General features: G+C 42.9%; 2 protein-coding genes and 1 pseudogene across 4 annotated transcripts; 1 reads left to right on the top strand and 2 right to left on the bottom strand.

Annotated features, from left to right (window-relative positions):
• Window positions 1-20726: 20726 nt before the first annotated feature.
• On the bottom strand, window positions 20727-24975 carry LOC115132712 (sclerostin domain-containing protein 1-like). Its single transcript, XM_029665433.2, has 2 exons — window positions 24614-24975; window positions 20727-24014 (listed from the first exon to the last, which is right to left on the bottom strand). Exons 1-2 carry the CDS (start codon window positions 24807-24809, stop codon window positions 23530-23532), a joined length of 681 nt encoding a protein of 226 aa, XP_029521293.1. The 5' UTR covers window positions 24810-24975; the 3' UTR covers window positions 20727-23529.
• A 2716-nt stretch (window positions 24976-27691) lies between these two features.
• On the bottom strand, window positions 27692-35617 carry LOC115131843 (ankyrin repeat and MYND domain-containing protein 2-like; annotated as a pseudogene).
• A 285-nt stretch (window positions 35618-35902) lies between these two features.
• On the top strand, window positions 35903-61911 carry LOC115131411 (eIF5-mimic protein 1-like). Of its 3 annotated transcripts, XM_065020381.1 has the most exons (13): window positions 35903-36091; window positions 46518-46738; window positions 54272-54342; window positions 55617-55793; window positions 58342-58445; window positions 58963-59028; window positions 59202-59337; window positions 59436-59545; window positions 59761-59931; window positions 60120-60266; window positions 60430-60568; window positions 60774-60896; window positions 61113-61911. In XM_065020381.1, exons 1-13 carry the CDS (start codon window positions 35972-35974, stop codon window positions 61139-61141), a joined length of 1614 nt encoding a protein of 537 aa, XP_064876453.1. In that variant the 5' UTR covers window positions 35903-35971; the 3' UTR covers window positions 61142-61911. The 3 variants fall into 3 exon arrangements, with proteins under 3 accessions (XP_064876453.1, XP_029518981.1, XP_029518982.1); XM_029663121.2 differs by lacking the exon at window positions 46518-46738 and having other exon boundaries at window positions 36003-36091; XM_029663122.2 differs by lacking the exons at window positions 35903-36091; window positions 46518-46738 and adding an exon at window positions 53709-53874.
• Window positions 61912-72089: the final 10178 nt, after the last annotated feature.

Genomic DNA, 72089 nt, shown 5'->3' with positions numbered 1-72089 from the left:
AGGTCTGACTCTGAACCCCATCCATGGTCCTATAGGCTGATCCTTAAATCAGGGGTGACCAACCGGGTCAACCGTGTCATGCAGGCTTTTGCTCCAGCCCTGCTCTAACACACCGGATTCCCCTAACAAGGTCCTGAGGAGCAGCTGATTAGTACAAGAGGTCAAGAACAAAAGCATTGCTTGGTTCACCCTCAAACCATCACAGAGTTTTGGACACAAAACCTACTGTAGAATCACTTCAGTTTTCACATGAGGTGCTTCAATCAGCCTGTTTTAAACAACACACCAGTCGAGGCTAAGCGTTTAATTCTGCCTGTAAATCACAGACCCACATTCTGGAACACATGTTCACACACACGCACACACACATGCACATGTTCAGTCCTGGTTGTTCTCTAATCAGGGACACAGTTTCTGATTTTCTGATTTTCCCCCAGAACTCTGATCCTGTTGGAGGATTAACTGTAAACAGAGGGAGCGTGCACACATACAAACACACACAGAGCCCTGTCTGCCATGCTTGCATTGTGGTGTGGGTCGTAAATACAGCATGTACCGCTCCTTTAAAAAAGCCACAATCAAATGGGCCTGAATGCCGCATTTTCTTAGCTAATGGGCCATGACACAGCACTGAGCCATGTTTACATGGAGTCAGACAGGCCTCTTTACAGAGCTGATTAATCCCAAACACAGTAGGCCTAATTAAGGGAAAACCTTAAATGTTAGATAGCTACACTCTCTCTACTTCCCTGTTACAAGTGTATATGGGTAATACAGACATGGACACACACACGTATGCAAACATGCACACTCTCTTAAAACAGACACACTTTTTCTCTCTCTCTCTCTCACTCTCTCACTCTCTCTCTCTCTCTATCACACACACACACACACACACACACACACACACACACACACACACACACACCCCAGACCCTGTCAAGGGTGTTAATCTGACAGAATTACAGAATTACTGACAGAATTGTAGGAGATAATCCTATTTATTGTGATGATGATGGTGATGAAGGGTAAATAGTACCTCTGTTGTGTTTCTGTGATCACACTGCCTGTCATAAACACTGTGCTAAACAGACGTGTATAAACCATCAGGTGTGGTAGGCTGGCTCTGTTCTCTCAGTTCTGTCTGGAGGACAACACAATATGTGGATGTGTTCACTGTGTTCATGTCAATATCCTGGGAGTCCTATTTTCATTATGACTGTAATGATTGAGGTGGCAGAACCAGCACAGCCTGAGAGGGACTTGAACCAGTGACCCTTGTGCCATAAAGGTCAACACCTCTTCAACGACTATCTATCCTGCCCAGTCATACAGCAATGATAAAGAAGAGACAGGCAGCCCCGTCTGAGAAAGAGGAGAGAGAGAGAGACTGCATCGCTGGCCATTATAACATTATAACTCTCATGGTGAGAGTCTAAACAACAATCCGATTAAATCTGACTGAAGGAATGAGATGATTTGGCAGGCTGTGATAGGAGGAAAGACCACTTTCACTAGTCCCATAGTCTCTGGCCTTCATATGCTTGCCTCCATAGAAGACAGAATGGAAGAATATAAATCATGCTGTCACTCACAGTTCAAACCCTGAATCCAGCCGGTATAGTGCCAAACACTGCCTCTTTCTAAAGCCAGGATGCTGAGGCATATGGAACTAGAGGTTGACCACGGCTGAATCATCCACATGCAATCAGAGCTCTCTAATTGAAGACAAGACCAATGTGTCATGTAGGGCAGCCATGAAGCTGAAGGATGAAAGATACAGCTGCTCCCTCTCTCTGGGTGGAAAGTTCAGTAAGCAGGCAGTTCTCTTCCACCAAGAAAGCTGTTTTATTTATGGCCAGATGATGCCCTGTGGACGACCGGCCTAAGGATATCACACACACGCACGCACACACGCGGAAACACACACACACACAGTCACACGCAGAGATCACTGGTATTCCACAGGGCCTCAGACGAGTGACCAACATATCTATTATAGCCTGGCGCAGGCTCAGCACACCAATACAGCCAACGCTAACACAGGTTTGCAATTGGCTATGGTGGCTTATGTCTCCTACCTCATGATTGTCTGTTCAGAAACCCATCATCAACCCAGTCCTGATGGGTCCGGGATGGGCCCCAGAATGTCGGTACCACCGGGTCGACCGCAGACTTCTGGTCATGTGAGCCACACAGTAAATCCAGAGCCCCCACATTAGTTCATGTCTACGTTACACAAGTGATTTTGCCAGCATACTGTTTGGGTGAAGCTAGCTGCATGCCATCTAAACCACAAAGATGATTTCATTTCCTGCTTTTAGGAGGGCAAATATTGCTGTGCGATGCTGGAGAGGGGCTGAAGGGGGGCTGGTTCAGGGTGCAGGGTGAAGAGTGGTGGAGGGTAGAGAGAGGAGGGCTGAGGGTGGTGGAGTTGGCTCCGAAACATTCTATTTCAGATGTTAGGAAAGAATAGAGGCCCTGGAAGGGCATGGAGCCTCCATCTTCCATCTAGGGGGCTACCGGCACGTGACCAGAGCTTTTCCAACATGACTCACCACCACCACCTTACCACAAACTGAAAGGCAGCAACGTCTGAGCATGCTGAGGATAGGAGGAGGAAGAGGGAGAGAAGGAGGGACAGAGAGAAAGAGAGCGAGAGAGATAGAGAGATGATAAGAGATATGAGAGGTATGAGAGGATATGACAGAAGCATTTCGCTACACTCGCAATAACATCTGCTAACCATGTGTGTGTGACCAATAAAATTTGATCTGACTCACAGTTTAGCCTATAACCATGCAGAGAAAGCTGCTCTAAACCTTGCACTCTACTATTCTCTCTGTGTTGATCTGTTTATGGACCATTGGTTTGTGGTGGAAGTCATATAGGAGTATTTGGATTTAAGACATAGGCCTACAGATGTAGGATCTTAATTTGAGCCAGTTCGCTTCCGCAGGAAAGTAATCCTGCAGCAACAGGAAATGTGAATTATTATTTTGATTATAATGAACAGACATTTTTTTGTAGGGGATGATACATTTTTCATGAAAGAAAATCAGGTCTGAAATATCTACGTGGAAATAGCAAGCTTCAGAAGCCTTTGTAAAACCTCAAATACACTAGAAGGTTCTCCTGCAACAGTGTGATCAAATTAAGATCCTACATCTGTACAGTACATGGTATTTCAAACCCTGGGATATTCCATGTTTGATGACTAGAGAGTCATTCAGCACAATGCCATGCTATCAATCAAATGTATTTATATAGCCCTTCTTACATCAGCTGATGTCACAAGGTGCTGTACAGAAACCCAGCCTAAAACCCCAAACAGCAAGCAATACAGGTATAGAAGCACAGTGGCTAGGAAAAACTCCCCAGAAAGGCCAGAGCCTAGGAAGAAATATAGAGAGGAACTGGGCTATGAGGGGTGGCCAGTCCTCTTCTGGCTGTGCCGGGTGGAGATTATAACAGAACATGGCCACGATGTTCAAATGTTCATAGATGACCAGTAGGGTCAAATAATAATAATCACAGTGGTTGTCGAGGGTGCAACAGGTCAGCACCTCAGGAGTAAATGTCAGTTGGCTTTTCATAGCCGAGCATTCAGAGTATCTCTACCGCTCCTGCTGTCTCTAGAGAGTTGAAAACAGCAGGTCTGGGACAGGTAGCACGTCTGGTGAACAGGTCAGGGTTCCATAGCCACAGGCAGAACAGTTTAAACTGGAGCAGCAGCCCGGCCAGGTGGACTGGGGACAGAAAGGAGTCAGCAGGCAAGGTAGTCTTGAGGCATGGTCCTAGGGCTCAGCGCCTGAGAGAGACAAAGAGACAGAGAGAATTAGAAAAGTAGAGAGAGCATACTTATATTCACACAGGACACCAGATAAGACATTAGAAATACTCCAGATATAACAGACTGACCCTAGCCCCCGACACATAAACTACTGCAGCATAAAAACTGGAGGCTGAGACAAGGGAGACACTGTGGCCCCGTCCAACGATACCCCCGGACAAGGCCAAACAGGCAGGATATAACCCCACCCACTTTGCCAAAGCACGGCCCCCAAACCACTAGAGGGATATCTTCAACCACCAACTTACCACTTACCCTCCTAGGGACGGCATGAAAGAGCACCAGTAAGCCAGTGACTCAGCCCCTGTAATAGGGTTAGATGCAGAGAATCCCAATGGAGAGAGGGGAACCGGCCAGGCAGAGACAGCAAGGGCGGTTTGTTGCTCCAGAGCCTTTCTGTTCACCTACACACTCCTGGGCCAGACTACACTCAATCATAGGACCTACTGAAGAGATGAGTCTTCAATAAAGACTTAAAGGTTGAGACCAAGTCTGCGCCTCTCACATGGATAGGCAGACCATTCCAGAAAAATTGAGCTCTATAGGAGGAAGCCCTGCCTCCAGCTGTTTGCTTAAAAATTCTAGGGACAGTAAGGAGGCCTGCGTCTTGTGACCGTAGCGTACGTGTAGGTATGTGCGGCAGGACCAAATCGGAAAGATGGGTAGAAGCAAGCCCATGTAATGCTTTGTAGGTTAGCAGTAAAACCTTGAAATCAGCCCTTGGAAGCCAGTGTAGAGAGGCTTGCACTGGAGTAATATGATCCATTTTTTGGTTCTAGTCAAGATTCTAGAGGCCGTGTTTAGCACTAACTAAAGTTTATTTAGTGCTTTATCCGGGTAGCCGGAAAGTAGAGCACTGCAGTAGTCTAACCTAGAAGTAACAAAAGCATGGATACATTTTTCTGCATCATTTTTGGACAGAAAGTTTCAGATTTTTGCTATGTTACGTAGATGGAAAAAAAGCTGTCCTTGAAACAGTCTTGATATGTTCGTCAAAAGAGAGATCAGGGTCCAGAGTAATGCCGAGGTCCTTCACAGTTTTATTTGAGACGACTTTACAACCATTAAGATGAATTGTCAGATTCGACAGAAGATCTCTTTGTTTCTTGGGACATGGAACAAGCATACTACAGTATAGTTGAAGACCGATTTACACACTGCAGATCCATTTTTACAGATATGGTGCTGACAGGCTTTTGACGATGATGGAGTCTCTGGCACCATGTTTTCCATCTCAAAGAAAACTATTTTTGTCACCGACAGCAACGAAACGAGGAAACATTTGGTTTGAATTTTTTTACACTTAGAGTGGATGGATGTGTTTGTGTTGTCAAAGGCTGTAGCAGAATCACCACATGGATCATTCCGGGTCTATTCTGCTCTCTTGTGACCTGTCAGCTTATAAATATAATTAGAACACATTCTAGAGCTGTGTAGGTTTATAACATCAGCCACTCTAGTATAGTTTCTCTGGCCAGCCAAGGACCCATCTCACAGTGCAGTAAACTAAACTTGTCACCATGTTGGAGGTTTATATCCTGGGATGTCTCAATTACATAACTCAAACAACCTGTACCTGCCGGAAGTGGAAATGGCTGCAAATCTGATGTGTTTTTTTTTAGGCTCCCCCAAAAAGACACACAAATAAGTACAGTGAATTGCCATGGCTCTAGTTAGATTTATAAGGTGACAAGTGGTGTAAAGTACTGAAGTAAAAAGACTTTGAAGTACTACTTAAGTTGTTTTTGGGGGTATCTGTACTTTACTGTACTATTTATATTTTTGACAACTTTTACTTTTACTTCACTACATTCCTAAAGAAAATAATGTACTTTTTACTCCACACATTTTCCCTGACAACCAAAAGTACTTAGCAGGACAGGAAAATACTCACACACGTTTCAAGAGAACATCCCTGGTCTTCCTTATTCTGAACGAGGCCATCAATATTCTCCTGCAGAACATTTCACCCCTTCATGCCCACTCTAAATATCCGTTCACATCAATAATTTACAATACAGAGAGTAAACACGCTGTATTTTCATTGACTGAAAGGGGTGTGGTATAGAGGGGAAATTGCAGTGGTAATGAGTGATTTCTTGGCCCATTTCACTTCATTCATTTTGGGTTTGTATATTTTGAGAACGCAAAGGACAGAACTGGCATTGGCATTAAATGTCCTTCTCCCTTGTGGCTAAAGGTCTATTTGTGCTTCTTTTCTAAGCGGAAAGACCAAACCACCACAGTGTTGTGATGTGGAAGGGCAGGTTTGATGTTTATTCTGTCCTAGAGTATGTCTGTTCACAGCTCTGTGGTCTTACTGTAGACGCTAGCCCTGTGAGACCCTTCCCTGACCCTGACCTCTCATCCCTAACCACAATCTACGGTCTTGTTCAAACCAAAAACAAGCCTTTCTTCTTGGACAAGTTCAGGTAGTATAAACACCACACGTGACTCCACACTGCGAAAAGATTGCAGCTAAGTAAAAGACCTCTCTGTCCTCACCAAGCAGTTGACATATGGTTAGAATTACTGCCACACACCACCAGATGCCACTGTCCTCTCATAATTCAAATGTAATATTTTATTAGGATCACCATTAGCTGTTTCCAAGGTAGCCGCTACTCTTCCTGGGGTCCAAACTTAGATAAAACATTACATCAAACAAAATATTGTGCATTATACAAATGTGCATTGCTCCATTATTACATTACAATATTACAGTACTACATGACATTACTAAGAATAATGTATGGGTGTGTGTAGAGTGGGTGTTTTAGAGTGGGTATTATATGTGTGTGTGTGTGTCTCTTCACAGTCCGCATTGTGCCGCTAAATAGAGGTTTTCATGAATAACATGTAGGTTTTCATGAGCCTGACAGAAGCAGTTAAATATACAGTGGCTTGTGAATGTATTCACCCCCTTGGCATTTTTCCTATTTTGTTGCCTTACAACCTGGAATTTTTTTGGGGGGGTTGTATCATCTGATTTACACAACATGCCTACCACTTTGAAGATGCAAAATATTTTTTATTGTGAAACAAAAAAGAAATAATACAAAAGAACAGAAAACTTGAGCGTGCATTACTATTCACCCCCCTGAAAGTCAGTACTTTGTAGAGTCACCTTTTATAGCAATTAAAGTTGCAAGTCTCCTGTGCTATGTCTCTATAAGTTTGGCACATCTAGCCACTGGGATTTTTTCCCATTCTTCAAGGCAAAACTGCTCCAGCTCCTTCAAGTTGGATGGGTTCTGCTGGTGTACAACAATCTTTAAGTCATAACACAAATTCTCAATTGGATTGAGGTCTGGGCTTTGACTAGGACATTCCAAGACATTTAAATGTTTCCCCTTAAACCATTTGAGTGTTTCTTTAGCAGTATGCTTAGGGTCATTGTCCTGCTGGAAGGTGAACCTCCGTCCTAGTCTCAAATCTCTGGAAGACAAACAAGTTTCCCTCAAGAATTTCCCTGTGTTTAGCGCCAACCATCATTCCTTCAATTCTGACCAGTCCCTGCTGCTGAAAAACATCCCAACAGCATGATGCTGCCACCACCATGCTTCACTTTGGGGATGATGTTCTCGGGGTGATGAGATGTGTTGGTTTTGCGCCAGACATAAGCATTTTCCTTGATGGCCAAAAGCTCAATTTTATTCTCATCTGACCAGAGTACCTTCTTCCATATGTTTGGGGAGTCTCCCACGTGCCTTTTGGCAACACCAAATGTTTTTGCTTATTTTTTTCTTTAAGCAATGGCTTTTTTCTAGACACTCTTCTGTTAAGCCCATGGACAGATACTCCAATCTCCGCTGTGGAGCTTTGCAGCTCCTTCAGGGTTATCTTGGTCTCTTCGTTGCCTCTCTGATTAGTGCCCTCCTTGCCTGGTCCATGAGTTTTGGTGGGCGGCCCTCTCTTGGCAGGTTTGTTGTGGTGCCATATTCTTTCCATTTTTTAATAATGGATTTAACGGTGCTCTGTTGGATGTTCAAAGTTTCTGATATTTTTTTATAACCCAACCCTGATCTGTACTTCTCCACAACCTTGTCCCTATCCTGTTTGGAGAGCTCCGTGGTCTTCATGGTGCCGCTTGCTTGATGGTGCCGCTTGCTTGGTGGTGCCCCTTGCTTAGTGGCGTTGCAGACTCTGGGGCCTTTCAGAACAGGTGTATAGATACTGAGATCATGTTACAGATCAAGTGACACTTAAGTTAAGTCCACGTGTGTGCAATCTAACTAAATCATGGGTCTTCTGAAGGTAATTGGTTGCACCAGATCTTATTCAGGGGCTTCATAGCAAAGGGGGTGACAACATATGCACGCAGCACTTCCCCGTTTTTAATTCTTTAGATTTTTTTTAAACAAGTTATTTTTTTCATTTCACTTCACCAATTTGGACTATTTTGTGTATGTCCATTACATGAAATCCAACTAAAAATCTATTTAAATTACAGGTTGTAATGCAACAAAATAGGAAAAATGCCAAGGGGGATGAATACTTTTGCAAGGCAATGTAATGAGTAAGTTTCAAAAGTTTTCCAAAATAATAGTTTCCCCCCCAAAATTCCAAAAGCTGGGCAAACTATTTTTAATCAGTCTTAGTCTATTCATGATGCGTTGCATACCTCTCACAGTGAAACCCTTGGTGCTGCTTCACCAGGCCTACTACACAACAGCTTACCCTACAATAAGACAATGCAAACACTGGTGCATGGGTCTGGACTACCTGCTGTGGTAAGGCACCTCATGCAATGAAGCTTAAACAAATGTTTGGTTGCTAAGAGACACTCTCTGACAATTATATGAATTACATAGCAACCCACTGTATGTCAACAGCTCCCTGTGGTACTGTCTAATGTCGCTATGGCTGAATGAACTTGTGTCAGGTAAAATTATGATCATAGTCATTCTCTCTTATAGTTATCTAAGTAAATGTGTCCAACTAGTATCAGTACAAAGGGAAGTGATGGTCCTCTGCTAGAGGCGTTTCATATTTATGGAGCTATTGGCAACTTGACAAAGCACAGAGATATAGCTGAAATCACCAAGGGACAGAAACAGAGTCTGCAGCTCTAAGACAATCATAATCCTATCTCTTAATCCTGTACAGTATCTCAATAAGATAAAGTGCATTCGGAAAGTATTCACACCCTTTGACTTTTTCCACATTTTGTTACGTTACAGCCATATTCTAAAATTGTTTTTTTATTTTTATAATCCTCATAAATCTACACACAATGCCCAATAATGACACAGCAAAAACAGGTTCAGAAATGTTTGCACATTTGTTACAAATAAAAAACTGAAATCACATTTACATAAATATTCAGAACGTTTGCTCAGTACTTTGTTGAAGCACCTTTGGCAGCGATTACAACATCGAGTCTTCCTGGGTATGACACTACAAGCTTGCAACACTTGTATTTGGGGAGTTTCTCCCATTCTTCTCTGCAGATTCTCTCAAGCTCTGTCAGGATGGATGGGGAGTGAGGTTGCACAGAGTGACCTTCGGGTTCTTGGTCACCTCCCTGACCAAGGCCCTTCTCCCCCAATTGCTCAGTTTGGCCAGGCAGCCAGCTCTAGGAAGAGTCTTAGCGGTTACAAACATATTCCATTTAAGAATGATAGAAGCCACTGTTCTTGGGGACCTTCAATGCTGCAGAAATATTTTGCTACCCTTCCCCAGATCTGTGCCTCGACACAATCCTGTCTCGGACCTCTACGGATAATTCCTTTAACCTCATGGCTTGGTTTTTGCTCTGACATGCACTGTCAACTGTGGGACCTTATATAGACATGTGCGTGCCTTTCTAAATCATGTCCAATCAATTGAATTTAACACAGGTGGACTCCAATCAAGTTGTAGAAACATCTCAAGGATGCTCAATGGAAACAGGATGCACATGAGCTCAATGTCGAGTCTCATAGCAAAGAGTCTGAATAATTATGTAAATAAGGTATCTGTTTTTTTATTTGTAATACATTTTCAAAAATGTCTAAAAACCTGTTTTCGCTTTGTCATTATGGGGTATTGTGTGTAGATTGATGAGAGGGAAAAAATATGTAATCCCTTTGAGAATAAGGCTGTAACGTAACCAAATGTGGAATAAGCCAACGGGTCTGAATACTTTCCGAATGCACTGTATATTCCGCAGTTGCAGACAAAACTGGGAAATCCATGAGTTCAGTGGGTGTGCCAGCCAAACTGTTAGCACTGGTTTGGAGGCAGAATGGATACATGTGTGATCTGGAGTCTCAGACATATGTGAGGACATAATCATAATATGCCGATTTGCAACAACAATCTATTTGCATGTAATCCTTTGGAGTTTGGACTGGGAATGCATGTGGGGCAGAACTTCAGAAACATACATCGAGTCTATAAATGGAAAAATCCTTGACAAATAATCCAGAACATGTGCTATTTCACTGCTGTAGGTCCTCTCTAGTCTAGAAGGCCTCGTAGTGACGGTAACAAATCTCCACCCTCTCCAACAGACATCCTAATATCACATTGGTCGTTAGCAGAATCTTACATCCAATAGTTTGACAAATGACTCGACGTTGGAAGTCCATCCATTGTGTATGTATTTTACACAGACCTGGGATCACTTTTTGTTATCTTTCGAATACTTTGGCCGTGCTCAACTGAGCTTGCCTGGTACAATGGAATCAATGGAATAGCCCCAAAAGTGCAAAACCCTGCACATCTGGCACTCCAGGGCAGGCTCAATCAAACGCTCAAAGCATTTGAAAGAAAACAAATACTATTTGAACCCATGTCTGTGTTCTGCATGATCCTAATTGGGATCTGATGCTCACTACCATAAGAGGCCAACTCTGTCAGCGGGGCTCACAACACTATTTGGCAAAGCAGTAGCGCTTTCTCTGTAACTCGAAACAGATTTTTAGGATTTTAAAGCTGAAGTTATCATTTGTCATAGGAGAAGATATTCTATCCACAGCGATGTTCTTTTCCCATAATATTATTATTATTCACCATTCAACAGATGTATTTTTCCATTACCCTCCACTAAACCACTCACACTCCCCACTAAGCTCATTGATACACACTGCCTCGGTTTGTGGAGCTTTGTCAATCACCCACAGATATATTGGGTTGCCATTTGTATGTTCGGCAAACGTTTTACCTTCAAATTATGAGGGCTTTAGTGTCTGTTCACCTCAATGGCATTGGCCTAGATCCCAAAAAGCTAGCAGAAACACAGTGACAAGGAAGACACCTTGAGAGGAACCCATCTCTCAACAGGTGAGGCCCATTTTCCTTTGGCTATACTGGGTTAAGATCAGTGTACACCACAGTAGAGTGTACTTGAGTGCTACCAGTCCTTTACTCTGTCATTTCAGAGCATGGTGCAACCAGCAGCATGAAGTCATCCACAGAGGAGCAGGAGTATCAGGTGGATGTTGTATATCTCCAGTCACACAATACTCAACAAGAAACAAATAACATAGCTCTTTCTATTTCCTGTCTTTCAGGATCAGGTGTCTGTCACAATAGCACAGTCTTGTGTACGGGGATAGTTTAATCGTCAGTGATTATGGGGCCTGAGCTCATGCCTAAAGTGGTCCTGCACAGTGACATGGACAGGTTTCACAGTAAAGCTGTGAGCAACGCTTATTACACAGACAGAGAGAGGAGCACTTAACCTTTTAAAGCGGATGAATATAATGGCTTGTCACACTACTAGATGATTCAAATGTATTCTGATACAATCACCATTATGGGTAGCTATTACTCATCATCTCAGGCATTATTTCCTCCTACTTTATGCTAGCGACTGGGTTTGAACCTGCATTGGCTTCCAATAGACGTTGTTAGCCCGCTGAGCTAAAGTCTAGGAGTTAGCTTGGGGAGCTATTGCAAGTCTTCAGATCTCAGACAAGATTTCTCATCATGTGAGAGCAGCACACCGAACCACCTCTATAATAAGTGGCATAAGCCACTGTAGAAGTTCACTACCACTGCTTGGACAGGTAAGTGTCATTCTACACGTGATCTCGTTGCAAAATATTGAATAATAATAATTGAATAAAAAATGTTACATACTGTACTTTCAGGAATCATAGCTTATGTAAGGTAGGGATGTGGATATGATGCATGTATATACATTAGGTAAATTAATATCAAATGTATATTTTCCATGGGAGTACTAAAAGCCAATGTAACTCATCATGAATCATCAGGTTGCAGTTTTACAGTGCTACGTGAGCTAGTGAGTTTACCCTAAAGTTACGCCCTCTCTCTTTACCTGGGGCTATGAGCTGTCAATCTCCTGTATAACTCTTCGTGTTACAGCCCCTGTCCTGTTGACTATGAGCCATGCTATGCTAATCTGTCATATTTCATCCAAGCTTGACTCTTAACAAAATAACTTGTTTAATCAGATTATAGTATACAACTTTTCCAGTGATTAGGAATAGTTCTTAAGGAGCAGTGTTGACTAAGAGCCAGGAAGTTGTTTTCTCTCTCTAACGCTTTGTTGTTCTTCTAACCAAACTTTTCCAGAGGGTGAAAAAGTTACTTTCGCATGTAGAGATAACACGTTCTTTTATGTTCACTTCCTGTGTGTGTGTACAGTACTTTGGATCAATATGTATCATCATAAGGTTAATAGATTTTCCACAGATCTTATTCAGTACAGATCAAGATCAGGTCAAGAGTTTGATTCAGAGGGAGAAAGAGTTCATTGAGTGAGTGAGTGAGTGAGTGAGTGAGTGAGTGAGTGAGTGAGTGAGTGAGTGAGTGAGTGAGTGAGTGAGTGAGTGAGTGAGTGAGTGAGTGAGTGAGTGAGTGAGTGAGTAAATAAGAAAGAGAGAAGGAGTCCAGTGAGACTACCCCTCTTGGACTGGCTCAGTCTCAGTTATGTGACTCCCCAGCCGGCCCACCCAAGTAGAACCCAGTGATCTCTCCTGGCAATGACTGATGAGCAATCACCAGGAGGAAGAGAGGCTTATCATCGTCATCATCCCGGCAACAAAGCTTGGTGACACACACAACCTGACACACACACACTCTTTGCCTTCTGCAGCTGATGACCTGACAGGCTTGTTTTTCATGGCACACCTGGGACAACACAGACGAGCTCACCTGGGAAGACTCAGAGAGAGAGAGAGAGAAAAAAGAGAGAGAGAGAGAGAATGAGAACGAGAGAGAGGACCACAGGCTGAGAGTAAAATGTTGAATCACTCCTCCAAGTGGTATTTCAACAGCATAAATGTATACTACACAATACACAGCATAGCTACTCTAAACCATATTACAAGGTGACGATGTCTGCCATCAGCTCTAGCTGACAGTAGACTATTGACTCACATGAATCAAAGTAAACACCTACAATACAGCATGGCTGGAGAAACAACAGCACAGAACATATCTGCCTGCCTGTCTGTCTGATTGTCAAGATCTCTTAACAGCATTTTCACCACAATAATGATTATAAATATTTAGAGTGTTCAAGTATAGGAACATTATTTATTTGCCCATCTGGTTTCTGCTTTCTGAGTTGTAATCCAGGCTATATCACAACCGGCCCTGATTGGGAGTCCCATAGGGCAGCGCACAATTGGCCCGGCGTCTTTCGGGGTTGGCCGGTGTAGGCCGTCATTGTAAATAAGAATTTGTTCTTAACTGACTTGCCTAGTTAAATAAAGGTTAAATCAAATAAATAAATTGTATTTCTATGTCGTGGTGAGAGGCTGAACTATCACTAGAAATGTGACAATGTTGACCTGACTGGGAATGTCCATTCTATTGTGCTAGTCATCCTTGTAATGGTGTGTGTAACTGGCTATAGGGAAGTCAGGCGCAGAAGAGCAGAAATGGGTAGCAAACGGAGCCCTTTATTGAGGCGAACAAAACACGGCACTCAGAAAACTAAACACACACGGCTTACAATAACCTGGAGCAAACCAGCCTGGAGTACACAGACATTTACATATAACAATTCCACACACAGACATGGGGGGAAACAGATGCAAGACGAGTAATGAGGGAATGCAAACCAGGTGTGTGGGAAAACAAGACAAAACAAATGGAAAATGAAAGGTGGATCGGCGATGGCTAGAAGACCGGGGACGTCAACCGCCGAACGCCGCCCAAACAAGGAGAGGGACCGACCTCGGTGGAAGTCGTGACAATCCTATTTCTTTGGAAACCTACCAACCATCTGCTGGGATCAGGAGAATATTACTGTACTCTTTAGCCTTAAATCAGTCCGTCATGTGACCCGATCAGGTGTCTCTTTGTCGTCCTGTCAGCTCTGAGTTGAAAGGGTGTTAAGAGCATACTCAGTCTAGCACTCCCCAGACCACTCTCACTGTTGATATCTCTGTAGATGTCTGGAAGCACTCCCCAAACTCTCAAGGGCCAGATATCTTACGCTCTCTGTCAGGTAAGAGGAATGAACTGAAGATAAGGACATGAGTACCCATGAAGGGCCTCTGTGCAAAGTACCCTCTCACGCAGGCACACACGTGTGCCCACACACACACACACGTGTGCCCACACACACACACACACACACACACACACACACACACACACACACACACACAGACACAGACATGCATGCACGCACTCACACACACACTTTCAATTATCATTCATCAGTTACGCTGGGGCCAAAAGAACATAACTCTTCCTGCGTGTGACATTTATTTCTCTCAGTGTCGCTGCCAGTTACTGTGCCAGGTCATTACGGAACTAAAATGGCCGTTTCTTCAGATGAGGTGACAAAACCAACACTTCTCACTAATGAGGGAAAATCCTACAGGTGCCAATGAAGAGAAAAGGAAAAAGACTTGAAATAAAAGCATTTATAGATCTGTCAAGATCTAGACGTTTTGAAGTTGTGAGGATAATGATGAAAAAATGTCTTAGGAAAATATCCCAGTGTTGCATTTTATAGACTGGGTTGAGGCTTGAACATACTCTATGTAAGGGAGAGTACATTCAGCATCACTCCGTCAAGGGAAATGCATGTATAGTATTCTTTCTAACAATTATCTCTACATATATTTCAGGATGTTGTGTATCTCTGGAGTTAATCAGAATTAGAGGTCGACCGATTATGATTTTTCAACACCGATACCGGTAACGATTATTGGGGGACCAAAAAAAAACGATAGCGATTAATCTGCCGATTTTTACATATATATTTGTAATAATGACAATTACAACATTACTGAATGAACACTTTTATTTTAACTTAATATAATACATAAATAAAATCAATTTAGTCTCAAATAAATAATGAAACATATTCGATTTGGTTTAAATAATGCAAAAACAAAGTGTTGGAGAAGAAAGTAAAAGTGCAATATGTGCCATGTAAAAAAGCTAACGTTTAAGTTCCTTGCTCAGAACATGAGAACTTATGAAAGCTGGTGGTTCCTTTTAACATGAGTCTTCAATATTCCCAGTTAAGAAGTTTTAGGTTGTAGTTATTATAGGAATTATATGACTATTTCTCTCTATACCATTTGTATTTCATATACATTTGACTATTGGATGTTCTTATAGGCACTATAGTATTGCCAGCCTAATCTCAGGAGTTGATAGGCTTGAAGTCATAAACAGCGCAATGCTTGAAGCACAGCGAAGAGCTGCTGGCAAACGCAGGAAAGTGATGTTTGAATGAATGCTTACAAGCCTGCTGCTGCCTACCATCGCTTAGTCAGACTGCTTTATCAAATATCAAATCATAGACTTAATTATAATATAATAAACACACAGAAATACGAGCCTTTGGTCATTAATATGGTCAAATCCATAAACTATCATTTCGGAAACAAAACGTTTATTCTTTCAATGAAATACTGAACCGTTCCTTATTTTATTGAACGGGTGGCATCCATAAGTCTAAATATTCCTGTTACATTGCACAACCATCAATGTTATGTCATAATTATGTACAATTCTGGCAAATTAATTACGGTCTTTGTTAGTAAGAAATGGTCTTCACACAGTTCACAACGAGCCAGGCAGCCCAACTGCTGCATATACCCTGACTCTGCTTGCAATGAACACAAGAGAAGTGACACAATTTCCCTAGTTAAAATAAATTCATGTTAGCAGGCAATATTACCTAAATATTCAGGTTAAATAAAACATACTTGTGTATTGATTTTAAGAAAGGCATTGATGTTTATGGTTAGGTACACATTGGTGCAACGACAGTGCTTTTTTCGCGAATGCGCTTGTTAAATCATCACCCGTTTGGCGAAGTAGGCTGTGATTCGATGATAAATTAACATGCACTGCATTGATTATATGCAACGCAGGACAAGCTAGATAAACTAGTAATATCATCAATCATGTCACGTTCTGACCTTAGTTCCTTTGTTTTGTCTTTGTTTTAGTATGGTCAGGCCGTGAGTTGGGGTGGGCAGTCTATGTTCCTTTTTCTATCATTTGGGATTTCTGTGTTTGGCCTGGTCTGGTTCTCAGTCAGAGGCAGCTGTCAATCATTGTCCCTGATTGAGAACCATACTTAGGCAGCCTGGTTTCACTTTTGAGTTGTGGGTGATTATTTTCCGTGTCAGTGTTTGTTCCACACGGGACTGTTTCATTTGTTTTGTTTATTCACGTTGTTATTTTGTATTTTAGTGTTCAGGCAAATAAACAAGATGAACACTTACCACGCTGCGCATTGGTCCGACATCTCTTACTCCTCGTCAGAAGAAGAGGAGAGTCGTTACTAACCATGTGTAGTTAACTAGTGATTATGTTAAGATTGATTGTTTTTTATAAGATAAGTTTAATGCTAGCTAGCAACTTACCTTGGCTCCTTGCTGCACTCGCGTAACAAGTGGTCAGCCTGCCACGCAGTCTCCTCGTGGAGTGCAATGTAATCGGCCATAATCGGCATCTAATTAATCGGCCATTCAACACAATCACAATCGCTTTTTTGTCTTTTAATCATTTTAAGCATATGCTCTGCTTTTATGACACTGCACTCCAAAAAGTAAGTCCTGCAGGCTCTAGCTTTGACTTATCTTGATTATTGTCCAGTTGTGTGGTCGAGTGCTGCAAGGAAAGACCTAGTGACGCTGCAGCTGGACCAAAACAGAGCGGCACGTCTTGCTCTTCATTGTAATCAGACGACTGATATAAATACTATGCATGCCAGTCTCTCTTGGCTAAAAGTTGAGAAGAGACTGACTGCATCACTTCTTTTTATAAGAAACATTAATGTGTTGAAAATCCCAAATTGTTTGCATAGTCAACTTACACAACTCTGAGACACACGCTTACCCCACCAGACATGTCACCAGGATTATTTTCACAGTCCCCAAATGCAGAACAAATTCAAGAAAGCGTACAGTATTATATAGAGCTATATTGCATGGAATTATCTTCCATCTCATATTGCTCAAATAAACAGCAACCTGGTTTTAAAAAACAGATAAAGCAACACCTCATGGCACAACGCCTCTCCCCTATCTGACCTAGATAGTGTGTGTGTGTGTATGTATTGACATGTAGGCTACATGTGACATTTTTACATTCATGTAGTTCTGTCCTTGAGCTGTTCCTGTCTTTTAATGTTCTGTATTATGTCATGTTTCATGTTTTGTGTGGAGCCCAGGAAGAGTAGTTGCTGCTTTTGCAACAGGGGAGCCTAATAAAATACCAAAAATACCAAATCACAGGTTAAAACACTTTTAACATAGGCCAGGCCCTGTAGTTACCTCATATTTCAATGATAATGCCTTGCATTACAGTTGGGAAGAAAACACTTCAATTTGCTCAACTTGCATTGTCTCAACCATTGGCTCAACTAACTCCAAGGCAAACATTATGACAATATTAGCCCACACAGCTACAGGCATGTACTTTCATGCTAGGTTAAGGACCTCATATTGAAGATTATAGAGACCCCAATTGGCATATAGAACAATATTTAAAGTATCTAATTTGGTTTAAATACAAGCATCATGAAACCTGTAACACAATAAACTCATTTGACTTTGTGAAAATCTGTTTTTTAGACTTAATTTGCCACTTTTTCCATGTGGTTTCTTGCTTCACAGACTCCATGAAATTATGAAGCCTCACTAAATATTTGGTCAAATGATATATTTTGTGTATGGTTTCCTAGAAACAAAGGTGGCTCGACTCACCCCTTTTGGCTCAAGGGTAAACTTACCTCACTATCCACTTCATTCCCTGGCTGACACTAGCCTATATCAACTCTTGACGATGCTCACTGCCCATCACCTCCGACATTCGACTCCATTGCATTTTCCTCATATTTGGCATCATCCACAGTTTGCTAATGTTTAGCTATCATGCTAGCATTTTCAAGAGCGTTCCGACTGCTAGACATGTTCCACGCTTGTTATACAACATATCACAAGTGAGTAGAGATGATAACATTGACTGGTTATTATAAAGTTAGCCTACATTGTATCATCGACCTGTAGGCCTAATCACCACAGCCTATTGTCTGTGGACTGTTTGGGATGGTGCGTGCCGGTCACGTAGATATCCAGCCGATTCGCACGCTCTTTAACTCAAATGTTCTATCTGTTCATCTACGTTTTCCTATCTGTGTTGTGTATTGGCCATTGATATTTAAACTATTGAGAACTATTGACTACAGAGTGATATACTGTATGAATGTTAAAAACCTTTCCTGCAGTCAAATGACCAAATTACTCTCTAGTGGCGTCATGTGTGGAATGTTTTAAACATGTTTCATAATTTCATAATGAATCAACTTTTTTTTTAAATGTCAAAAATCCGGTGTTTCTATGTCAAACGGTTTTCTTATATTTCAGTCTTCTGTGACGTGTATAACATGTGATGGTCTGTATACAAACTCAAAATGTAATACATTTCAACTCTATATCTGACATGGTACAGATGTCTTCTTTTTAGTAAGCCCATAACCTTGTGTGTGAGGTGTAATACTTTTGTTTCCAAGTAGAAAGACTACCAAGAAACACTGTTTGACGCTGATTTAGCCCACTGCAGTAAAATGTTCATTAATAAAATACCTGTTTAGGTGCATTTTTTATTATCCCAGTGTTAGGTGTTGGGCTTCTAATAGACTCTCAAAAGGTTATATTGTAGTAGTTGTCCCAGTGAGGCAATGATGTCAGACTGAAGGGAGAAAATGTATATTTCATAATTGATATGAAACCTGAGAGACAAAGGGTGACGAGGGCATGGGATAGAGCCAGCTGTCACAGCATGGATAAACAGGTCATATAATGTAAAAAATTATTATTATAATAATAATTAAAACTGTCATTAGAACAGGGTGAAAACTAAATCCACACTGCACTTCTAAGCTCTGGCTTCAAGTCCATTTGGACACTGGATTTTCTCCTGAATTTACATATGAGGTCAACTGCCATTGCATTCCACCAATGTACTCTAAAACAGAAACAAACTGAAATTTCAGTTCTAAGATTTGATCTTTTAGAAACGGAAAACCAGGGGCCTCCACTGGGCTGTAGTCTACCAATCACAGGCTGTCTTTGTCTAGCAGGGCAGATTCTGTACGGTCTGGTTTAAGACATCCTTGTGTAACATCCTGCAGGAATTAGAATCAGGCGTGCATCCCAGAGATTAAACTCTCTCTCTCTCTCTGAGAATTAGGCAGCCATTCCCTGACACCCTGGCTATTGGTTTCAGAATCGCCCGACTCGCCGCCCATCTACAAGGCTCTGGCCAAATGTTGTGCACTAAATACTTTAAACAGGGGTGCCATTCTGGAAGTAGTCATTTTATTTTGACTAGGACCAATATGCTCTATGCTGTGCAAAAGGGATACGATGTTTGGTTACGAGGAGATGGATTGATGCAGTGTTGCTGCTTGCTGTGACTGATCATTTTTCCCATCAGTGTCAGATCAGTGTCAGATCATGGAAGCTGCTAGCCCATGTATCCTCATGTCTACTATTGGTGATAGGGAGTGGCATTGGCTCTAAATGACACTCTGGTTTGGCAGCCAGCCTGGTAATAGCAGATAATTATGTCATAATTAATTGGGCCTCATTATAATGATTCGTTTCCACATGGACACCGTTCAGTTCAGCTCCGACACCCACCTGCCCAGCACCCGGCTGGGGTGAGAAGGTCACCATCTACCCCCTGTCATCAGATCAACCACCTGGTTGAGTTCAGTTGGGCACACCATAGAAAAGGAAATAAAACATTTTTTTTATGGAAAATGAAAATGACTGTTTTTGATTGGAATAGTATGAAGTCCAAGTAGTCCCTCCCTGATTTAGTTCTTGTTTCTTCAGGCGCTAATGATCATGACCCTGGTTTCTCAGGTATAGGTTCTGGAGGTAGAAAGTAGAAAGGTGCCTCACACTTCCTGGGAAAGGATTTGATGCAGTTCTATCAGTGTGAGACATCAGACTACGACAGGATGTGGAGTTCTGTACAAGTCAAGTATTACAAGATTACAAGGCTGAGCCTCAGAAGTGCTTCCATAAGCATGTAATTATGGTTCACAGTCCTACACAGAGCCAGGGTTGAACAGCGAGAGAGAGAGAGGGAGAGAGAGAGAGAGAGGGGGGATGTGGTGGGGCCAGCAGTGTGGAGATTGAAACACTGGCAGGCTAGGATGTGATGAGAGGGTATAAGTTACAAATTGCATGCTTCAAGATTAAAGAGAGGTAGAGGGAGAGCGAGAGAAAGAGAGAGGGGGGAGAGAGCGAGAGGGAGAGAAAGAGAGGGGAGAGAGAGGGGGGGGAGCGAGAGGGAGAGAAAGAGAGGGGAGAGAGAGAGGAAAATAATGAGTAAGTAATATGATTGCAGAGTGTCGGACAATGTCTATAATTCTTTAACGGCATCCGATTGACTTTGCAAATATGAGTTTATTGTAAGAGCATTTTTCACAGCGTGTTTGTGGTAGTTACAATTCAAATTAAAGGTAGTAGTTACAAGTCCTATAGCATCACTGCTACTCAGGAGGAGAATATGTTGTCAGGGACAATTACAGAGAGGAAGTTTTACAAGCCTTGTATTATTGTGTCAATGACACAAGCTCTGCTCTGAGATTCACAGACATGATTTCCCTATGCTTCTTCCACCTTATGGTACGCACCACTCTGGTGCTGTCAGTTTTAGAACCACTCTGTCCTAATGCCAAAACTAGCTGCCATCCCCTAACTAGGAATATCAAGGGTTCCCAATGCTCTTTGAGGAAGACATAACTTCCCCGTAGTACTGCGAGTACTAAATATATAGCTTTCATGGTATTACACTGAAGGGGTATCTGACACAGTCATGTATGTTAACATGTAGCTCCTGACTGGAACATGCCCAGTAGCCTGAAGGAGAGAGGATTCCTGCACAGAGGACAGTTTCTATTACACTCAATAGAACATTACATCACTGGCTAATGCTTCTGTTGTTACTGACTTCCTGTTTGCTGTGAAGTTATAGCTCCTCCGCCTGTGGCCTCATGCTCAAGGCATTTAACTACTAATGATTAAAGCACAATTTATTGACAAGTAAATCAATTGTTATTATACAAATAATTAAAGAAAAGTCATTTTTTATATTAAATCAGTGATTTAATCATAGTAGACAATATTTATTTAATTATCCAAAGGCAAATTATTTGAGACACAACTTGTCCAGAAAGTGATTACATGGAATGTAGAAAATATATATATAAAAAAGATGAGCTTATTTCTATTAAGTTTAGCTATCTCCGTACAAAAATATATTACATTGTCATAGTAATCCGTTACATACTTTGAAAAGTAATTATAGACGTGGCTGATGTACCTAGTGTAACTTTATGAACAAATGCACAATGTTCAATCACCCTATTGCAGGCAAGGTCATTAGGATTAAAGGCATCATTACGTGTTCCACAAAAAAAAATTGATATACCTGATCAAGTGTATTTGTGGCCTATGCTGTGTAGGAAAAACTAACTCTGAAAACAAGGACATCAGAACACAGGAGTAATACCGGGATACTTGTACAGAGAAACCCTGTGGCTGCGTATTTCATGGAGGCTCGTCACGACATCAGCTCTCTGAGATACATTGGTATTGATCAGCGAAACCCTGTGGCTGTGCATTTCATGGAGCCTCTGTCACGACATCAGCTCTCTGAGATACATTGGTATTGATCAGAGAAACCCTGTGGCTGCGTATTTCATGGAGCCTCGTCACGACATCAGCTCTCTGAGATACATTGGTATTGATCAGAGAAACCCTGTGGCTGTGCATTTCATGGAGGCTCGTCACGACATCAGCTCTCTGAGATACATTGGTATTGATCAGAGAAACCCTGTGGCTGTGCATTTCATGGAGGCTCGTCACGACATCAGCTCTCTGAGATACATTGGTATTGATCAGAGAAACCCTGTGGCTGTGCATTTCATGGAGGCTCATCACGACATCAGCTCTCTGAGATACATTGGTATTGATCAGAGAAACCCTGTGGCTGTGCATTTCATGGAGGCTCGTCACAACATCAGCTCTCTGAGATACATTGGTATTGATCAGAGAAACCCTGTGGCTGTGCATTACATGGAGGCTCGTCACGACATCAGTTCTCTGAGATACATTGGTATTGATCAGAGAAACCCTGTGGCTGTGCATTACATGGAGGCTCGTCACGACATCAGTTCTCTGAGATACATTGGTATTGATCAGAGAAACCCTGTGGCTGTGCATTACATGGAGGCTCGTCACAACATCAGTTCTCTGAGATACATTGGTATTGATCAGAGAAACCCTGTGGCTGTGCATTACATGGAGGCTCGTCACGACATCAGTTCTCTGAGATACATTGGTATTGAACATGTTAAGACTCCCTGGGGGGGGTGAGATACTGAATATCTATTACCGAGAAGAGAATTGTATTGGATTCACTGTTTTTGTACCATGTCTCCTAAAGGTCTGAACCAGGAGTTTGATATCAGAACATTTCTTACATGAATTTGTCACTTTGATTTGTCTTGCCTTCCAGGTCTCTTACTTGGTCATTTTGTACCTATATATTATTTTCTGAAACTACTATATGTGCCCGTCTCATTGATATCACATTATTAGAGATGCACAAATTGTTTTTGCCCCCACCATGCATCATGTGCTTATTTGGTCATGTGAGGTGAAATGTGTATATTTTGGGAAGTGAGCACTCAGTCTGTTTGACCAGAAGAAGATCTGTTTGGGTTGGAAATGTTGTCAAGAAAGTGATGATTTGGGAGTCTTAACAGTGTGAGGGCCTTCTTGATCTTTACTAGTATACTTTGAAAAGTAACACAAAGAGTATAGAATCACTATTTATATTCATACCATGCCATTTTATGTTATTATAAACATTACTATTTGGACAACATACTCAGCGGTTGATAGGAACACTTCATCTCACGTTGTCTAATGTGGTTCTTGTACTATTTAAACTAGTCTTATTCTATCACATACAAAAACACATACATTTACAAACACATCCACAGTGGTCAATATTAGGCAAACCAGTTGCACTGTCTGAAGAATCATTGCATAGCCTTCTCCATATAGCTACTTTAAACATGGCGAACACATTGGCTCCATCTAAACAAAACTAGTGTCTGTTGGTGCTGCAGTTGTTTCTTAAATGGGGGCACAGAGAGACCTTCCATCCCCTCAGGGGTGTACAGAGCACCCCTGACCAGAAGTCTCCGTTCAGTCATTTTTAGGCTGTTCTTCAGCCCAGTCCTCCTGCCCAGAACGTCCATTCTTCCCTTCCTTTCCCTTCCTCCTCTTGGGCCCCTGGAGTGTGGAGCTCTGCCCCTGGGCCTGCCCAACCTCCACCTCTGACTTCCCATTCCCTGAGTCATTGTTCTGCCTGGAGTAGCGTTTACACTTGCAGGAAGTAACCACAGTGATCTTGTAGGTCCTGGAGCTTCCGTTCTGACACTGCAGTCTGATGCGCTGGGTCCGGGTCCGGTCGATGACGCAACGCCACTCCTGGGCCTCCCGCCGGCTCCAGAACTTTCCGGTGTAGACGGGACCGGAGCCGATCCAGTTGGGCAGTAGGTGGGAGGGGAGACACTCCCCGGCACAAACCAGCTCCTTGACCGGGTTCAGGCTGGTGCACTGGCCGTCTGAGATGTACTTGGTGGAGCGCAGCTCTCTGCAGCCCACCTGGCTCTGTGCCTGGCCCTGCTCTGTGACAGAGCGAGAGAGACTGTTATCTTCTGTCAGATACATATTGGCAAAACCTTATCTTGCTGTCAAACTTTTAGGCAGAAAATGGAGTAATCCCAAAAATTCGAACTAAAATATAAATCAAACGATGTTCAAATGCGATGCTCAAATAATTGAAAGTATTTTAGGTGTGTTTGATTTATTTTGGAGTTGCATTTGGGATTATTCCATGTAATGCTCTTATTAAAGATTGTTGAACTGTCAAAACCAATAACTGTGGCATGGTCAGGGTAATCTGATATGCAGCATGAGTTAACAACAAGTCCAACACAATTACAAATGCTTGAACTTTTAACTTTTCTCCCATTCAAACACTCAAGTCTCCCATTCAAGTCTATGATTCAACTTTAGTTTATTTAACTCCCATTTTTGTCTGTGGAAAATGTGCCTATATACAGAATTATATCAATTCCAATACTATATAATCAATACTTTAGAAATATACATATTGACCTTTTGCTAAATTACACTTCAGGATCAGTGAATACAATGAATCTGTTTGGTCCACTATGAATTGTTGAATTAATCCATTTAGAATGTGCATAAACATGCAACTCACCTTTCCTCGCATCGCTGGTCAAACGTCTTCCTCCGTTGCGTGCTTGATTCATTGATACATTACTACTCGGTGTATCCTGGACCGTACTTATCAACTGAGCGTTTAATGTTTCCGTGGCGCCGTTCTTGACAGCTTGACAGCTTCTTATCAGAAGGCAAAATAGCGCAAGCTGGTACCCACTCGTGGTAAGAAGCATCTCTGCACCTCCCCGTAGGCACTCGGCAGGCAGGTAGGTAGAGAGTGAGAGAATATATGTGCAGCGATCTAAAGGAGGAATTAGGTCGTTATGATGTTATTTTACCTATTGTTCAGTCGCTTATATACCCGCCTCTTGTTTTGCCACAACATCTTAGTGCGCATGCAGTGCGTGCTCTTTCTGAATGACCTAGGAGTTTTCACTCACAGCTACGCCCACAAAAGCAAAGGGCAGTGCGTTTTTTTTTTACAGCTTGTATACTCCTCCAAGTACTATGCGCATAGGCTGACAGTCAGTTGAGTCAACACATAGACAGACAATGAATAGATGTTTCTGTCAACACAGTTTGATGAACGTTGCTGTCCTCTATGGATAGGCCAGTGGACAGAACATGATCAAAAACTATATAAAGGCTTATAATAAACTAGCAATAATACTGGTTTGTTGACCATCAGGTAACTGTGTGTAAATAATGTATTAATTATTGAATGAATGAATGTATGCTAATCATATGTAGATAATCAAAGAGTGCCACATGCCAGAGGCATATCCTTTGATACTCTATTTCATGATGATTTGTAAGTTTATAGTTAACATTTTTTTCCATTTCTGAATGGATTTGATTTGTCTTAGCAAGGACGCTCAGCTGGAGACCCTGCAGTCAGACCAGGTGAGTACATAGCTCTGGTCCAGGGCGATAGTGTGCGTTCCTAGCGGAAAGCACCAGAGGTAGTGATTACTGTAGTTGTCATGTGTTCTCTCATCCAGTGATTTCTCCATCTCTGCAGTTCAGGTGCTTCAGGTAAACTCACCAACATGATGTATGATGCATTAAACCCAAATCAGAGAATAAGACAAACGTTTAGATCTCCTCCTTCATCCCTCCATCCACCCATTCATCCTGTCGACTCCTTGCCCCTAAGAACCAGTGTCTGTTTTCACTCCTTTCCCAGGCCTGCCCTGACAATGAATTCACCCAACGTCTTCTCAGCTATGTCCCCTCCTTTGATAAGCGTGAAAATAAATCCACTGTAAAACTGTCCAGGCTCATGCCATATTGTTAAATAAGTAGCTTTTCTTTTTCATATCTTATTTCTTCTTTCTTTTTAAAAGCCCCGCTGTCCAAACAATCTCCTATTACCTCCGAAAAGCAATGTTAGTCATACTGTCTGGAAGAAGGGGAGGGAATGGATGAGGCTGAGGGGAAACTGAGAAGAGGGAACCTGGGGGCTTAAAAGAGGACTATCAAAGTTATATGATACCATGACGCAGGCAGCATTCGCACATTTATACATCTCAAAAACCGGAAATTTGAGATCAATCCTTTTATGCTTCCGTGAGTGACATGACATATAGGTGAAGAGAGAGGGATAATAGAGGGGGAAACAGGGGGGTGGGGGGGTGTGATGGGGGGATGGGTTAACAGAGATGATGTGGAGGATGAGTTAACATAGGGGATGTGGAGGATGGGTTAACAGAGAGGATGTGGAGGATGGGTTAACAGAGAGGATGTGGAGGATGGGTTAACAGAGAGGATGTGGAGGATGGGTTAACAGAGGGGTTGTGGAGGATGGGTTAACAGAGAGGATGTGGAGGATGGGTTAACAGAGGGGATGTGGAGGATGGGTTAACAGAGAGGATGTGGAGGATGGGTTAACAGAGAGGATGTGGAGGATGGGTTAACAGAGAGGATGTGGAGGATGGGTTAACAGAGAGGATGTGGAGGATGGGTTAACAGAGAGGATGTGGAGGATGGGTTAACAGAGAGGATGTGGAGGATGGGTTAACAGAGGGGTTGTGGAGGATGGGTTAACAGAGAGGATGTGGAGGATGGGTTAACAGAGGGGATGTGGAGGATGGGTTAACAGAGAGGATGTGGAGGATGGGTTAACAGAGGGGATGTGGAGGATGAGTTAACAGAGGGGTTGTGGAGGATGGGGGACGAGTCAGTTATGGCTCAATTCACAGACAGTCAACATGACAGCACCATGCTCGTTAGTTAGCTGGCCCCTATGAGCAGCAACCACACACATACACTATGAGCAGCAGCCACACACACTATGAGCAGCAGCCACACACTATGAGCAGCAGCCACACACACAAACACTATGAGCAGCAGCCACACACACTATGAGCAGCAACCACACACACTATGAGCAGCAACCACACACATACACTATGACCAGCAGCAGCCATAAGAGGCAGGGGCCACTGTCTGTTCTCCCATGGGACCCTGGGCAGTGGAAGCTTGAGAACAATACTGACAGGAAGCGGAGACAGGGGTCTATAGAATTCAACAGCATGGCCGTAGGACTTAACTACCTGAAGTATCTGATGTTTGTGTGAGAAGATGGTCCATGAGTGCTCCTTTCCTGCCCTTGGGAAACTATAGTTATTATATAGATGGTGTTGAAGACCCACTCTGGCATAGCAACCAAGAGGAGGCCGCCAACAAAAACAGGTCAACAATGGAGTTATTGAAATATTGGGAGATGTATTTGTTTATGAAGACCTTGTGTCTTGACTGGCTGACACATGACTATAAATTAAAGGTTACTGTCTGCACTGTGAGAATTGGAATGAACTTTGTTTCATATAGAGAATGCTCACTCTCTGCAAAGAAAGTCTGACAGCATATTGTATAGAACTATAGATTCAGCCAAAACATCATGCTCCAGTACCCTTTGAACCCTGCCGACAGAGTGCAGTAGCTGAATAACCAGTCATTAGAATCATTGCAATGGATGGCAATAAAGGGGAAAGCTGCCATCTAGTGGCAAAACAAAAATATGGGAATGTCCCCATAACAACAAAATGGACAGTGAAGGACAACTATTAAGGCACTATTTATTGATGTGATTGAAAATGTAAAACTGGAAACCAAAACAAATGCCATTTGGGTGAAAAGGTTGGTCCAGCATTGAAGTCAGATGGTCATTGGGCCATCCGTGGATCATCTGTGACATGGACTGATATGGATACATCACTGGTAAGAGGATCCATGGGTCTCAAGTTATAGAAGGAAATCACAAGTTTAGAGTAACACATATTGTGTGTCTTATCCACTGCCACAACAATGACAGGTATTGTTCAGTAAGGTGGTCCTTACTTTATACATGAAAGCATTTTTCACATTACTAATGTAAGGGAAGGGAGGAAATTGTTATTGTTATTTTAAGACACAATATGCTATTGTACATCATATACACACCCTGAATACACCCTGAGTCCAGCTGAAAGGTGAATAAAGCATTCATCCTCACTCTCCCCTCTCAATCTGGATATCCTGGCCAATCAGTAATAATGCTGATTTTCATCATTCCCCTTTAAATCAGGGATTGATTCAGACCTCATACACCAAGTGAATGGAATCAATTCAGTTCAATATAACTTCATTATTAATATCACTGAACTCTGGCCAATCAGTAACATTAATCAATGAATCAATTAACTACCCAGTAGAAAAGAACACCAGCAGTCCTTCTCATTCCTGGTGGCAGGATGATGGTCCCTCTGAGGATGTGGAGGGGCAGTTTAGCTGGTCTGGCGCTGAGGGACTGGGACACCCTAACGACGCCATGCTCCTCTGCCTTAAAAACACAGCTCTGCCAGGAAGCTGGCTGTCTCCTTTTCCATGGTACTCTCCTCGTCTGGACCCAGGATAGAGAGGAGAATGGGGAAACAGTCTAAAGTTGAACTGAGAAGGCATCAGAAAGCTACAAGTATGTAACAAGCTACAGTAGTAAAGTAGGCTATTGTAGCCAGTATCCCACACTCAGAATAAGCCTATTCCTGGGCTAAAAAGCATGTCCAGTATGGAGCAACATAGCACAGTGTAGTATAACTACAGCAAATCTATTGTATGCGTTTTCATCAGATAGGAGTGCATAGTTTACCACAGTGCTCCCTCAGTCTCGGGGTATCCTTCTCCTGCAGTCCTCTACAGATCTTATGGGTGGGCCAGTGGAGTCGCTGACAAATCAGCCCACAGTAAGTCACCTGTAGTAGTAAAATAAAACATTTATTAGCATGTAAGCATGGCGTATTCATGGATGAAATCATTAAGTGTAACCAAAGTAATAGAGAGGGAAACAAATGAGAGAAACCACGTGCTTCTGTAGGTCGGAGGTGGTTTTCCTACCATGTTGCAGAGGGAACATCTCTTCTCTGCCCCTCTCTCTCCACACGTAGTGCAGAAATCAGCATCTATGAAGGTCATCTTACCCGTGAGAGCCTGGGTTAACACTGAGAACGCTGTCCGGTCGTTACCCTGGAGACGAGAAGCAGTGGAACATGGAATGATAAACATTGAAGAGTGAACATTGCCATACAGAAAGGCATTTGTAATAACGTCAATTGTCAATATAATCTAAATGAATTGAGAATGAAGATGGACTCCTTAATATGCAAATTACACATTTAAAATGTTTTGCATAATCCAATCAATCTTCAATTGATTAATTTCCGCAGGGACAAATTACATGAGTCCATAGGAGGAGCCTTACACCAAATCAAATCAAGTGTTGTTTGTCACATGCACCGAATACAACAGGTGTAGAACTTAGTGAAATGCTTACTTACAAGCCCTTAACCAACAATGCAGTTTAAAACAATTTTGGGGGATGAGACCTAAATCAAAGGAAGGTTTGAATGGATGAATGAGTGGAAGTTCACTCACGATCTCCACTGGTGCGATGCTCATGACCTGCTGCTGTAGCAGTGCAGCTTCACAGTAGGGAAACTTCTCCTGGTACTGAGGAAAACCATCTCCATCCCTCCCCTTCAGCAGGCTGAGAGAAGAGATTTACTATTTTTTTTATTTTAAAGACAATGAAACATGGAAATTGTCTAGGGAACTGTCGATACAGTTGACATAAAGTATGCATGCAATATAAAGCACTATAAAACACAACAATTAGTACCCAATGGTTAGTCTGGAAATGTTAAAAGAAATAATTAAATTGGATGGGTACAGGTTAGAATGCTAGCAATGCAATCAATCACATCAACTACTATCAAGAGAAACAAGATGATGCATGGAGTGTGACAACACACCTCTTGATAAGCACATCTAGCTTGTCATCACTACTTCTCTGATAGAGTTCAGTGTGTCAAATCGGAGGGCCTGTTGTCCGGACCTCTGACAGTCTCTATGGGTGTGCCACAGGGTTAAATTCTCGGGCCGACTCTCTTTTCTGTATACATCAATGATGTTGCTCTTGATGCTGGTGATTCTCTGATCCACCTATACGCAGACGACACCATTCTGTATACTTCTGGCCCCTCCTTGGACACTGTGTTAACTAACCTCTAGACGTGCTTCAATGCCATACAACTCTCCTTCCGTGGCCTCCAACTGCTCTTAAACGCAAGTAAAACTAAATGCATGCTTTTCAATCGATCACTGCCCGCACCTGCTCGCTCGTCCAGCATCACTACTCTGGACGGCGCTGACTTAGAATACGTGGACAACTACAAATACCTGGGTGTCTGGTTAGACTAAACTCTCCTTCCAGACTCACATTAAGCATCTCCAATCCAAAATTACATCTAGAATCGGCTTCCTATATCGCCACAAAGCATCCTTCACTCATGTTGCCAAACATACCCTCGTAAAACGGACCATCCTACCGATCCTCGACTTCGGTGATGTCATCTATAAAATAGCCTCCAACACTCCACTCAACAAACTGGATGCAGTCTATCACAGTGCCATCTGTTTTGTCACCAAAGCCCATACACTACCCACCATTGCGACCTGTACTCTCTCGTTGGTTGGCCCATACCCGTTACGAAACCCACTGGCTACAGGTTATCTACAAGTCTCTGCTAGGTAAAGCCCCGCCTTATCTCAGCTCACTGGTCACCATAGCAGCACAAGCTCCAGCAGGTATATCTCACTGGTCACCCCCAAAGCCAATTCCTCCTTTGGTCGTCTTTCCTTCCAGTTCTCTGCTGCCCATGACTGGAACGAATTGCAAAAATTTCTGAAGCTGGAAACTCACATCTCCCTCACTAGCTTTAAGCACCAGCTGTCAGAGCAGCTTACAGATCACTGCATCTGTACATAGCCCATCTGTAAACAGCCCATCTATCTACCTACCTCATCCCCATACTGGTATTTATTTTGCTCCTTTGCACCCCAGTATCTCTACCTGCACATTCATCTTCTGCCGATCTACCATTCCAGTGTTTAATTGCTATATTGTAATTACTTCGCCACCATGGCCTATTTATTTCCTTAACTTACCTCATTTGCACTCACTGTATTTTTCTTTTGTTCTACTGTATTATTGACTGTATGTTTTGTTTATTCCATGTGTAACTCTGTGTTGATGTATGTGTCGAATTGCTACGCTTTATCTTGGCCAGGTCGCAGTTGGAAATGAGAACTTGTTCTCAACTAGCCTACCTGGTTAAATAAAGGTGAAATAAATAAAAAATTTAAATCACAGTCCAGAAGAAAGGCCATGCATTTCTGCAGCACATAGCTAATGTAGTGCATCTTCATGGCCAGCACCTCGTTCATATCCTGCTACTTCACACACTGCTCACATAGCCGGTCCATGACATGGTAACACTTCTCTAATGCTCCCACGTCCACCAGCAGAGGGCATTCCCTGATCAAAAGCACCAGCTGGGGGAGGGGGGTAAAAAGTGTTAGAGAATGTTAGAAAAAGAGACGGAGCGAGGGAGAGAGAGAGAACTATAAAGAGCGAGGGACAGAGAGTGAGAGAGAACTATAAAGAGCGATAGAGTGAGAGAGAATTATAAAGAGAGAGAGAGAGCGAGAGAGAATTATAAAGAGAGAGAGAGAGAGAGAATTATAAAGAGAGAGAGAGCGAGAGAGAATTATAAAGAGAGAGAGAGAGAGAATTATAAAGAGAGAGAGAGCGAGAGAGAATTATAAAGAGAGAGAGAGCGAGAGAGAATTATAAAGAGAGAGAGAGCGAGAGAGAATTATAAAGAGAGAGAGAGAGAGAATTATAAAGAGAGAGAGAGAGCGAGAGAGAATTATAAAGAGAGAGAGAGCGAGAGAGAATTATAAAGAGAGAGAGAGAGAGAATTATAAAGAGAGAGAGAACGAGAGAGAATTATAAAGAGAGAGAGAACGAGAGAGAATTATAAAGAGAGAGAACGAGAGAATTATAAAGAGAGAGAGAACGAGAGAGAATTATAAAGAGAGAGAGAACGAGAGAGAATTATAAAGAGAGAGAACGAGAGAGAATTATAAAGAGAGAGAGAGAATTATAAAGAGAGAGCGAGAGAGAATTATAAAGAGAGAGAGAGAGCGAGAGAGAATTATAAAGAGAGAGAGAGAGCGAGAGAGAATTATAAAGAGAGAGCGAGAGAGAATTATAAAGAGAGAGCGAGAGAGAATTATAAAGAGAGAGAGAACGAGAGAGAATTATAAAAAGAGAGAGAACGAGAGAGAATTATAAAGAGAGAGAGAACGAGAGAGAATTATAAAGAGAGAGAGAACGAGAGAGAATTATAAAGAGAGAGAGAACGAGAGAGAACTATAAAGAGCGAGAGAGCATTATAATAAAGAGAGAGAGCGAGAGAATTATAAAGAGAGAGAGAGCGAGAGAGCAAGAGAGAATTATAAAGAGAGAGAGAGAGAGAGCGAGAGAGCAAGAGAGAATTATAAAGAGAGAGAGAGAGAGAGCGAGAGAGCAAGAGAGAATTATAAAGAGAGAGGGAGAGCGAGAGAGAATTTTAAAGAGAGAGAGCGAGAGAGAATTATAAAGAGAGAGAGAGAGCGAGAGAGAATTATAAAGAGAGAGAGCGAGAGAGCAAGAGAGAATTATAAAGAGAGAGGGAGAGAGCAAGAGAGAATTATAAAGAGAGAGAGAGAGCGAGAGAGAATTATAAAGAGAGAGAGCGAGAGAGCAAGAGAGAATTATAAAGAGAGAGAGAGAGCGAGAGAGAATTTTAAAGAGAGAGAGAGAGAGAGAATTTTAAAGAGAGAGAGAGAGAGAGAGAGCGAACGAGGGAGAGCACGAACGAGGGAGAGAAAGAGAACTATAAAGAGCGAGGGAGAGAGAGAACTATAAAGAGCGAGAGAGAATTATAAAGAGAGAGAGAGAGCGAGAGAGAATTATAAAGAGAGAGAGCGAGAGAGCAAGAGAGAATTATAAAGAGAGAGGGAGAGCGAGAGAGAATTTTAAAGAGAGAGAGAGAGAGAGAGAGAGAGAGAATTTTAAAGAGAGAGAGAGAGAGAGAGCGAACGAGGGAGAGCACGAACGAGGGGGAGAAAGAGAACTATAAAGAGCGAGGGAGAGAGAGAACTATAAAGAGCGAGAGAGAACTATAAAGAGAGAGAGAGAGCGAGAGAGAATTATAAAGAGAGAGAGAGCGAGAGAGAATTATAAAGAGAGAGAGAGAGCGAGAGAGAATTATAAAGAGAGAGAGAGAGCGAGAGAGAATTTTGAAGAGAGAGGGAGCGAGAGAGAATTATAAAGAGAGAGAGAGCGAACGAGGGAGAGAGCGAACGAGGGAGAGAAAGAGTTATAAAGAGCGAGGGAGAAAGAGAGGAAGAAGAGTACAAAACGAATACCTAATGATCCCACAATCTGAAAAGGAGGGAGAAAAACATGGACAGAGACAGCGAGAATAAGGCCTGGTTGCTCCTTACCACACGCACCATTCCATTTAGCGTGTAACAATCCATGGTATTCGTAGTATTCTGTAACCTGCTGTATATCCTGCTGAGCTCCAATAGTGGAAGCTACTCTGCACTCTTAGAAAGAGGATTCCAAAGGGCTTATTCAGCTGTCCCCATAGGAGAGCCCTTTGAAGAACCCTTTCCACTGGGGGTTCTACATGGAACCCAAAAGGGTTCTTCAAAGGGCTCTCCTATGGGGACAGCCGAAGAACAGTTCAGGTTCTAGAGAGCACCTTTTTTTCCTAAGAGTGTGTGAGAGCGAAGCCGTCACAGCTCATGTTCTAGAGAAGATGTCAAACAAAGCTGTTCAAGAGAAACAAATGAACACTTTCCAATGTTTCAACAAACTGAAATCCTATTACGTAAAGAAGCACTAACCTTCACAGAAACACTGTGGCAGAAACCTCAAGCTGAGTACTGACTGGTCACTTGGTATGCTACTGAATAAACACTCTCCTATGACTTCATAACTGACTCAGAAAAACACTTGTAAATAACTAGGTTCTCTCATCTAACTGACGAATGACAGCCACCAGGTGTATGCAGTTGGTTAGACAGTCAAAACAGATCAGACTATTCTTGTACATTGGTGCACTGCCCTGAGCGTAACATGACTTTAAGTAAACATTTCATTGGACGATGTATACCATGTGTACCCTGTACATACAACTAATAAAACTTCAAACATGACTGTAGCCAGCAGGCTTATATAGCAGAGGTCTGAGAGTGTTACCTCTCTCTGTGTCCTGCGTTCACGTCCAGACAGATAGATCTCTTCAGACAGATCTAAAGCGGGCAGCGACACCAAAGTATATACTGTCATCTCTGCTGCCCCATCTGATTCTGACAGACTGGACACAACACAACACACAAAGACGTGGTCTGAAGTAGTCCGTGGGTTACATCTAGTGGCAGCGTGATGCTATTGTGGAACGTCCTGGAGTACTGCATCCTGCCCTCAAGAGTCTTCGCCATAGGTCTACATAACAATGGAAAACACATGCTGCGGGCCTACACCCCCCCAAACGTTATACATGCCTCTATGGCTACATCATCCCAATTACATCACTCTGTTTGTGGCACTAACCATTAGCATGTATGTGTAGACGATTTTAGTGAAATTCACTTTTAAATGACAGTTCTAGTTTATAATATTCTATACATCTCAGGGGTATTTATGGCTAGTATATGGATCTGGGACAAGGATATCTTGTGGAAATGAATGACAAATCTTATTTTAACATTGACAAATGACACAAACGCCACAGGTAACCTTGTCAGTTTTCCACAAGACTCCCTAGCCCCGTCCATACCTCATCAGACAGTTGACTCTGACGTCATTGGAGCCCAGCAGCTCTACAACATCTTGCACATCACCTGAGAGAGATTTTAGATATAGATTGAAACATGCAATACCTCGATCTCATACATTCTCTTATAAATGATCTGTGCAATCTCATTCTCACCCCATAGGTATACAATTTGGCAAGAAACTGCGATTGTGAAAACAGCTGCACTCCAGCAGTTTGGTATAAAAATATATTTAATTTGTCATAATGTTATTGCGACTACTTTGGGTAGTAATCTAGGCTAATGAAATTATTACTATAAAATTATTACAGCTGTAACGAGTGTGCTGAGAGTCGGGAAGCATGTACAGGGAGTGTTTTAATTAACAACCCAATCAACACGACCCACAAACATCTCACCGACATGTAAACAGAGTCCTTAACACCTTTAGGAAAGAACCAAGGGGAGTGACAGATGTAGGGAAGATAATCAAGGAGGTGATGGAGTCCAGGTGAGTGTCATGAGGTGCTGGTGCGCTTGACGATGGTGACAGGTGTGCGGGGTAATCAGCAGCCTAATGACCTAGAGGGCCGGATGGGGGAGTATACATGACAGCAAAAATGTAGCCTACTGAAAATGAAAGAAGCAAAATAATGGATAATTGCTTTAATCATATTGGTGTCACAACGCAAGACAATATTGCGACAAAATGCACTGAAAAAATAAAAATAACAGAAAAGCGTGTTCACAAAGTCAGGCAAAAAAAATCTACAAGCAATTTACCTGCAGCAATAACCTTAAATATTTCCCGCTCGTGTGCTGAAAGATCACCTTTCTTGGGAGCAGCCATTCTCTTTGTTGTTAACATGTAATTAATATTCTCTGAGTTCACAAGTGTTGACAAACAATATATTGCTGTGGATATGTATTTATCCCAAACTCGTCACTCCATTTAACATGACGACAGTAAAAGATTATTTACTTCACCAAATTTCTAAAAGGAATAAACCATCCTTGGACTACACCACGACGTGAAGAAAGCGGTGACAGAATGTCCATAACGTTAATGTCATGCATGTATATCGAACATAAATTATTATTATTCTTTATAATCAAATTGTTTGTAATAAATCAATCTGAAGTACAAAGATCGCCGTATGTTAATGTAATCGTTTGGTATATTTAATTTTGCCTGGATTCCACTATGCTGACGTCTTTGGTTTATCCCGACTGTATTTCAAGTGGTCAGTCCGACGCTGCGATAAGTAACTATTCTTTCTTCTCTTCCGTCATCTCAACTTGTTGTAGAGTCAACCACTGCAGGGTAAGTCCCTCAAGTATTTCACATCGTGAAATGTAATACTATTTCAGGTTTAACTGTTAAACTTGATTAGTATGGCGAGATTTTGTGACAAGTTTAGTAATGTAACGGAATTGAAATCATGTCTTACACTCTCCTAAACTGTTTGTTGTTCGTCGTAAGTACTTCTTTACAGAAGTTTTTTATTCGACAAATATCAAGCTGGTTCTGCCGACCATTGAGGTGCGCTACAGGTGCGCGCAGGGATTGGGCGGTTTTGGAAATGACTACGGGCATGGGCGATGTAGCTACGATGTAGCTACTACCTATTATGTATCATTTTAAAGAAGCTTTATAAACATTATTTGTGACATATTGTGACCTAATAGCATATTGGAGAACGAGACTGGTATTCGGGTATATTTGGAATTGGATAGTTTCGGGGCTCCCGAATGGCACAGCTGTCTAAGGCACTGTATCTCAGAGCTAGAGGCGTCACTAGAGACCCTGGTTCGATTCCAGGCTTTATCACATCAGGCCGTGATTGGGACTCCCACAAGGCGACGCACACTTTAGCCCAGCATCTTCCGGTTTAGGTTTTGGCCGTTATTGTAAATAATCATTTGTTTTTAACTGACTTGCCTAATAAAATAATCTGTCACGTGTACAGATTATCAGTGATCTGATTTAGCTCTGCGGCTAAATGGCTATAGTAGACAGTTTTCTACAGCAGCAACAGGACATTTGAATTATTATGTGGATTATAATTCATTTACGGTTTTGACACTCTATTTAACCGTAAGGAAAAATCAAGTCTGAATCATGAGGCTTGTCCTTGAGGAAGAACTGAGCTATTTCCCCTTAGCTGCAAAGTCAAAATAGTGTCTATTGTAAAATTTCATGAAACAAAAATAAGGTTTTTGGTCTTATTTTATGGTTAGGGTTAGCGGTGAGGTTAAGGTTCAGGCTAGGATTAAAATCTGATATTATGTGGTTATTGTTACGGAGTCTAGCTAGTACCTCCAGAACAAACATGACAAAATGCCAACCTACAATATGATAGGGCACTCATTTATTGAGGTGCATTATTTTATACCAACCTAATATAAACAGTATAAACAGCATTTCGTATTATTCTGTACATAAAACCGAGACACCCCATATTTCGTATGATATTGTAACGACCCTGGGTTTTATCACACTTCTGACACCAGTGTAATCAAACAGCAGGGAGCAGGTCTCGAACCCTCGACCTTCGTGCCCGAGGGCCGGCGCGCTATCAACTGTGCCGTAAAAGCACGCTCAAACGGCAGAGTCGATTTCCGCGCTTATAAACCCAGGGTCGTTACACTATGTTACAAATTTACAATATGGTGTGAATTCTAACTTGGTGGTTAACGTTAGCTAGGGGTTAGTGGTTTGGGTTCATGTTAGGGTTAGCTAACATGCTAAGTAGCTCAAATGTAGTAAGTAGTTGAAAATTGCTAAGGTTGTCCCTGATGATATTCAAACTCACAACCTTTGGGTTGCTAGACGTTCGCGTTATACACCTAGCCATCCAGCCTGACCAAACACTCGTACTTTTGTTTTAAGCATCTGTCTTATTTAACCGTACCAAATGTAACTTATGTTTACTATGTCATGTCTAATCTATGAGACCAGTCTGTTTATACTGTAGTCACGTTTCACTGTCATCCTCTCATACCAGCACACACTTTCTGTAGTTCTTATCAGAAACATTGAGCTCCACAGAGGCTGTTGAGTCTCCCTGTCAGCATTCTCTGGCGACTGTTGCCTGTTTCCAGGAATTGTATTTTGGGCATTGAATGTCAGTTGGACAGGCCTACAAAGCCTGTGTGTACAACCTGTCTGTAATACCAACATGTTTTAAGTAGACCACCATAGTCCCTGTGCCCAAGAACACAAAGGTAACCTGCCTAAATGAGTACCGCCCCGTAGCACTCACGTCTGTAGCCATAAAGTGCTTTGAAAGGCTGGTAATGGCTCACATCAACACCATTATCCCAGAAACCCTAGACCCACTCCAATTTGCATACCACCCTAACAGATCCACAGATGTTGCACTCCACACTGCCCTTTCACACCTGGACAAAAGGAACACCTATGTGAGAATGCTATTCATTTACTACAGCTCAGTGCTCAACATCATAGTGCCCCCAAAGCTCATCCATAAGCTAAGGACCCTGGGACTAAACACCTCCCTGGGCTCCCAGGTGGTAAGGGTAGGTAACAACACATCTGCCACGCTGATCCTCACCACGGGTGCTCAGGGGTGTGTACTCAGTGCCCTCCTGTACTCCCTGTTCACTCATGACTGCATGGACAGGCACGACTCCAACACCTACAGTACATTTGCTGATGAGACAAGAGCGGTAGGCCTGATCTCCGGCAACGACGAAACAGCCTATAGGGATGAGGTCAGACCTGGCCGTGTGGTGCCAGGACAACAACCTCTCCCTCAATGTGATCAAGACAAAGGAGGTGATTGTGGACTACAGGAAAAAGAGGACAGAGCATGCCCCCATTCTCATCGACGGGGCTGCAGTGGAGCAGGTTGAGAGCTTCAAGTTCCTTGGTGTCCACATCAACAACAAACTATCAAGCCCAAGCACACCAAGACAGTCATGAAGAGGGCTCAACAAACCTATTCCAAATGGCTACCCAGACTATTTGCCTTGCTGCTGCCCCCCCACCGTGCACCTGGCAACCTTGGTTAGCGTGCACTGCGCCCGGTCCGCCACAGGAGTCGCTGGTGCGCGATGAGACAAGAATATCCTTACCGGCCAAGCCCTCCCTAACCCGGACGACGCTAGGCCAGTTGTGCATCGCCCCACGGACCTCCCGGTCGCGGGTGGTTACGACAGAGCCTGGGCGCAAACCCAGAGTCTCTGGTGGCACAGCTGGTGCTGCAGTACAGCGCCCTTAACCACTGTGCCATCCGGAAGGCCCGTGACTAATAACATTTGATATGTGTCCGTGCATGTTGGTGGCAGTTAGACGTGTGTTGATGGTGACAATGCATATGGTTCGACGTGAAATCATGAGGGGGGGGGGGGGGGTTTGAAAGCACTGGTTGTGACTTGGGTTGCGCATTTTGGGGAATATTCACAGATGGAAACATTCCGTCGGAATTAACGGGAATAATGGGAATTAACGGGAATATATGCATATTAATACCATTTAAATGTCATGTTTTTTGCATTGAATATATTTACCATATCATATGGAGACAAACAAACCTTTTACCTTATCATACGTAGACATAATTGCAAATGATTAAATCCTTCCAATATAAATCATTTTTAAAAACAATTTAGTTACGAATTTAACTTTAATTAAATGAGTTGACTCTTCACATGGGATGATTTCACTGAACAACAAAAGAAAGGGAATATTGAATGATCCATCACATCTCCTAAATCTGTAAAATGATCTAGAAACTAAAGCTTTGGTTGTCTTCCTCTCAGGCTTCCATGTCTTCTCCCTGGACCTCCTCAATGTCCACCTCTTGAACATCAGACTCTGAGGCCTCATCTTCACTGTCACTTTCCAACCTTGAGGATGGCTCGTTGTCAGGCTCAAAAAGCCTCAAATTTGCCCACATGGCCACCAATTTTTCAACCCTTGTATTGGTCAGTGTTTGTGTGTTCCCAAACAAGGACCAGTTGCGCTCTGAGGCGGCTGATGTTGGTGGGATTTGGAGGATGATGGAGGCAACAGGGGAAAGTCACAACCAGCCTCAGATCCACAAAGTCCCTTCCACCAGGTGGCTGATGAGATATGTTGGCACGACTGCCATATTGCATCTCCATCCCAAACCCCTTGCTTGGAAGTGTACTTCGCCAGACTGCCAAAAACCTTGCCCTCATCCAGGCCAAGGTGGTGAGACACGGTAGTAATGACACCAAAGGCCTTGTTGATCTCTGCACCAGACAGGATGCCCTTGCCAGCATACTTGGGGTCCAACATGTACGCTGCGGCGTGTATGGGCTTCAGGCAGAACTCTTCACTCTTTTTGATGTATTTCAGAATTTCCTCTGCTTGGCACAACAGTGAAGTGGGCAGTACCGATTTCTTCTTTTACATCGGCAAGCAGAGTCTGAACATCAATCAGGATGGCATTGTCTCCCTCAATCCGTGCAATGGCTACTGCTATAGGTTTCAGGCTGCTTACCACTCTCCCCCAAAATACATCATCCTGGAGGATCCTCTTGATGGGGCTGTCCATATCGGCGGACTGTGATATGGCCATTTCTTGAAGAGAAATCCTTCCTCTCCAGGAGACTGTCAAACATGATGACAATACCACCCCAACAGGTGTTGCTGGGCAGCTTCAATGTGGTGCCTTTATTCTTCTCACTTTGCTTGGTGAGATAGATTGCTGCTATAACTTGATGACCCTTCACATACTTAACCATTTCCTTGGCTCTCTTGTAGAGTGTTTCCATTCTTTTCAGTACCATGATGTCCTTGATGAGCAGATTCAATGCATGAGCAGCACAGCCAATGGGCGTTCGTGTTCGCAGCAGTGTCTGTCACCAGTGCAAATACCTTCTATGGTCCAAGGTCATTGATGACTGCCTTCAGCTCATCTGCAATGTGGAGAACAGTGTGTCTGTTGTCCCTTGTGTATGTGCTCTTGTAGAATACTGATTGAGATTATGTAGTTAATTATTTCTTGCCCATGAACATTCGACCACCCATCAGAGATGATTGCAACACAGTCTGATTTCTCTGATTTGCTTGACCTTCACTTGAACTCTGTTGAACTCTGCATCCAGCAAATTAGTAGATAAAGCATGTCTGGTTGGAGGTGTGTGTATGCTGGGAGGAAAAACATTCAGAAATCTCTTCCAATACACATTGCCTGTGAGCATCAGAGGTGAACCAGTTGCATACACAGCTCAAGGAAGATATTCATCAGCATTTCTCTATGTTCCTCCATTGAGTAAAAACAACAACTTGTAATTCCAGGAGGACCATGAGCTGTTGCTATCGATAAGGTGTCTGATTCCAGGAGGACCATGAGCTGTTGCTATCGATAAGGTGTCTGATTCCAGGAGGACCATGAGCTGTTGCTATCGATAAGGTGTCTGATTCCAGGAGGACCATGAGCTGTTGCTATCGATAAGGTGTCTGATTCCAGGAGGACCATGAGCTGTTGCTATCGATAAGGTGTTTGATTCATCACTTTTCCCCTCGACTAGAAATAGAGGGACTTTTGTCAGTTTGCTTGTTGTGAGCGCTGAGGGAACTTTATGCACTTGGCAAGATGATTCTGCATCTTTGCATTCTTCATGTATGATTTGGCACAGTATTTGCATATGTACTCAACTCCATTTGTAAGATAAATATTTTAAAATGAAACGTGTATGAAAACGGGTGCATTAACACTCCTCAGTTAGCAGGCTCAAGCAAGCTAAAATCCACATGGTAGCAAAAACTAACTAGCAGAAATTGTTAAATTAGAAATTATTTTAAACACACGTTGCTGTTGGCTACTATTTATTAGTTAATAAAAATTGTGTCATATAAAATGATATTCACCCCACCCAGTATTGTAATCAAAACTTAACAGAAAGCATTTAGTCCTTGGCTCAGACAGTGTAGTAGTGTGGGCTCAATAGCATCTCATTAGTGTGCAAGATCTTGAGAATCAGCTGTACATGTGATAGAAGAGTGCACTGTGCATGCAATTGCGGATAGTTTAACCAAAATATGCCGCAGGACCTAGAATTTCCTCATGTTTATCCCACAAAAAAGGTTCACTGTTATAAGCTAACTTGTTATTTTTTTAATTCCCCTAATTCCAGGGCTTAACGTCCCATGGAAAATTTACTGGAAAATATCCTACCCTTTGCAACCCTAGTTGTGACTGACCATATCTACGTGTGGTTATGAAACTGGTCAGCGACGTTACTAGCGCAGCCATCCACATCAAATTGGTACATTTGAGGTGACACAACTGTGTGGAGGTTTACATCAGGTGAGTCCTGTGTACATCTTGCACACTGATAATTGCTGTGGGACCACTTCCACCATCCCCCAAGGCAGACTACCTGTCCTTAGCCCAGCTCTCTGTGCTCTCACTGGGGTAAAAAGCCTGAAGCCGTGGGTATTGTCTGGTGCTCTCTAGAGGTCTTTTTACAGAATAAACATTGTGCAGAGCTGTAGGGAGACAAGAGGCTCACTCTAACCTTAAGTAACCCCTAACCATCAAATGTGATTTGTTGGTAACACTTGCATCTATAATGCTTTATTGATTTATACACATCTTTAATGAAAGATGAAAATGTGAAACTATACAAAATAAGAAACCGTGGAAAAACCGAAACAGTCCTAACTGGTGCAAAACACAGAGACAGGAACAATCACCCACAAGATACCTAAAGAATATGGCTGCCTAAATATGGTTCCCAATCAGAGACAACGATAAACACCTGCCTCTGATTGAGAACCACTCCAGGCAACCATAGACTTACCTAGAACACTCAACTGAACACAACCCCACAGACTACAAAACCCCTAGACAAAACAAGACACATAAATCACCCATGTCACACCCACTAACCAACATAATAAAGAAAACACAGAATACTAAGGCCAGGGCGTGACAATATGAGCCTTTATAATGTCTTAGAGTTTATAATACTTGCAGGTATAATGCATTATTACTTGTAATAAGCATGTGTGAGCCTTTATGTCTTAAGGCTTATTTGTCTCATTGTTGTAAAGAAGGCTTCCAGATGTTGTGAGAGCATCATTCATATCAGTGATAATGCTTTTGAATAATCAGTTGTCAGCCTATTCCAATGCTGCATAAGTGGCAGTAATGGTGTTGATGACAGGTGCTTGATGGGTTTTTGTGAGGGATGCGAGGTTCCATTTTAGCCGCCTACAATGTAAAATAAGATATGCTAAATGTGGTTTGTCCTTTGGAAATATTTTCTGCTTTGTTATATAAATGACAACCATTTTATCACTGAGTTAGGTTTTGATGACATCTTTTCTAACCGGAGGCTACTGAGTAAATTACATTTCACTATGACTGATGGTGCCAGTGGCAGAGTCCTCAAATGGTCCCTTCACACAGACAGTGTGGTCGAGAAGGCCTCTTTAACCTCAGGAGGCTGAAGAAATTCAGCTTGTCCACGAAGACCCTCACAAACGTCTACGCATGCATTGAGAACATCCTGTCGGGCTGTACCAAGATCTTTCCAACCGCTCCGCTAAACACCGATCCACACTCGCAGGAACAAAAACCTGCCACTCCATTCAAATCTCAATTTAACCCATGCTAATTCTCTGTAAACAAATTAACACACTTTCAGCATGCTTATAAAGAAGATGTAACTTTTTGGCCTGCATTTCAAGCGTCACGTCTGGAGGAAACCTGGCACCATCCCTATGGGGAGCATGGTGGAGGCAGCATCATGCTGTGGGGATGTTTTTCAGCTGCAGGGACTGGGAGACGAGTCAGGATCGAGGGAAAGATGAATGGTACAGAGATCCTTGATAAAAACCTGCTCCAGAGCACTCAGGACCTCAGACTGGGGCAGAGGTTCACCTTCCAACAGGGCAATGACCCTAAGCACACAGGCAAGACAACACAGGAGTGTCTTCGGGACATGTCCTTGAGTGGCCCAGACAGAGCCCGGACCTGAACCAGATCAAAATAGACCTGAAAATAGCTGTGCAGCGACGCTCCCCGTCCAACCTGACAGTGCTTGAGAGGATCTGCAGAAAGGAATGGGAGCAACTCCCTAAATATAGGTTTGCCAAGCTTATAGAGTAATACCCAAGAAGACTCGAGGCTGAAATCGCTGGCAAAGGCGCTTCAACAAAGTACTGAGTAAAGGGTCTGAATAATTATGTACATTTGATATTTCCCTGTGATTTTTTTCCTTTTTTTAAATTTACATTTCTAAAAACAGTTTTTGGTTTGTCGTTATGGGGCATTGTGTGTAGATTGACGGGGGGGGACACTATTTCATTCACTTTAGAATAAGACTGTATCATAACAAAATGTGGAAAAAGTCAAGGGGTCTGAATATTTTCCGAATGCACTGTACATAGTCATTGAACACTGGTCACTTGAATGTTTACATACTGTTTTACCCACTTTATATACTGTTTTCTAGTCACGGCTCATCCTATATAACTACTGCTGTACACCTTTTCTATTCACATGCTGTCCACACACCATATTTTTTTATATATATATATATATATACATACTCAGCAAAAAAAGAAACGACCCTGTCTTTCAAAGATAATTCGTAAAAATCCAAATAACTTCACAGAACTTCATTGTAAAAGGTTTAAACACTGTTTCCCAAGCTTGTTAAAAGAACCATAAACAATTAATGAACATGCACCTGTGGAACGGTCGTTAAGACACTAACAGACGGTAGGCAATTAAGGTCACAATTGTGAAAACTTAGGACACCAAAGAGGCCTTTCTACTGACTCTGAAAAACACCAAAAGAAAGATGTCCAGGATCCCTGCTCATCTGCCTGAACGTGCCTTAGGCATGCTGCAAGGAGGCATGAGGACCGCAGATGTGTCCAGGGCAATAAATTGCAATGTCTGTACTGTGAGACGCCTAAGACAGCACTACAGGGAGACCAGGCGGACAGCTGATTGTCCTCGCAGTGGCATACCACGTGTAACAACACCTGCACAAGATCGGTACATCCGAACATCACACCTGCGGGACAAGTACAGGATGGCAACAACTGCCCGAGTTGTACCAGGAACGCACACTCCCTCCACCAGTGCTCCGACTGTCCACAATAGGCTGAGAGGCTGGACTGAGGGCTTGTAGGCCTGTTGTAAGGCATGTCCTCACTGGCAACACCGTCGCCAATGGGCACAAACCCACCGTCGCCAATGGGCACAAACCCACCATCGCTGGACCAGACAGGCAAAAAGTGCTCTTCACTGACGAGTCACGGCTTTGTCTCACCAGGGCTGATGGTCGGATTTGCGTTTTAGCGTCGGAGGAATGAGCGTTACACCGAGGCCCGTACTCTGGAGAGGGATCGAGGTGGAGGGTCAGTCATGGTCTGGGGCGGTGTGTCACAGCATCATTGGACTGAACTTGTTGTCATTGCAGGCCATCTCAACGCTGTGCGTTATAGAGAAGACTCTCTCATGTGGTGCCGTTCCTGCAGGCTCATCCTGACATGACCCTCCAGCATGACAATCCCACCAGCCATACTGCTCGTTCTGCGCGCGATTTCCTGCAAGACTGTCTGTGTTCTGCAATGGCCAGCAACGATCCCGGATCTCAATCCCATTGAGCACGTCTGGGACCTGTTGGATCGGAGTGTGAGGGTTAGGGCCATTCCCCCCAGAAATGTCCGGGAACTTGCAGGAGCCTTGGTGGAAGATAGGGGTAACATCTCACAGCAATAACTGGCTAATCTGGTACAGTCCATGAGGAGGAGATGCACTGCAGTACTTAATGCAGTTGGTGCCAACACCAGATACTGACAGATTTTTGATTTTGACCCACCCCCCTTTGCTCTGGGACACATTATTCCATTTCTGTTAGTCACGTGTCTGTGGAACGTGTTCAGTTTGTCTCAGTAGTTTAATCTTATGTTCATACAAATATTTACACGTTACTTTTGCTGAAAATAAACGCAGTTGACAGTGAGAGGATGTTTATTTTTTTGCTGAGTTTATATATTCTCACTCTCAGTACCGGTCAAAAGTATGCAGAAGGAAGCCCTATTTGGTAAAAGACCAAGTCAATTTTAAGTAAAGAGCTCAAATAAGCAAAGAGGAATGACAGGCCATCATTACTTTAAGACATGAAGGTCAGTCAATGCAGAACATTTCAAGGACTTTGAAAGTTTCTTCAAGTGCAGTCGTGACAACCATCAAGCAATATGATGAAACTGGCTCTCATGAGGTCCGCCACAGGAATGGAAGACCCAGAGTTACCTCTGCTGCAGAGGATAAGTTCATTAGAATTACCATCCTCAGAAATTGCGTCCCAAGTAAGACACATCTCAACATCAACTGTTCAGAGGAGACTCAGGTCTTCATGATCGAATTACTGCAAAGAAACCACTGCTAAAGGACACCAATAACAAGAAGACGTGCTTGGGCCAGGAAACACGAGCAATGGATATTAGACCAGTGGAAATGTGTCCTTTCGGCTGGAGTCTAAATTGGAGAGTTTTGGTTCCAAGCGCTGTGTCCTTGTGAGATGCGGTGTGGGTGAACAGATGATCTCTGCACATTTATTTCCCACCGTAAAGCAAGGAGGTGTTATAGTGTAGGGGGCTTTGCTGTTGACACTGTCCGTGATTTTATTTACAATTCAAGGCACACTAAACTACCACAGCATTTTTCAGCGATACGCCATCTCATCTGGTTTGGGCTTAGTGAAACTATGATTTTGTTTTTCAACAGGACAATGACTCAAGACACATCTCCAGGCTGTGTAAGGGCTATTTGACCAAGAAGCAGAGTGATGGAGTGCTGCATCAGATGACCTGGCCGCCACAATCCTCCAACCTCAACCCAATTTTGATGGTTTGGGATGAGTCTAACTGCAGAGTGATGGAAAAGCAGCCAGCAAGTGCTCAGCATATGTGGGAACTTCTTCAACGACTGTTGGAAAAGCATTCCAGGTGAAGCTGGTTTATAGAATAGTAAGAGTGTGCAAAGCTGTCATCAAGGCAAAGGGTGGCTATTTGAAGAATCTCCAATATAAAATATAGATATTTTTGGTTACTACATGATTCCATATGTGTTGTCATAGTTTTGATGTCTTCACTATTATTCTACAATGTAGAAAATAGTAAAACAATTAACAAAAACAATTGAATGAGTAGGTGTTCTAAAACATTTAATGATCGGTTGTGTGTGTGTGTGGAGACACTCCTTCAAATGAGCTGTTTTAGCCACACCCTTTGCTGACAGGTGTATAAAATTGAGCACACCGCCATGCAATCTCCATAGACAAACATTGGCAGTAGAATGGCCTTACTGAAGATATGTTACTTTCAACGTGGCACCGTCATAGGATTCCACCTTTCCAACAAGTCGGTTCATCAAATTTCTGCTCTGCTTGAGCCGCACCTGTCAACTGTAAGTTCTGTTATTGTGAAGTGGAAACGTCTATGAGCAACAATGGCTCAGCCACGAAGCGGTAGGTCACACAAGCAAACAGAACAGGACTGTAAAAATTGTCTGTCCTCGGTTGCAACACTCACTACCGAGTTCCAAACTGCCTCTGGAAGGAACATCAGCTCAAAAACTGTTCGTCGGGAGCTTCATGAAATGGGTTTCCATGGCCGAGCAGCCACACACAACCCTAAAATAACCATACGCAATGCCAGGTGTCGGCTGGAGTGGTGTAAAACTCGCCGCCGTTGGACTTTGGTGCAGTGGAAACGCTGATAAATCACTCCTCACCATCTGGCAGTCCGACGGACGGATAGGGATTTGGTTGATGCCAGAAGAATGCTACCTGCCCCAATGCATAGTGTCAACTGTAAAGTTTGGTGGAGGAGGAATAATGGTCTGAGGCTGTTTTTCATGGTTCAGGCTAGGCCCTTTTACTTCCAGTGAAGGAACATCTTAACGTTACAGCACACAATGACATTCTAGATGATTCTGTGCTTCCAACTTTGTGGTAGCAGTTTCTGGTTTTCGCCCTTTCCTGTTTCAACAGTTTTAGTTTAGTTTATTAATTTGACCATTTAAAAAAAACAAGCACACAACTTAAAAGCCACACATGCACATGAATAAAATCATCGAGGATAACGCACAATAAAGTCTGGGACTTATTTCCATTGTGGTCATCTTAAATTGAATGAGTAGGTGTTCAATGCCCCGTGCAGAAAGCGAGGTCCTTACAGAAATGGTTTGTCGATCAGTGTGGAAGAATTTGACTGGCCTGCACAAAGCCCTGACCTCAACTCCATCGAACACCTTTGGGATGAATTGGAACGCCGACTGCGAGCCAGACTTAACCGCCCAACATCTGTGCCCGACCACACTATTGCAGTTGTGGCTGAATGCTGGGGGGACTTGCTTCCAATGTTCCAACATCTAGTGGAAAGCCTTCCCAGAAGAGTGGAGGCCGTTATAGCAGCAAAGGGGAGACCAACTCCATATTAATGCCCATGATTTTGTAATGTATACTGTATATTTAAGCAATAAGGCCAAAGGGGTCTGGTATATGGCCAATATACCACAGCTAAGGGCTGTTCTTACGCACAACGCAACGCGTCAGGGATCCCGAGTGGTCTTCCGGCGCCGACTGAGATGGCCGCCTCGCTTCGCGTTCCTAGGAAACTATGCAGTTTTTTTTGTTTTTTTACGTGTTATTTCTTACATTAGTACCCCAGGTCATCTTAGGTTTCATTACATACAGTCGAGAAGAACTACTGAATATAAGATCAGCGCCAACTCACCATCAGTACGACCAAGAATATGTTTTCCGCGACGCGGATCCGGTGTTCTGCCTTACAAACAGGACAACGGAATGGATCGCATGCAGCGACCCAAGGAAACGACTCCAAAAAAGAGGGAAACGAGGCGGTGTTCTGGTCAGACTCCGAAAAAGGGCACATCGCGCACCACTCCCCAGCATTCTTCTTGCCAATGTCCAGTCTCTTGACAACAAGGTTGACGAAATCCGAGCAAGGGTAGCATTCCAGAGGGACATCAGAGACTGCAACGTTCTCTGCTTCACAGAAAAATGGCTTACTGGGAAGACGCTATCCGACGCGGTGCAGCCAACGGGTTTCTCCACGCATCGCGCCGACAGAAACAAACATCTTTCTGGTAAGAAGAGTGGCGGGGGCGTATGCCTCATGACTAACGAGACATGGTGTGATGAAGGAAACATACAGGAACTCAAATCCTTCTGTTCACCTGATTTAGAATTCCTCACAATCAAATGTAGACCGCATTATCTTCCAAGAGAATTCTCTCGATTATAATCACAGCCGTATATATCCCCCCAAGCAGACACATCGATGGCTCTGAACGAACTTTATTTAACTCTTTGCAAACTGGAAACCATTTATCCGGAGGCTGCATTCATTGTAGCTGGGGATTTTAACAAAGCTAATCTGAAAACAAGACTCCTAAATTTTACCAGCATATCGATTGCGCAACCAGGGGTGGTAAAACCTTGGATCATTGTTACTCTAACTTCCGCGACGCATATAAGGCCCTGCCCCCCCCTTTCGGAAAAGCTGACCACGACTCCATTTTGCTGATCCCTGCCTACAGGCAGAAACTAAAACAAGAGGCTCCCACGCTGAGGTCTGTCCAACGCTGGTCAGACCAAGCTGACTCCACACTCCAAGACTGCTTCCATCACGTGGACTGGGACATGTTTCGTATTGCGTCAGATGGAAATATTGACGAATACGCTGATTCGGTGTGCGAGTTCATTAGAACGTGCGTCGAAGATGTCGTTCCCATAGCAACGATAAAAACATTCCCAAACCAGAAACCGTGGATTGATGGCAGCATTCGCGTGAAACTGAAAGCGCGAACCACTGCTTTTAATCAGGGCAAGGTGTCTGGTAATATGTCCGAATATAAACAATGCAGCTATTCCCTCCGCAAGGCTATTAAACAAGCTAAGCGTCAGTACAGAGACAAAGTGGAATCTCAATTCAATGGCTCAGACACAAGAGGCATGTGGCAGGGTCTACAGTCAATCACGGACTACAAGAAGAAACCCAGCCCAGTCACGGACCAGGATGTCTTGCTCCCAGGCAGACTAAATAACTTTTTTGCCCGCTTTGAGGACAATACATTGCCACTGACACGGCCTGCAACGAAAACATGCGGTCTCTCCTTCACTGCAGCCGAGGTGAGTAAGACATTTAAACGTGTTAACCCTCGCAAGGCTGCAGGCCCAGACGGCATCCCCAGCCGCGCCCTCAGAGCATGCGCAGACCAGCTGGCCGTTGTGTTTACGGACATATTCAATCAATCCCTATACCAGTCTGCTGTTCCCACATGCTTCAAGAGGGCCACCATTGTTCCTGTTCCCAAGAAAGCTAAGGTAACTGAGCTAAACGACTACCGCCCCGTAGCACTCACTTCCGTCATCATGAAGTGCTTTGAGAGACTAGTCAAGGACCATATCACCTCCACCCTACCTGACACCCTAGACCCACTCCAATTTGCTTACCGCCCAAATAGGTCCACAGACGATGCAATCTCAACCACACTGCACACTGCCCTAACCCACCTGGACAAGAGGAATACCTATGTGAGAATGCTGTTCATCGACTACAGCTCGGCATTCAACACCATAGTACCCTCCAAGCTCGTCATCAAGCTCGAGACCCTGGGTCTCGACCCCGCCCTGTGCAACTGGGTTCTGGACTTCCTGACGGGCCGCCCCCAGGTGGTGAGGGTAGGCAACAACATCTCCTCCCCGCTGATCCTCAACACGGGGGCCCCACAAGGGTGCGTTCTGAGCCCTCTCCTGTATTCCCTGTTCACCCACGACTGCGTGGCCATGCACGCCTCCAACTCAATCATCAAGTTTGCGGACGACACAACAGTGGTAGGCTTGATTACCAACAACGACGAGACGGCCTACAGGGAGGAGGTGAGGGCCCTCGGAGTGTGGTGTCAGGAAAATAACCTCACACTCAACGTCAACAAAACTAAGGAGATGGTTGTGGACTTCAGGAAACAGCAGAGGGAACACCCCCTATCCACATCGATGGATCAGTAGTGGAGAGGGTAGCAAGTTTTAAGTTCCTCGGCATACACATCACAGACAAACTGAATTGGTCCACTCACACTGACAGCGTCGTGAAGAAGGCGCAGCAGCGCCTCTTCAACCTCAGGAGGCTGAAGAAATTCGGCTTGTCACCAAAAGCACTCACAAACTTCTACAGATGCACAATCGAGAGCATCCTGGCGGGCTGTATCACCGCCTGGTACGGCAACTGCTCCGCCCTCAACCGTAAGGCTCTCCAGAGGGTAGTGAGGTCTGCACAACGCATCACCGGGGCAAACTACCTGCCCTCCAGGACACCTACACCACCCGATGTTACAGGAAGGCCATAAAGATCATCAAGGACATCAACCACCCGAACCACTGCCTGTTCACCCCGCTATCATCCAGAAGGCGAGGTCAGTACAGGTGCATCAAAGCTGGGACCGAGAGACTGAAAAACAGCTTCTATCTCAAGGCCATCAGACTGTTAAACAGCCACCACTAACATTGAGTGGCTGCTGCCAACACACTGTCATTGACACTGACCCAACTCCAGCCACTTTAATAATGGGAATTGATGGGAAATGATGTAAATATATCACTAGCCACTTTAAACAATGCTACCTTATATAATGTTACTTACCCTACATTATTCATCTCATATGCATATGTATATACTGTACTCTAGATCATCGACTGCATTCTTATGTCACTAGCCACTTTAACTATGCCACTTTGTTTACTTTGTCTACATACTCATCTCATATGTATATACTGTACTCGATACCATCTACTGTATGCTGCTCTGTACCATCACTCATTCATATATCCTTATGTACATATTCCTTATCCCCTTACACTGTGTATAAGACAGTAGTTTTGGAATTGTTAGTTAGATTACTTGTTGGTTATCACTGCATTGTCGGAACTAGAAGCACAAGCATTTCGCTACACTCGCATTAACATCTGCTAACCATGTGTATGTGACAAATAAAATTTGATTTGATTTGCAGCGGTCTAAGGCACTGCATCTCAGTGTAAGAGGCAACACTACAATACCTGGTTCAAATCCGGCAGTGATTGGGAGTCCCATAGGGCGGCGTACAATTTTAAGGGCACAAGGTGAGACCCAGATGCAGACACAGGAGGCAGATGGTTCGAGTCCAAGATGTTTATGAACAATCCAAAAGGGGTAGACAGAATTGCCTGTCCATGACCAAAGGTCAAAACCAGTTCAGAGTTCTGGTGGTACAGAATGGCAGGCAGGCTCAAGGTCAGAGCAGGCAGAATGGTCAGGCAGGCGGGAATGGAGTCCAGAAAAACAGGCAAAGGTCAAAACCGGAAGGACTAGTAAAAGAATAGAAAAGCAGGAGCACGGGAAAAACACACTGGTTGACTTGAACATATAAGACGAACTGGCACAGAGAGACAGGAAACACAGGGAAGGACTACATGATTACATTTGTGTTATTTCATCGTGTAGATGTCTTCACTATTATTCTACATTGTAGAAAATAGTGAAAATAAACACTGGTATGAGTAGGTGTGTCCAGACTTTTGACTGGTCCTGTATTTATATTACGGTCTCTGACATTGCTCATTCTGATGAGTGGATTTTTACTTTGGGATTATTTGCATATTGTTTTCTAGCTATTGTTGGAGCACCTGTGATAACTTCTCCAACTCTGTGTACGTGACCAATACTGTAAGGGTTTTCCTGTGGTGAAGTAGAGGAGGACCAAAACGCAGCGTGGTTTTATTGATTCATATTTAATAAAAACAGATAAACATGAACACTACAAAACAATAAACGTGGAAAACCAAAAACAGCCCTATCTGGTGCAAAACACAGAGACAGGAACAATCACCCACAAACACACAGTGAAACCCAGGCTACCTAAGTATGATTCTCAATCAGAGACAACTAATGACACCTGCCTCTGATTGAGAACCATACTAGGCCGAAACATAGAAATACCCCAAAACATAGAAAAACAAACATAGACTGCCCACCCAACTCACGCCCTGACCATACTAAATAAATACAAAACAAAGGAAATTAAGGGTAGAACGTGACAAATACACCGTTTATTTGATTTCAGATACAGACAGCCTAAACCCATCTGTAGAATTCAGACAAGTCCTCCCTGCTCTGCTCATTCCTTGTCATGCCTAACATGATATTAGATATTTCTTTGTTGAAATTTCTGATTTTTGCTTGACGTACAAGAGAATGCACTGTGAAATGGTGAGCGAGATGGCATGTCCCTATTGTTCTCCTGATTTGTTCATCAGAATCAGTTTGTGTGGCACACATGGGAGTCTGGAGTGCTTCCTGGACGGCAGGAGCGCAAACTCTTGAGTTGAACCCAAATGGGAGGGGTACTCTGCTATTGTATTTGCCATCCTCAGCATGTTTGTTTAGTAGCTGTCCAGAAATGTTTTGTTGATGTGTTGCCGAATATATTTATTTATTATTCTATTTTTTGTTTCATTTTTTTTCAGCAGACTTGCCACCCTGGCTTTTGCCTGTACCCTGACACTGTTGTACCAATTATGATATGTCACCCAGTCAGAGAAGTTGGCTAAAGCACATCCAGGTCTGGGACAAGGTTACTACAGTGTGCTCTGTGGAATCCCCTCCAGACAACATGTCTTGGTGTGGTAAAGTAGATTATACAGTTCCTTAATCACTTGACCCTCTAGTACTGGCCTGTCTGACTGTATATGTCTGTCCTAAGGAGGAGTGTGCCCTCAAAGAACCTTTGTGTGTGTGTGTGTGTGTGTGTGTTTGTGTGTGTACCATGGTCCGACATGTCCTTGTTGTAATTTGACACGCGTCTAAGAGAAAGAGCGAGGGGGGATTCAGAGGGAATTAGATTGAGCGAATCAGGGAGAGACTAGTTTACGCTGCAGGGACATGGACCGGGATGAGCCTGCAACATACAGTATATAGCACAGGACACAAGGTTGACAGGCAGGACAAGTCTGAGACATTCACAGGAAATCCAGTGACACTCTAAATAACTCCCTGTCACTGCTAAGAGGGACTCACAGCTGGTAAGCATAGAGCTTTCACCTGTTCCTTTAGCCTTCTGGACTCTGGTTGGGCATGTGAACATCTGACTTTTAGTTGTGGAAGCCTGTAGAAAATAAATGGCTGCTCAGTGACATGTTGAAGGTGTGTTGAAGGTCTGAGATTGACTGAAGCGCTTGTGAACTATTATTAAATGGTTTGTTGGCTGTTAGTAAACTGTCAGACATTGTATATTTTGGGCATATTAACACGTATAAATAATGTTACAGGCCTTTAAATATGTTTTGTTTACAGACTGCTGTTGCAGTAGGCCTGACAGAAACAAAGATATTCTGTCATTCGATGGAATGGTACTATTGTATGTTGTAGTGCTAATGGTCTGCTCATTTCCTGATTCTGTGTGTGTGTTTTCTTCCTCAGGACTTTTATGAATACCGGTAAGCAACAAAAGCCAGTGCTAACAGGCCAGCGGTTCAAGACCAGGAAAAGGGGTGAGTTGAGTTACAGCCACAGACAGCTGTCAACGCCCAATGTCAATGCCTAATGTTTACCACATACAGTATGTTGGCAAGACAACATGCATGGTGTGAAATTGCAATACCAATATGTTGTCAAGACGACAGACAGTGTCAAGTTGCAGTACCAAATAATTGAACCCGTTTCTTAAATCAACTGCCTCTTTAAGACTGTGAGATGTCTTGATTATCTTTTGAGTCTCACGACCTCCAGAGTGTCAATGCGCACTTTTAGCTTAGATTTCTCCTATTAAGATCTGCTTCTTAGTAAGGGACCAGCAAAGGTTTAGCAGGGTTCTCCTGTTCTCTTCTGTCCTCTCCACACATAAACAGACTATAAATACTCTTTGTGTCAAGGGTTCTGTTTGATCTATCTCTTGCAGCAATGGATTGTTGTGGCTTGACATTCCCTTACACAACACCTACTGTGATCCAGGCTGGCTCCCAGTCAATAAGATGTTTAAGTTCCTAGAATGTCAGCTCTCTTGTTTGTGCTCTCTTGGCAACTCCCAGACGTGACCACGCAAACAGATCTGGGACCAGGCTATAGCTGAACTTCCTGCCAGTTCAGAAGCAGTGGGTGTCGTTATATATATTACTCACAGAGCAGAAGAACGTGTAGTGTCGTAGGGACATTGGGTTCATACTCCGTGGGGCACCTTGTTGATTCTCTTGAGCCGTGTGTTGATACCCAGTGATCTGTTAATGAAGGGGATATTGTTTGGATACTGTTCTTTGTGAAACCCACAGAGGATCAATCGGGGAGGCTAACTCTCCCCCAGGGTAAGTAGTGTCCCATCAGGGCAGGGTCCCTTGTCCTCATCACACCTTGGCTGGGGAACTGAAGGAATGTCTTATTTGACCCGACAAAAGTTTTCTGAGCACATTTTTATTTTTTTTGTATTGTAAAAGATTGTGAAAATATGCTTCAAGTGATTTTAATCTAGGAAAATCTGTATACAAATATAAGCGTGATGGTTTTAGTCAAATATTATATCTGTTTAGGCTTCTTGCGGTCAATTTGCAGTCCACCAATTATTTGTCATTATTGTTCTGGCCCCCTGACCATCCGCTCAAGAAAAAAATCAACCTGCAGGTGAATCTAGTTGATAATCCCTGGCATAAGGTATCTACTGTATTATGCATGGTTTACCATACCTCACTTTCTGATGTTAACTGTGTTAAGGTTTAACACACATTAGTGTACATGCAACAAGGATGTTCTCCTCTGCCCTTTCCTCCCCACCCAGATGAAAAGGAGAAGTTTGAGCCCACAGTTTTTAGAGACACAATTATTCTGGGCCTCAACGAAGCAGGAGGGGACCTCGATGCTGTAGCCAAGTTCCTGGACGTTACCGGGTCCCGACTCGACTACCGTCGCTATGCCGACACTCTCTTCGACATCCTCATCGCGGGGAGCATGCTCGGTGAGTGGATTGCGCTGAATTTAGCAGGCAGCCCGACCGGGCATTGAATCCAGGTCCCAGGACTGTCAGTACATAATCTTTGCCATTACACCAAGAGGTCTGCCCCGCTTGATGAGGTTGCTAGGTGTTGTACTAAGGTAGCTATAGTATCATGGACATCTGCACCTGGTTTCAGATCACTGCTCCGTAATGGGCCATCCCGGTCCCTCCGTATCAGTATTCACACTAGGGCACCAAGCATGACCATGTCCTCTCAGGCAAGGACAAACAGATCACTGCTCCGTAATGGGCCATCCCGGTCCCTCCGTATCAGTATTCACACTAGGGCACCAAGCATGACCATGTCCTCTCAGGCAAGGACAAACAGATCACTGCTCCGTAATGGGCCATCCCGGTCCCTCCGTATCAGTATTCGCACTAGGGCACCAAGCATGACCATGTCCTCTCAGGCAAGGACAAACAGATCACTGCTCCGTAATGGGCCATCCCGGTCCCTTCGTATCAGTATTCGCACTAGGGCACCAAGCATGACCATGTCCTCTCAGGCAAGGACAAACAGATCACTGCTCCGTAATGGGCCATCCCGGTCCCTTCGTATCAGTATTCGCACTAGGGCACCAAGCATGACCATGTCCTCTCAGGCAAGGACAAACAGATCACTGCTCCATAATGGGCCATCCCGGTCCCTCCGTATCAGTATTCGCACTAGGGCACCAAGCATGACCATGTCCTCTCAGGCAAGGACAAACAGATCACTGCTCCGTAATGGGCCATCCCGGTCCCTTCGTATCAGTATTCGCACTAGGGCACCAAGCATGACCATGTCCTCTCAGGCAAGGACAAACAGATCACTGCTCCGTAATGGGCCATCCCGGTCCCTTCGTATCAGTATTCGCACTAGGGCACCAAGCATGACCATGTCCTCTCAGGCAAGGACAAACAGATCACTGCTCCGTAATGGGCCATCCCGGTCCCTCCGTATCAGTATTCGCACTAGGGCACCAAGCATGACCATGTCCTCTCAGGCAAGGACAAACAGATCACTGCTGGCTTTGTCAGATTACCAGGGTCATTTTCCATGATCAAAGACATCCTGGCCTATCAGAGAACCGGATACACTGTTCCTCCTGTATGTGTCAGTGGACTGCTCATTGAGCTGTATTCACTTGTTCTAACTCTCACGTTTTCCTCACTAATAGATGAGGGTACTTGAACACACTTTTTTTGTATTTGTGGACATATTTGTGTTCAGGGGGGTGGGGCATTGATTAATATGCTGAACCCTGTGTCCTGTTAACTGGTGGTCAGTGTGACCATGCAGACCTAAGCTGGTAGATCTATTCTATAATCACTGTCTTTCTCCCCACACACTCATTGTTTACATGGCATGGAATACTCACAAAGAGTACGTCTTTGACCACACTCACAAACACATGCTCAGTCACATCCTGCCGTGTGTAATCTTTGTAGAATGAATTGAATGTACAGTCTTTGTCAGTCTGTCTCCGTCTCACACACACACACACAGGATGGGGCCTGTGTCAGTCACTGCATACTGCATGTCAAGCCTATTAGAGATAACCGGTTTACCCTGCTCCTATAATAAGAGCCTGGCAGTGTCAGGGGAGAGACAGCAGCTCAGATGGAAACCAGGGATACATGAAAGGAACCAGCCTCTCAGGGAACCACATTAGCCTTTAGTAGCATGAAGGCTAGGTACCTGGTTCATGCAGGCACACTATTAATAAAATGTGCTACACTGACGGTATGATATTTGCATGAATACATACAGTAAGTGATGTTTTTTTTTTAAATCCACCGCAGTCCTATGAAGCAGTTATGAAGTCAACAGGGATAGTAGACATTAGATCCAGATCTAACAGGTCGGCTCTAAGACTTCAGATAGTGTAGTGAGTAGTTAAGCCCTCACATACATCCTCATTTAGCCCAAACGGGATACAACAATGGATCACCCTATGTCAACAGCCACCTCAGGGGTGGAACAGATAAAGGGAAAAAATGGAGAGATGATAGTAAATAGATGATTGACTAGGCGGAAACAAAGTGCTCTCTCTCTGTCTCTCTCTCTCCTTCCTGTGAATGGGTGTAGTAATGTTGTGTAATAATCCAGTTAACGTGTGATTACTAATTACTGTACATCAGGGTCTGATCTCTCCCATCCTTATGCGCCACTATCACCATGATATCCACAACTTCTTGTTATATCAATCAATCATGGACATAGGGTAGATAGGTAGGTCTCGCTCTGATTATTCTACAGTTATAGCTGACAGGAAGGACATGCCCATGCTGCTAGCTAACGGGGCTAAGGCTTTAACCCTTGACCCTGATGACTTGCCACGTCTTTCTGTCCGTCTGTCTATGTCCGTCCGTCTCTTCTTTCTAATCGCTTTATGGCTGAGCGGGATAGATGGTCATTGAAGTGGTGTGTTGACCTTTATGGCACCAGGGTCACTACCCTCTCCGGCTGTGCTGGTTCTGCCCCCTCAATCACTACAATCGTAATGTAAATAACTGTCTGTCTCAGCTCCCGGTGGGACGCGCATTGACGAGGGGGACAAGACCAAGGTGACAGAACACTGTGTGTTTACCACCAAGGAGAACCATGCCAACCTCCGCCACTATGCTCAGGTTGGTACACACACACACACACACAATCAAATACAGCAGCCTCTAAGGTGCATGGTAGAGTAACCAGGTGGTAGTCGACTAGTGACAGTGACCAAGTTTAGGGTACTGGGTAGAGGCAGGCTAGTGATGGCCATTTAACAGTCTGATGGCCTTGAGATGGAATTTGTTCTTCAGTCTCTCTCACAGCTTTGATGCACCTCTACTGACCTTGCTTTCTGGATGATAGTGGGCTGAACAGGCCATGGCTGTTCATGAATGCGTGAGCACACATATATAAACATACACTCTCTCTCTGTTTTACCATTGACTGGGGTAGAAGGGAATGTCGGAGGGAGACACCCGCAGTGGAGTGGTATTAGATCTGCTAATAGCCACCAATCCCCTGGGAGTATCCAGTGTGTCCACGATGACCATTTTTATATAATCCTCCTGGATTAAAGTCACTGCACTCCTTCACGATCTGTTTGTCTCTCTGTGTCTGTCACTGAATCTCATGTCCCTCTGTGTGTGTCTGTAGGTTTTTAACAAGCTTATCAGGAGGTACAAGTACCTGCAGAATGCCTTCGAGGAGGAAATCAAAAAGGTAAAGTATTCACAGGAAACAGGCTCGTATGAAGTCGCTACAGCAGTTCTACTTCAGTTTGGGATTATCCTATGTACTTGTGATTAGACTTTATATCTTCAGCTGTGTAGATCATTTTTTATCCTATTGTCTTTAGTTGACATCATTTCCTGTCCTGATGATTTATCCCATAGCTTCTGCTGTTCCTGAAGGCATTCAGCGAATCAGAGCAGACCAAGCTGGCTATGTTGACTGGTATCCTATTGGCTAACAGCACTCTGCCCCCACCCATCCTCACCAGCCTCTTCAGTGACAATGTTGTCAAGGAAGGTGTGTGTGTGTGTGTGGGGGGTGGGTTCTTGAGGCATATATTTCTGGCTTTCTTCCAAGTTGCTCTCTTACTCTTGTCTGTTATTGGTATCTTGCAGGTATCTCTGCATCCTTTGCGGTGAAGATGTTCAAGGCATGGATATCTGAGAAAGATGCCAATGCAGTCACCTCAGCCCTGAGGAAGGCTAACCTGGATAAGAAACTCCTGGTAAGAAACACTTTTTAGGCAGGTAACCTAGAGCAGTGGTTTTGAACCTTTATGTAAAAAAATTCAGTGACTCCTCAAATGGTGGTTAGAGAGACTCTTTTACAGTGCTACATTTTTTTTTACTGTGCTCAGCCACAAGAGGGAACTGTTGTAGTGAATTTGTAGGGTTGAAGCTCATTGGAAGTTGTTTGAGTCAAGACTTGTTGTTTCTCTAGGAGTTGTTTCCTGCCAACAAGCAGAACATGGAGCACTTCTCAAAGTACTTCAATGAGGCGGGGCTGAAGGAGCTGTCAGACTTTATGCGTGTGCAGCAGTCTCAGGGAACACGCAAGGAGCTGCAGAAAGAACTGCAGGAGCGCCTCTCTCAGGACTGCCCCATACGAGAGGTGGAATACCAGATACCATGTCCTGCCTTTGTGCCCTTGAACAAGCTCCAAGAGCACTGCATTGCGTCCCCCTCTGCTTTCAACCCCTCATTGGGGTGTGTTTGTCTCTGGGTTGGGTTGTAGAAGCAAAAATGATCAATTCCATTGTCCAACATAAAGGACAGTAAATAATTATTCTGTGGTTCTAGATGGTGGTGTACGTGAAGGAGGAGATGAAGAGGAGTGCTCTCCAGGAGCAGGCTGTGATTGGTCTGCTGTGGAACATTCTCATGAATGCTGTGGAGTGGAACAAGAAGGAGGAGTTGGTCACCGAGCAAGCCCTCAAACACCTTAAAGTACATCATAACATCAACCATTAATAACTTATCTCACTCCTAACCCAACCACTCTATAACATGAGAGCTGTGGAGGCTCTCAAACACCTTGAAGTACTGCACAACGCTAACGTCAACCATGAATGAATGACAGTTGATGGGGTGTGTATCCTCTCCCCTCCAGCACTATGCCCCCCTGCTAGCAGCGTTCAGCACCCAGGGCCAGTCAGAGCTGGTGCTCCTGCTGAGGATCCAGGAGTACTGCTATGACAATATCCACTTCATGAAGTCCTTCTCCAAGATAGTGGTGCTCTTCTACAAAGGTCAGTGTTATCATTTTATACAGGACAATGTTTCACAGTTTCTATGTAGAAAAAAAAAAAGTATCTCTTTCATTTGTCTTCGTAGTCAGGGTTGCGGTCAATTCCATTTCAATTTAGGAAGTAAACTGAAATTCCAATTTCACATAACTTCTCCTTGTGGTGCTATGCTAAATGTTTCTGTTCTGTCCGTCTTCTCTCCACCCAGCTGATGTGTTGAGTGAGGAGGCCATTCTGAGGTGGTACAAAGACACTCACACCACCAAAGGGAAAGGTGTCTTTGTCGAGCAGATGAAGAAGTTTGTTGAGTGGCTGCAAAATGCAGAAGAAGGTACCATTTACAGGTTAAATACAGGTTACAGTTACAGGTAACCTAATCAATAACTGAAAAGAAAGCCATTGCATTTTCAGAAAATCATTGTTGAATCAATGAAACTGGACTATTAACATTCTGTAGACTTGGGCTGTGATGAGCACTCACCTGTAATTCCTATTTTGACCACTAAGAGGAGCTGTTTAATAATAATGTGTTTATTTTCTCATGTAGAGTCCGAGTCTGAGGGAGAGGAGGACTAGCAGACCAACCCAACAAGGAGTCTAACTCTGACGGCTGCTGCATCCTGTGGCCTGTATATGTCAATCAGCCTGTAGTCCCCATCTCGTATTTTTAGAAGATTTGCTAGACTATCATATTAATGTGGTTCCTGATACATTCAAGATAAATACTTATCCAGGCATTGTAAGAAGTATGAGATAATGTGTGCTGTGTGACTGCAATAAAAAACAACCTGGAACACACCCATCCATATTACCGAACCGACCAGGGGTCCTAGACTCCTCAATCACAGTGCAACCCTCAGTGAAAAACCACGGGACCTCCCGACTCAACTTCAGGAGGATAGGAGACTAGATGTCATCTATCAATAAAAACGACCTGGGACACGCCCATCCATATTGCCTAACCGACCAGGGGTCCTAGACTTCTCAATCACAGTGCAACCCTCAGTGAAAAACCACGGGACCTCCCGACTCAACTTCAGGAGGATAGGAGACTAGATGTCATCTATCAAGACCACCCATCTGTGATATTTAAGCTTTTTTTTTTTTTTTTAAGGATTGGATTAATTAGAGGTCAGTCAGTGAACTCCCTTTACCAATGTTGTTCAGGTTTAGAGAGGAAGTCAAGACCTCAATATGCAGTAGATTGTCATCCTCGTTTTATGAAAACTCAACTTTGTGTAACTTGGCAATGCTTTAATCTTTTTATTAATAAAGTGTTTTATATGTATTCACTGGTTTAGTATTGTTTCTGTGTTGTATTCTTAAATAAACTTAAGTAAATAAGGCTTCTGTTCATATGTCTGATGGAGGTTAAGAGAGTTTATTCAAAGACTTCCTAATTAGTTCGGTGCTCAGTAACTCAGAACTGAATGAGAAAGTGGGTGATTGTGATGGCTATTAAAGAGAGTTGAAGTCAAGCCAATCGTTGTGTAACTTTCATGCACCTGCGTATACGCAGGCCAGGTGAAGGAATGCTGTTGACACTACTGTGACCTCTGTCCTGTGCTTCAAGTGAAAAGGCCCAGAGTTCTAATGGACCTTAGGTAAACAAACTGGGTTTGCATCCCAAATGACACCGTAATCCCTATCTAGTGCACTGCTTTTGACCAGGGCCCATAGGGAAGAGGTTGCCATTTGAGACATAGACTCCAGGGAGTTAATGAGCAACAGGGACCTCCACTGTAGATCTAGATAATTACATCAACGCCATACTACTGCATTTACTGTAGGTCTGTTTCTCAGAGCAGCATGTTGCCTGCACTTTTTTTTCTTGCTTTGGAACTATTTTCACAAGTATGTGGTACAATTTCACAACTCCGTACAAAACTCCAAACAGATGAACAAAAAGGTTGTTTTTTCAAAACTTTAAGCACCTTTTCAATTGACTAAGTACAACACATGAAATCACACTACCTTTTTCATCAAACATAATCCGTGTTTCATGTAGAAATACCTTTCATATAAAGTAATTGCCTTTCACAATGCAATGCTCACAATACATTTCACACGGTTCTCTTATTTATTTAAATACATTTGACCATCACTTAATCCAACTGCACTTAATGGTTAATCACTAAACTAACTGTTTGGTAAACCTATAGATCTGTAACTATTTTGTCTACTCTATATGGATTTTGAGAACTACAGAAATGTGTGTAAAGTATAAACACCGAAATGACATGTAGGATACATGATAACCTTACATAATGACTACTCATTATTGCTAATTGGTCACCATATAGATGCTAAAGGGGATGTGTGAACATTTGCAATTTCTATCAACATTTTAATTTATTTGATTTATTTCACCTTTATTTAACCAAATAGGCTAGTTGAGAACAAGTTCTCATTTGCAACCTGGTCAAGATAAAGCACAGCAGTGTGACACAGACAACAACACAGAGTTACACATGGAGTAAACAATAAACAAGCCAATAACACAATAAACAAGTCAATGACACAGTAGAAAAAAATAAAGTCTATATACAGTGTGTGCAAAAGGCATAAGGAGTTAGGCAATAAATAGGCCATAGGAGCGAATAATTACAATTTAGCAGATTAACACTAGAGTGATAAATGAGCAGATGATGATGTACAAGTAGAGATACTGGTGTGCAAAAGAGCAGAAAAGTAAATCAAATAAAAACAGTATGGGGATGAGGTAGGTAGATTGGGTGGGCTATTTACAGATGGACTATGTACAGCTGCAGCGATTGGTTAGCTGCTCAGATAGTTGATGTTTAAAGTTGGTGAGGGAAATAAAAGTCTCCAACTTCAGCAATTTTTGCAATTCGTTCCAGTCACTGGCAGCAGAGAACTGGAAGGAAAGATGGCCAAATGAGGTGTTGATAAGTGAGATATACCTGCTGGAACGTGTGCTACGGGTGGGTGTTGTTATCGTGACCAGTGAACTGAGATAAGGCAGAGTTTTACCTAGCATAGACTTATAGATGACCTGGAGCCAGTGGGTCTGGCGACGAATATGTAGCGAGGGCCAGCCGACTAGAGCATACAGGTCGCAGTGGTGGGTGGTATAAGGTGATTTGGTATCAAAATGGATGGCACTGTGATAGACTGCATCCAGTTTGCTGAGTAGAGTGTTGGAAGCTATTTTGTAGATGACATCGCCGAAGTCGAGGATCGGTAGGATAGTCAGTTTTACAAGGGTAAGTTTGGCGGCGTGAGTGAAGGAGGCTTTGTTGCGAAATAGAAAGCCGATTCTAGATTTGATTTTCGATTGGAGATGCTTAATGTGAGCCTGGAAGGAGAGTTTAGTCTAACCAGACACCCAGGTATTTGTAGTTGTCCACATATTCTAGGTCGGAACCGTCCTGGGTGGTGATGCTAGTTGGGCGGGCGGGTGTGGGCAGCGACCGGTTGAAAAGCATGCATTTGGTTTTACTAGCGTTTAAGAGCAGTTGGAGGCCACGGAAGGAGTGTTGTATGGCATTGAAGCTCGTTTGGAGGTTAGTTAGCACAGTGTCCAAGGAAGGGCCAGAAGTATACAGAATGGTGTCGTCTGCGTAGAGGTGGATCAGGGAATCGCCCGCAGCAAGAGCGACATCATTGATATATACAGAGAAAAAAGTCGGCCCGAGAATTGAACCCTGTGGTACCCCCATAGAGACTGCAAGAGGTCCGGACAACATGCCCTCCGATTTGAGACACTGAACTCTGTCTGCAAAGTAGTTGGTGATCCAGGCGAGGCAGTCATTAGAAAAACCAAGGCTATTGAGTCTGCCGATAAGAATACGGTGTTTGACAGAGTCGAAAGCCTTGGCCAGGTCGATGAAGACGGCTGCACAGTACTGTCTTTTATTGATGGCGGTTATGATATCATTTAGTACCTTGAGCGTGGCTGAGGTGCACCCGTGACCAGCTCGGAAGCCAGATTGCACAGCGGAGAAGGCAAGGTGGGATTCAAAATGGTCAGTGATCTGTTTATTAACTTCTCTTTCGAAGACTTTAGATAGGCAGGGCAGGATGGATATAGGTCTGTAACATGGAGCAGGATAGACAGCTAGGGAGAGGAAGAAATGAAAGAGCTCGTGGACAAGGAGCCCGTCAGAAAGGTGGGCATGGGAGAGAGGGAGGCAGACGGCAGGGAACTCTTGTGTCTAATGAAGTCCCGGCCATATTCGTGGGACATCTCCGCTGACCATGTGGTAAACAGAGGCCTTACCATGGACAAATCTGCCAGATTATTTCACCCCAATCTGAAAAGATCAACTGTCAATTTGATCATGATAACGTTTTGCCAAGAAAACCAGTAAGTCTGCAGGATATGAACTATGCTTCACCATGACATGTACAGTAAATGACATATTATAATGCATGTAAATTCACAGAACATGTTCCAGTATTCTTACAGTATGATATATACTCTGTATACTCTGTTCTACCCTCAGAATTGACAGAACACCCCATATTGTTGGCCGTGGCCGTGTGCTGACCGACCAGGAGGAGTGGACAGTGGTGGAAATGGTGAGGGCCAGGAATGACAGACGGTTGTCTGAAATAAATCAGGCCGTTGAGGTAAACGATGACACCAATGTGGCATCCCTCAGCCTACCAACAATCGGACACCTATTGAAGTGGCACCAGGTATCTATGAAACACATCGGCCAAATGCTCAAGACAGGCTTGATGCAAATGAATGCGTGCTAAGCCTTATGTTTTATTTTCATTCATTTCATTTGTTTCATTTAATTTCTTATATTTGATTAGAGACAGTTGTAATTATATCAGGATTTGTTTTAATTTTTTTGCATGAATGATTGTAGAGGATGTCTTCATTGAGCACACCTTTGATTGGTAAAGATTTCTGTCAATTGTTTGGCGTAATGTAGGTGTATTGCCTTATGTGAAAACTGTGTAATCTACTGTAATCTACAGTACTGTAGCATATTACTTTCAGCACTTCTAAGGGCATTGTTTGCTATTGGATTAACTAGTAGTTAAAATGACTAAATTGAAAAGATATCAATATGTTGTGTTTTGGTGATTAAACCAGTGTTCTCATTACATTTCACAATAAACGTACTGTATATTTTGAATCAAAAGTTTTGTGGTGAGAGATGTTTACAATCCAAATGAATGCACAACGACAGGTTTGGAATGAAGGACTGACTGCGTTACACGTGTGACCAGTTTTGAGTTTTGTACTAAGAGTTGTGAAAATGTACCACAAATTTGTGAAAATAGTTCCAAAGCAATAAAAGAAAACTGTAATATTCACTAGAGCCATAACCTGATTTCAGACTGTTTTTACTTCGCCCAGGGCCTGAGAGTCCACTCTCTTTGGGGGTTTCAGCTTATTGGTGCATGTAGGTCAAGTAAATGCCTGAACAGCTTTCACTCTGACATATATATTGTGTGTGTGTGTGTGTGTGTGTGTGTGTGTGTATGTGTGTGTGTGTGTGTGTGTGTGTCATTTCTGGGTATGTGGATGTCCCAATACCCCCACCTGTCTGTCTGTATTTGTTTTCCTGTCTCTGTCTGTCTGTGTTTAGGTTCAGGTGAGCATAGAGATCCCAGCCATGCAGGGCCTGATTGACCCACAGAGGATGATGAATTATTCATGAACTAGGCCTTCCTATATCTGTAATGTGACTCTGGCCTTACATGCACTTCCACACATGCACTCTCACTGAGAACCTCAACTAATTAGCCAGCTCCAATTCTAATGGGGGTATTCAGATATAGAGGAGGCTGTCATGTGTCCTGAGAAATTAGGTTAGTTGGAGTCAAGGAGGGATTGGGTAAGTTCCAGACACATACTGGACATTCTGCACTGGCAAAGGAAGCACATAAATATGGGCTATCTATCTGGAAGGCACCCTAAACCTGCACCAGTTGGAGCTGTATGGCGGTGAGACAACAGTCTGAAACCCTCTACCATCATCACTGCCACCGCATCACCGCAATTATTTATATATAAATTACAAACATGATCCTTTAACCAATCAGAGAACTGTGGAAGCTCCAGAGCAACCTCCCTTTTAGGCATGTCATCCCGCATTACCGTTCTCCTAGCAGCAGAATATTATGCTGGCAGCACGACGCAGACACATTTTTATTTGAATAGCCCCTCTGCAAAGACATGCTAAATGTTGAGAATGTCGATGTATTTTATGACTCTAGTGCAGTACAACTGTTTTACACAGCATTGCAACCACCTTTGAAAAAATAAATGGATAATTTGAAGTATTTTATGTGTAATATTGTATTATTTATAACAGCATTTCTTTTTAAAGTTTACAAAAAAACTGGTATGTTGAAGACTTTTGTGTTATATGTGCTATATTTAACGAAATACATGTTTAATTAACGACAAATATACACTACCGTTCAAAGGTTTGGGGTCACTTAGAAATGTCCTTGTTTTAGAAAGGAAAGCAAAAAAAATTGTCCATTAAAATAACATCAAATTGATTTTTAAAAAAATACAGTGTAGACATTGTTAATGTTGTAAATGACTATTGTAGCTGTAAACAGCTGATTTTTAATGGAATATCTACAAAGGCGTACAGAGGCCCATTATCAGCAACCATCACTCCTGTGTTCCAATGGCATGTTGTGTTAGCTAATCCAATTTTATCATTTTAAAAGGCTAATTGATCATTAGAAAACGCTTCTGCAATTATGTTAGTGGAACCGATATGAAATGGCTAGCTAGTTAGCAGGGTGCGCGCTAATACCGTTTCAATCAGCGAAGTCACTCGCTCTGAGACCTTGAAGTAGTTGTTCCCCTTGCTCTGCAAGGGCCGTGGCTTTTGTGGAGCGATGGGTAACGGTGCTTCGTGGGTGTCAGTTGTTGATGTGTGCAGGGTGTCCCTGGTTCGAGCCCAGGAAGGGGCGGGAGCTATACTGTTACATTGAAGCTGTTGACCCGGATCACTGGTTGCTGCGGAAAGGGAGGAGGCCAAAAGGGGAGTGAGTGTAACCGATATGAAATGGCTAGCTAGCTAGTTAGCGGGGTGCGCGCTAATAGCGTTTCAATCGGTGACGTCACTCGCTCTGAGACCTTGAAGTAGTAGTTCCCCTTGCTCTGCAAGGGCAGCAGCTTTTGTGGAGCTATGGGTAACGATGTTTTGTGGGAGGCAGTTGCAGATGTGTGTAGAGGGTCCCTGGTTCGAGCCCAGGTAGGGGCAAGGAGAGGGACGGAAGCTATACTGTTACATTAGCACAGCTGAAAACTGTTGTGCTAATTAAAGAAACAATAACACTGGCCAACTTAGACTAGTTGAGTATCTGGAGCATCAGCATTTGTGGGTTCGATTACAGGCTCAAAATGGCCAGTAACAAAGAACTTTCTTCTGAAACTCATGAGTCTATTCTTGTTCTAAAAAATGAAGGCTATTCCCTGTGAGAAATTGGCAAGAAACTGAAGATCTCGTGCAATGCTGTTTACTACTCCCTTCACAGAACAGCGCAAACTGGCTCTAACCAGAATAGAAAGAGGCATGGGAGGCCCCCCGTGCACAACTAAGCAAGAGGACCAGTACATTAAAGTGTTTAGTTTGAGAAACAGATGCCTCAAGTCCTCAACTGGCAGCTTCATTAAATAGTACCCACAAAACACCAGTCTCAAAGTCAACAGTGAAGAGGCGACTCAGGGATGCTGTCCTTCTAGGCAGAGTTCCTCTGTCCAGTGTCTGTGTTATTTTGCCCATCTTAATCTTTTATTTTTATTGGCCAGTCTGCGATATGTCTTTTTCTTTGCAACTCTGCCTAGAAGGCCAGCCTCCCGGAGTCGCCTCTTCACTGTTGACGTTGAGACTGGTGTTTTGTGGGTACTATTTAATGAAGCTGCCAGTTGAGCACTTGTGAGGCATTTGTTAATCAAACTAGACACTCTAATGTACTTGTCCTCTTGCTCAGTTGTGCACCGGGGTCTCCCACTCCTCTTTATATTCTGGTTAGAGACAGTTTGCGCTGTTCTGTGAAGGGAGTAGTACACAGCGTTGTACGAGATCTTCAGTTTCTTTGCAATTTCTCGCATGGAATAGCCTTCATTTCTCAGAAAAATAATAGACTGATGAGTTTCAGAAGAAAGTTATTTGTTTCTGGCCATTTTGAGCCTGTAATCAAACCCACAAATGCCGATGCTCCAGATACTCAACTAGTCTAAAGAAGGACAGTTTTATTGCTTCTTTAATCAGAACGACAGTTTTCAGCTGTGCTAACATAATTGCAAAAGGGTTTTCTAATGATCAATTAGCCTTTTAAAATTATTAACTTGGATTAGCTAACACAACGTGCCTTTGGAACACAGGAGTGATGGTTGCTGATAATGGGCCTCTGTTTGCCTATGTAGATATTCCATTCAAAATCAACTGTTTCCAGCTACAATAGTCATTTAGAACATTAACAATGTCTACACTGTATTTCTGATCAATTTGATGTTATTTTAATGGACAAAAAAAATTGCTTTTCTTTCAAAGACAAGGACATTTCTAAGTCCAAACTTTTGAACGGTAGTGTATGTATTTGGAATTACTCAATATAGTCTGCAAAACTTAGGGGTTTAATACAGAGTACTGGTTACTCCTTACTCCACCTGCTCCATTCACTGCAATGCATTAAATGAGATGTGGATACTTATTGGCTTGGAGAGAAAAAGCTTTTTCTACCTGTCTCAGCTAAAGTGGGGTGGGAAATATTCAGTAGTGTATCTACTAACCAAATATGGTTCGTTTTGGAGGGGGACTGTGTCATTCATATCCAGAAACACAGTTTTGTATTAACCTGGTCCTGAAATCAATACACACTCCCCCGTATTAAAAAAACAACAACACGAAAGCAAAACTTTAATCAAAAGGAAATCTAATTTATTTACATGTTAACTGTAATGAATATTAACCAAGCTATAATTTTATCACACTTTCTGAACAGCAGTGGAGAAATGATTTACAAGTTGTAGGGTGATATGTGCTTCTTATCTATCAAGGTTTGCAGTATACGCTAAAGGCCTATTACCTAGTTTTAAAGAATAATAACAGAGTCAAGATTATTTACAAGCTATATAGTCATGATTATCGATCAAGGTCAGCAAAGGCACTTTTTGTAGAGTTAAAATGTATTACAAGAGACAACAAGGCTACAAGGAAAACAGTACACAGTATAATCAAGCTTTCAGAACAACAATGGAGAACATTATTTACTAGTTATGTGTTGCTTTTCTATCAAGGTTAGCAGTATACTGTAAAGACCTATTAATCAAGTTTTCAAAACCAATAACATGATAAGATTGAAAGATAATGCCTAATACAGCGATGTGTTAATTATCTATCTAAGTCAGCAAAGGCATTCTCTGTAGAGTTTAAAATGTATTAAGTAGTAATTTCCTCTCTGACAACTCATATAAAACATACTCTCGCATGCCATTGTGACAAAGCAAATTCACATTGCCCTCTAATAAGACTGCTTTAGAAAGTAAGCACACATAAACACCACAATTACTATCTTCTGACTGTTTTCTAAAATGGGGGTGAGTCATTCTTAAGAAACTGTCAAAAAAAATGTTTTTCTCAAGTGTCATTTTTGACAAAATGTCCTCTTGAATCACTGAGATTAGGATCTGTAGTTATCTATTTCATAATTATTATTATGTTTTTTGATCCGATATTATGCATTTTACCAGCATTTCCACAAAATTCTCATTACTGTAACATTGTTCAATGTCCCAAAAAATCTATATTTCAAATATGTTTTAACATTGCTCCCCTAATGAAAAGGCCTGAGTTAAACATAATGTCACGCCCCGGCATTAGTTATCTTTGTTCTCTTTATTATTTTGGTTAGGTCAGGGTGTGACATGGGGGATTTATGTGTAATCTGGTCTAGGGTTTTTTGTAAGTTTATGGGGCTGCTTCCGTTCTAGGTAAATTGTATGTCTATGGTTGCCTAGATTGCTTCTCAATTAGAGGCAGCTATCTATCGTTGTCTGATTGGGAACCATATTTAGGCAGCCATATTCTTTGGGTATTTTGTGTTTCCTGTCTTTGTGTTTTCTGCACCAGTTAGGACTGTTTCGGTTTTGCCACGTTTATTGTTTTGTATTCTGTTCATGTTTAGTTTCTCTTATTAAAGAACCATGAACTTTATTAACCATGCTGCGTTTTGGTCCGCCTCTCCTTCGTCAGAAGAATCCCGTTACACATAACACTAAAAAATATATATATATATTTCAATTGAAATTATACAAATATTATAAAATTAAATTAGACTTTTCCCCAAATTGAGCTCTTTAGCCATTTTGGTAATGTGAAGGCCAAGTGGGGTAAAGGGGGTGTTAGAGAATAAGAACCTTTTTCTGAAGTCATTTAAGTGAATAAATGTACTTAACTTGTGCTTATCTAAGGACTACTCTTCTAGATGATGCATCATGGATGAATATAACTGTCTTTAAAAATGATTAGAGTTTTTACAGGAATGTTTAAAAAGTGTTTTTTCTACATTGTAGAATAATAATGAAGACATTAAAACTATGAAATAACACATATGGAATCATGTAGTAAACAAAAAGTGTTAAACGCATCCAAATATATTTTATATTTGAGATTCTTCAAAGTAGCCATCCCTTTGCCTTGATGACAGCTTTTCACACTTTTGACATTCTCTCAACCAGCTTCATGAGGTAGGCACCTGAAATGCATTTTAATTAACAGGTGAGCCTTGTTAAAAGTTCATTTGTCAAATGTATTTGCTTCTTAATGCATTTGAGCCAATCAGTTGTGGTAAAAGACCAAGTCCATATTATGGCAAGAACAGCTCAAATAAGCAAAGCGAAACGACAGTCCATCATTACTTTAAGACATGAAGGTCAGTCAATGTGGAACATTTCAAGAACTTTTTTTTTTTCAAGAAGTTTTTTCAAGTGCAGTCACAGAAAACATCAAGTGCTATGATGAAACTGTCTCTCATGAGGACCGCCATAGGAAAGGAAAACCCAGAGTTACCCCTGCTGCAGAGGCTAAGTTAATTAGAGTTACCAGCCTCGGAAATGGCAGCCCAAATAAATGCTTCACAGAGTTCAAGTTACAGACACATCTCAACATCAACTTTCAGAGGAGACTACATGAATCAAACCTTCATGTTCGAATTGCTGCAAAGAAACCATTGCTAAAGAACACCAATAATAAAAAGAGACATGCTTGGGCCAAGAAACACGAACAATGAACATTAGACAGGTGGAAATCTGTCCTTTGGTCTGATGAGTCTAAATTTGAGATTTTTGGTTCCAACCGCCGTGTCTGTGTGAGACGCAGAGTAGGTGAACGGATGATCTCTGCATGTGTGTTTCCCACTGTGAAGCATGGAGGAGGAGGAGTGATGGTGTAGGATTGCTTTGCTGGTGACACTGTCTGTGATTTATTTAGAATTCAAGGCACACTTAACCAGCATGGCTACCACAGCATTCTGCAGCGATACGTCATCCCATCTGGTTTGCGCTTAGTGG

Source organism: Oncorhynchus nerka, linkage group LG7 (assembly GCF_034236695.1).
Source record: "Oncorhynchus nerka isolate Pitt River linkage group LG7, Oner_Uvic_2.0, whole genome shotgun sequence".
In the NCBI taxonomy this organism is placed as follows: Eukaryota; Metazoa; Chordata; class Actinopteri; order Salmoniformes; family Salmonidae; genus Oncorhynchus; species Oncorhynchus nerka.
This window is presented reverse-complemented; position numbering and strand designations above follow the sequence as displayed.

Coding starts and splice junctions, on each gene's coding strand:
- LOC115132712 (XM_029665433.2), bottom strand. CDS start 24,809: ATGCTTCTTACCACGAGTGGGTACCAGCTTGCGCTATTTTGCCTTCTG. Junction 24,015..24,613: donor GACCAGCGATGCGAGGAAAG/GTGAGTTGCATG, acceptor GCTCTGTCACAG/AGCAGGGCCAGGCACAGAGC.
- LOC115131411 (XM_065020381.1), top strand. CDS start 35,972: ATGCTGACGTCTTTGGTTTATCCCGACTGTATTTCAAGTGGTCAGTCC. Junction 59,546..59,760: donor ACCTGGATAAGAAACTCCTG/GTAAGAAACACT, acceptor TTGTTTCTCTAG/GAGTTGTTTCCTGCCAACAA. Junction 60,267..60,429: donor AAGCCCTCAAACACCTTAAA/GTACATCATAAC, acceptor TCTCCCCTCCAG/CACTATGCCCCCCTGCTAGC.